General features: G+C 51.6%; 1 protein-coding gene across 1 annotated transcript; it reads right to left on the bottom strand.

The window, feature by feature from the left end:
• Positions 1-12209: 12209 nt before the first annotated feature.
• MASP1 (MBL associated serine protease 1) lies at positions 12210-35876 on the bottom strand. Its single transcript, XM_069024684.1, is given in 13 exon segments — positions 12210-14777; positions 17268-17342; positions 18332-18469; positions 22787-22865; positions 23717-23835; positions 24331-24478; positions 24785-24981; positions 25451-25582; positions 25843-26020; positions 32797-33022; positions 35617-35753; positions 35756-35854; positions 35856-35876. Coding segments are annotated over 13 exon segments (2445 nt in total). The 3' UTR covers positions 12210-13881.
• Positions 35877-54303: the final 18427 nt, after the last annotated feature.

The raw sequence follows: 54303 nt of genomic DNA, 5'->3' as shown, positions 1-54303 counted from the left end.
GTGCAAGCGCACACAAATGCTCATGAACACACAGAAGTGCAAGTAACTCACCATTCAAATTTGTGTGCACACCCCCAGATTTGCACAGCTACTGTACCAAATACCACCCCCTACTACAGGCACACATCCCCTCAGGCCCCCCATCTGTGTGCCACAGCTTCTTCTGTGCTGGGACCCAGGACCAGCCAAGGGGGAGGCTGTGGGTGCTGGAGCTGCGGTGTTTCCTGTACAGTCTGGTCTGGCAGTTAAAGCAATCTCTTCTGACTGCAGACACCCAGCCCTCCCCCGAGGTGTGGCTGCCACCATTGTCAGTGCCAAAATGTTTTGTCAGCCCCCTGAGACCACACACCAGCTGAGACCTCTGGAGAGCCTCACCCTGGTCCCATGCTGAGGTCTTGATGATGGGGAATAGCCAGAGCCCTCTGGGAGACCTCAGGGAGCTGGGACCGATCCCTGTCAGCATCTGCAGAAAGCTGGATGTGTGGCAACTTGACTGGGCTATACCTAAGCAAGCAAAAAACCCCTACATGGTGCTTGAGAGCCAGCCTGGCTCCTTACATACCCCAGCCTTGATTAAAGGTGGTTGGGAATAACATGTGAGCAAGCATCTCTTCAAGAAACCTGAATGCATAAACCATATCTTGGGAAAACTGGGCAGGCAGATGAAGATGGAAAGGAAATCCTCTCCTGTACTTTTCAGCAGTGTCTCTGAGGAGACCCATGCCATGGAGCAGCAAGGCACTGTTCCTGAAAACCAGGGCATTGCAGATGCTGGGGGGAGAGGGGATGGTCAGGCCATGGGAGAGTAGGGTCAGTTTCAAGTGAGCACTGTCCTGGTCACTGGGAGGTCTTGGAGGTTTCTGGTTGGGAGAGGTTGGGCTGGAGGTGATGCATCAGTTGTGTGGGTTATTTGTCCCCTGGGTTAATGGGGTGGCTTGTGGGTGGGACTGGTCTGCCAGGAACTGTGGTGTGGGAGCATTACCATGGCCTTGACTCTCTGGGAAAGCAACTGTTGATCCTGGAGGAGAAAGGCTGGAGGGAGCTTGTGGGTGCTGTGGTTGGTGATGGGAGGGGTGAGCTGCTGGGCAGGCTGCCTGGACCCCTAACCATGGCCAGGTGGCACAGCTCTGGTGTGTCCTGAGGGGTCTGAGTCCACAACATCTCCTCCATCCTGTCCCACCAAGAGTCTCAGCCTAGCTGTCACTGAGCTGCTGTAGCCCTGTAGAGTATCTGTTTCCTCCTACCACCCTCATTCTGCTTTCTCTAGTTTTGCTTTGAGTTGTCTCCAGAATTGCTTCTCCTCTCTCCTCCCTTTGGTGGGATGTGATGCTCAATGAGAGAGCTGGCAGTCCGGATCTGGGTGCATGAGGCTTGGAGGGCCAGGCAGGAGCCCTGTGCCTGCCAGCTCCTCTGTCCCCAGACCAAACCCACTGCCCATGGCACTGGAGCAGAGCCTTGTTGGAGGGGGTTAAGCTCTCTCCTTACACCTGAAGGGACCATCATGAGGCTCGCCAGGGGAACAGGGAGCCTAAACCCATGTCGGTGATACCTGCCCACATCTTCACACCCATTTGCTCTCTTATATCTATCTCCATTGCTCAGCATTCCTCTCCATCCCAGAAGTCATGGATGATGGGGCAGTGTGCCCTCTCTACAGCCCAGCTTGGGCATAGCTGGAGGAACTGATCCTCCTTTCCTCAAGTCCACCCTTGGGCAGGTGGATGCTTCTCCTCCAAGGGTTCAGCTGTGCAGACAGTCCAGCATGGAAGGGAACCTCCCAATGTAGCCATTGTTTGTCCCTAGAGCTGGTGGGTTTCACCACGACAGGGTGACAACCATGCACTGTCAACAGCATCAGGGTTGGGGGCGGGACTGAGGCACAGAGAGCTGTCGTGGAGCCATCTCCCAGGAGGATATGGCCCAATTCACCATCTGCTTCATGGAACTGGAAAAAAGAGGATCTGGGAAATTCTAGATGAGTCAGCCTGCCTCAGTACACAGAACACTGCTGGAGCAAATTCCACCCAGTGGTAAACACTGACAGGGCAGTGCTGGGGCTGAGAACACGGATTTAGCAGGAACTCATGTCAAACCATCCTCATTTTCTCTTCATTAGGGTGACAGGTACAGCAGGGAAAGTGGGAGTGATGCTATCTTTGTGCTGCCTTACATTACATTCTCATAAGCAAATGAGGAAATGGGAAATTCTGCCACTGTGGGTGGATGGATTCTCAAGAAGCTCTATCCCATGAGCAGTTATCAATAGCTTGTGCAGCAGACACATCCAACAGAGATTTTCTGGGGAAGCCTGGCTCACATGAAAGCAAGATGCTATTGAAGGAGGGTGTAGGGGCTGTTTGGGTGGAGGGTTAGAAACTGAATTCACCCTGATGACCTGAAGAAAACAAAAAAGAAAGAATGACTGATGGAAAAGAATTGGGTGTGTTCAGCACAGGAAAAAATGAGTGGGAAAAAGCCTCAATATGAAGCAAGCAGTGAGAAATGTTTAGGGTTCTGCCCTGTTGCTTAGATGTCAGTTCATCTGTCCTGCAAACCTTGATGTGCCCATGGACACAGCATCCCCACTGCTGAGGGGATGTTCCTCTCTGCAGTCCTGCCTAGGGACTGGGGTTGAATGTCCCTTTCTACCCCTGCCAGGGACTGCTGACCGGATGGAGCCACTAGGGTATGGGGTGACCCATCCCAAAGGAAGGGATGGATGTCCCAGCAGGAATGGGTGCATGTGGGCCAAAGACGGTCCTTACGGGCAATGTGGGCACTTTGTCCCTTGGCTGGAAGAGTGGGGAATGTGGAGGCTGACACATAGTGAGAGATGAAGAGGAGGAGAAAGAACTTCAGGAAACTTTCCTGCGCACACCGAGGTCGCTCACCCAGGGGTGGGAGCTCAAGTCAAAAATAATTTCATGCTGTGCAAAACCAGCAGGGAAATTACCGCCCAGGCTGCGCCTTGTGTGCTTCCTTCATGCATCCCATGGAGAAGCCATGACCAGCATGCCAGAATGAAGAGGGTTGGCAGGGTGTGACCCTGGCAAGGGCTGCCAGCTCAGCGAGGTCATGCTGTGTCCAGGATAGGGCTTGTCCCCACTCCCTGCTGAGGACAGGCTGTGGGAGATCCTGTAGGAACAGCTTTTATTTCTAGGCAGGTACTGATAAGCAGCAAGGTGCTTGGGCAGAGCCAGGAGGTGTGTGTGAAATGGAACAGGATGTCAAAGCAGCTTTGTCTCCGTGGGTTGTTCTAGGAAAGTCCCTTTAGTAAAAGCACGTCAGAAGCTTTAATAGAGGGACCAGCACATGGCTGTCTCAGAGATGACTGTGAGGGCTCAGCACATTGTGGGTCGCGATTTGAGTTGTGTTGCCATGACGTAACAGGGGGCTGGTTTCCATCACAGCCAGGTTTTGAAGGCAGGGACCTGTTCCCACGCCAGGTGTGCTGCTGGATCCCTGCTGAACAGAGGGGCAGCGTTTTGGCCCCTGGGGTGGGAAGTGTGGGGAGCAGTGCCTGTCCCATAAGGAGAATCCCTCTGCCCTGTGTCAGGAGCCTCAGGGAGGAAGAGGTAGGCTGGAACCACAGATCCCCCAGATGAAGTGATTGGTTTGTTTGGGTGAATATGGGAGTATCAGGAGACAGGGCTGTGTCCCCAAGGGCTCCTCCTCCTCAAAATAGCTGGAGATGTCTAACACAGGCATGCCCTAGATATAAAGGGAAGGTGTCAAAACCTTTAGGTCTCTGCATTCAACCTCCTGAGGGTAATTCTTGGATAATAACACAGAGGTGGCCAAGGGGACAGGCAGATGCTGCAGGGTGGGGGCCCCATCCTGGTCACCCTGCTGCTGGCTGGGTCCCCATGCCATGCTGGTGCCAGCTGTGAGGCCATCCCTTTCCCTACTAGCTCCCACCTTCTGCACCGTGAGATTTGCAGCCCTGGAGAACTCTCTGTGGCAGGGTCATGAAGGGGTTTTCTATAGTGAACCTATAGAAATGAGGGGTCCAGGGAAAGGAATGAGAGGAGGCCAGGAAGATCTGTTGCCTCTCTTCCTCATGCACCAGCCCTGAGACAGGGATGTCCCCAGCTGCATCTGTGAACACTGAAAACACTGGTGGTATGACCCCTCCTTCACTGTCCTGCTTGTAGTTCACTGGCCCAGCCCAAGCAGGACCCAATGTACCCATGACAGGGGTCTCAGCAAGGGGATGACTCAGGTTCTGTCCATAGGTTAGGGCTTTCTACCCCTTCATAAGCCTTCTGAAGACCTTGTCTTGGCTTCTCTGCTTCTGAGCACTCTGTTTCCTTCCAGTCCTGCTCCAGTTGATGGTATTAAGGTGTAATCGAGAGTGGAAGGAACCTCAAAGAAGGAAAGAACGTGGAAGCTGAAGGTTTGCTCTGCCCTGGGATCTCGTCACCTCCCTCTGCTCTCGCAGGAGGGGCAGTTGTGAAGGTGTTACAGGGCTCTTGGTACAAACGACTTGCTGGCTTTTCCCTTCCAGCAGCAAAGATCAGAGCCTCCCTGCCAGGCTGTGGTTCCTGGGATTTACCTACATGGACTGCCTAGAGCTGACCCTGCCTTACCAAGATCTTTCTCAAACTCAAGACCTGTTATCTTTTGGCATCTTATCTAACCTGCTCTCCGTGCTCTCCATGGGATTCCCTGGGGGACCTGTGCACCCTGAGAGGGGTGAGCTGGGAGGCAGAGGGTTGCATGCAGCTCCAGCTCTGCTGTTTAAACCTTGCCTGGGTGCTCTCAGCTCAGAGCACACCTCACCTCTTTTGGTTTTACATACCATGCTGTCCTCCCCAACTTTCCACCCTGCAGTTTCATGTTAGGCCTTTTTCTGCTCAAATTGACTGAAAGTTGGTAAAAATAGCCCATAGTTGGTGGCAGCTATTGAGACAGATAAGGTTATCTGGAGCTGTATCAGCTGCTGAGTCCTGTGTTTTTGATGGGTTTTGCTTTCATTATTCCTAAGCTGGGCAAATCTCTGTAAGTTCACCCCACTGCCATGAATGTGATGGGCATGGGCAGCCTAGCAGGGGGTTTTGTTTCCAGCCTTTCTCTCTATGGACAGAGCAGCATCGTGGCTATTCCAGGGTCACGAGTTCATGTACATATATTGAGGAAACACACCTTGTCCTTGCTTTGGGTGACATTTTACCTGGCCAAGACCTGGTGCAGTGTCAGCAGAGACTGTTGACCTAGAGATTGGGGTGGGGCGGTGCTGCCCATGCAGGAGCAAAGGTTCCCCTCTCCAAGAACAAAGACATTGTACGAAGAGGAAAAGCATAGGGACAAGGCAGTTGTACATGTGTATTAGCATTCAGAAGCTGCAAGCTTGACCTGCAGGCTTGGTTGCTACCTCTTCCCCAGTTCCAAGTGGAACTATGAGCACCTGGCAGCACATTTTTGCAGTGAAGATTGAAGAAAAGCACATAACAGATTCATGGAAACTTCTGGAGGATGATGACCTGCAGGTACAGGCGTGCAGGCCTGGCTGGAAGGAGTTTGTGCAGCGCCGTGCTCTTGGGAGGTAGGGGGCTGCTGGCACTCCCTGTTGGAGCAGGATCAGGGTTGATGGTTTGCCACGTGGACCTTTTCCTTTTTCAAAATTTGCTTTCAGGAAACAGGTTTTTTGAGCAAAAGGGGAAGTTTGGAGGTGGTTGGGGCTGTGAAGGGTTTCTCCATTTTTCTTTGAAGCTTAGTGGGTTATTGCCAAACTGGAAAACATGATAATTGGAGGGGAGAAGAGTTCAGCAGGTCCGCAGGGCCAAAGGGCAGCTGGTAATTGGCCAGAATTTTTCCATGTTGTCAAGATGAAAAGAGCTCCTTCAGCACGTAGGGGGAGTTATACCATAGTGGAGCCAAATCTTCTGGGTTTGCACCCAGAGGATGAGGAGAGGGAGAGCCACTGTGTGCTGGGACATGGGGTGGTGCCTCAGCAGCCCCTGCACCAGGCTGTAGGGTCTTGGACAGAGAGAGGCTGTGGCTCTGTGTTGCTGATGAGAAGCCTCATCCCAAACATTTCCACCCTGGGCATTGATCAGACACCCTGCCTGAGTGGCAGCAAATGGAGACCTTGGTTGCCAGCCCCCGTGCAGATTGTGCAAGATTAAGAGCTGCGGGTTGCACACCTTTTGGCTCCTCAAGATATCTCTTCACCTGCCCTGCACTCTCCACCCACACCTTCCTTCTATTTTACTTCTTTTTATTGTCTTATCCAGTCCTGGGCTTCATGCTGGCTTTCCACTGAGCTGCGGTGAGCCAGCATGGGTGAGGGGCTGGAGTCCCAAATAGGGACCTGATGCTTCCCACCCCAAGGGCCCCTGCTTTTGGCAGTGGGACCAGGATCCCAGTAGACAGCCTGGCTTCTGAAATCTCTAGTGCTGGGACCAGCCCTCAGCTCACATCTGTGGTGAACTTCCCAGACTGGCATCATGCTGTTAGGGGGAGGACAGCCTGGTGTAAAGCTTTCATGAGTCAAGTTAGTCCATAGTCTGTGTTAACCCTGGTCCATACTTACTGTGCCGAAAGCTTCTGGCTCAGCATGGGGAGCCTGGGATGAGCTGGTCTCCTCTTTGCCCTGACAGGTTTCAGTGCTCCCAGTGCTTTCATAAGTGGTCTTCTGCCAAAGTGCACATCCTGTTCCACATGTGCCAGTGCCAAGGCTGGGGCACGGTATGGATGCGGATCTTTCGCCAGAAATGCAGGCACTGCCCCAACCCCCGGCTGGAGGATCCTGACTTCAGCCTGGAGACTGTGGAGATGATTCTGCACAACCTGGTGATAAAGATCCTCCAGTATTTCTACAATAAGCCTGTCCAGCCCTCTGACCTCCTGGAAATCGTGGTGGATACACCGGTGACGGGCCCACATGACAGTGCCCACTGCGAGGCCTGCCAGCTGGGCATTTGCAACAGGTCACGGCGGGCCCTGGCACCGGATGCCTGGAAGCCCTTGATGGATGAGGACAAGGCCATGATGCACAGCACCGAGTCATGGCTGGGCTGGGCATCAGGTGTCTGGAAGTCCTTGGCAAACGTGAGGGAGGCCAGTACCCGTCGCACTGAGCCACAGTCATCCCCGGAATCATCCCTGGGATCAGATGACTGTGAGCCCTTGACTGGTGTGGGCAAGGCCAGGACCCATCGCACTGGGTTGCAGCCAGCCCCGGCACGGGTTGCCTGGAATGCAAATGTGTCCAGGACCTCTCAGACCCTGAAACACCAGGGCTTAAGGCCCCATGCAGCCTTGACCCACCGCCCCTCACCCTCCAATAGCAGCTTCCCCTGGAAACGCTGCTTCTGCATCGGCAGCTCTTTGCTCTGTGTTTTGGCACTGATCATCTTCGTTGTGCTTTATTTGACCATGATGTAGAGGGGCCTGGGGATCATGAAGAGGAACTGGGGCGATGGCTAGGGAAGCTGATGGAGTGCCTGGAAAATTGGCTACCCAAGGGCAGCCCTTGCTGTCGGCTTATTGAGGCTTCCCCAGCTCCTGGTGGCACAGGAACATATCAGGATGCCTCAGCCAGGCACCTTGTCCCACAGCCTCTGGAAAACTGATGAGTCTGATGGTTTCTTATGGGACATACTCTGTATGAAGATGAATCTCTCAGCTACCCCACGCACAGGAGGAGGTTTATTACTTGCAAGAATAAAACAGGCCCTTTTTCCTCAGCCCAAGGGTGCATTTGTGCTTTTTAATTTCTCAAAAGCCTTTTCTAGGTGTGTTTGGGCAGCTGGGGGCTGTTTTTATCCACCAGCTGAGCTCTGCTTCCAGGGAGGCACATCCCCAGTCTGCCCTGTCTTTGGCCAGCTGTCTGAGTTCCCTGCAGTGGGGGCAAAGGGTGCCCAAACTTGGCAAGTGCAAGAAGGCTGCAGCAGCAAGTCCGAAGTCTATACCCCAATTATGAGGAAATTGCAAATATTGGGCTGTAGGGTCTGGGCAGAAGGGAAGATGCAGACTCTTGCCTTCTGCTACTTCACCCTGCAGGGCTGTAGGGACCTGGTGGGTGTCATAAGGTTGGGAGGAAAACTGTTGTCCCCATGCAGTCTGACACCCTGACTCTTACCTTCCCTGCAGGGGAGCTGGGCTCCTGCAGAACCTACCTGTAGGGACATATCCTGTGGCCACGACTTTGGCCCAGAAAAACAAGGTGAAATTGGTTTGTAAGTGCTTGTGTCCTGGTTTCAGCTGGGATGAAGATAATTTTCTTCTTTTTAGCTGTTACAGCATTGTAATTTGGATTTAGTATGGGAATAATAACGTTGATAACACACTGATGTTTTAGTTGTTGCAAGTAGTGCTTGTTTTAAGTCAAGGATTTTTCTGCTTCCCGTGCTCTGCCAGTGGAGCAGGTGCACAAGGAGCTGGGAGGGAGAACGGCCAGGACAGCTGACCAGAACTGGCCCAAGGGACATTCCATACCATGGAACATCCTGCTCAGTGGATAAACGCAGGGAGTTGGCTGGGAGGGGCCGACTGCTCCTGGGGGATGGGCTGGACATCGGTAAGCGAGTGGTGAACAACTGTAGTGTGCATCTCTTGTCTTTATTGAGTTTTATGTCTCTCTCTCTTTATCTCTCTGTTTATGACTGTTATTAATATTTACTTTGTTTATTATTGAAATGTTCTTAACTCACAGACTTTACCCTTTTCCGATTCTCCTTCCTATCCCACTGGGGAAGGGTGGTTGGACTGAATGAGAGGCTGTGCTGTACTTAGCTCCTGGCTGGGCTTAAGCCACAACAACTTGAAAAAACTTGAAATAGCCTGTAGCCTGTACATCACAAGCCTTGAATACAACCATGGTTACAAAAGTCTGTCTTCTCTGGCATCTTGGGGTGAGCAAGTGGGGATGGGGGGGCATGGTGTGCCCTGTGAGAGAGAGCATTGTGAGGGCTGCCACCTGGGAGTGCACTGGGGGATGCACTGGGGACACCAGGGATGCCATGGGAAATCCACCTCCATGGGCCCACAGGAGAATCCAGGAGATGCAGCCATTCCCTGGCGAAACACGGTGCCAGTGACGAGCATGCAGTCACCAGCTCACTGCTGAGCCCTGGATGGGTTTAGGAACAATTTGGGAGACAGCACCCCTTGGTGCCCTTGTGCCATTCTCATCACAGTTTTTGTTTTCATTTGATACCTTTCACAGAGATGCTGGCCAGTGGTCCTGGCTGATAAGTGACTTCTATTAACTCCAACTTCCCAGCTTACTCTGCTTCAGTGGCCCCAGGCACCTGCTGTGCTAGGATGCTGGTTGCTGGGATAAAGTGGGGGTTTCCAGCACATTCATGGCTGTTTTCTCTGGGATTCACGCACTGCCTGTGTGGTGGAGGAGCTGAAACACAGACACCAGGGGACCTGCTGCTTGCCTGAGTAGCGAGAGCTGAATTTAACAACCCCCAAACTACTTCGGGTACTGAAATTGGTTTTAGGCCTGTCTGTAAAATTAGTCTGACAAGGAACAGACCTGCAGAACCACTGAGACATCTGTATCCATTCTCTCCTGGCTTTGCAAATGTTTTGATGCTGAAGATAGGTATGATAGCAAAGATTTCATGACCGAATTAGTGGAAGAATGATGGGCTGAAGGATAAACAATAACCAGACTCAGTGTGGCTCACACAGCATCATCAATCCCTGTCTGCGCAGCTTCCCAGCTGCTGTCCTTTCCTCCCTGCTGTATCCTGAAGGGGCCTTTATGCTACTTTTTCTGCTGCTGTAAGATTCTTCTGTATTTTCATATATGCAACCTGCAGGCTATTGTTTAAAAAAAATGAACATAACAAGAAAACTCTGTGTGGTCCAGACGCCGTGTGGATTTGGTTTTTTAAAGTGCTCTAACCCGCTTTTACCCCACCAACTCTTCCCTTCACCAGCATCTTCTCTTTGCAGCCTCAGCAGCCCTGGCCACGGAGCCACCAGATGGAGCTGCAGATCTCCGGCACTGCACTGGGAACCACTGGGACCAGTGACCCGCCAGCACTGGGTCGGGACAGCATTCCCCACATGGGGGATGCCCTCCCTCCTATTTCTGTGGCTAGCTGCTTCCCTGAAGCATGGTCCCCCCAAAGCCCATCTCACGTGGGTGCGGGATTTGTCTGTGGATGAGTGGCTCTGATAAGTGTCTCTGCTGGGGCTCTGCCGGGGCTGAGCTCTGATGAGGCTGATCCTGCAGCCTGGACCAGCTCCCTTCCCTCCTGTGCTGGGAGCAGCCCGCCCTCTCCCTGCCGGCGTTATGTCATGAAGCAGAGATACGGCCAAGTTTCTTGCTGCCATTGCCCATAGCCCTCTTCTTTCCATGCTGAGGTTTTCCCAGCCCCAGTCATCATGTCTGGGCTGTCTGCAGCATTCCCAACCACCCAGCTGCTGAGTGGGAACTCCCTCGTCTCTGCCTGAGATGCCAGCTCTGGTGGAGACTACATCCCTGCAGGGGTCCTTATTTCCTGCTTGAGTCTCTCTGCTCCTTTGCAAGGGCAGATCCACGTCTTGCTTCCCTGCAAGTCTTTTACATGCCCGCCGTGCTCCCCCATCCATGGCCTTGTGTGAATATGCTCCTTTTCCCCTGGTCCCCTCCTCACTGCTGCCTTCTTGCCTGCCTGTGTCCTCACCCTGTGCAAGCATGTCCCCTCTCTCATGCAGCCCCTTCATCCCCTCCCCAGTACTCAGAGCCACCTGTGCATACATGGGCTTCTCAGCCATGGCCTCATTTTTGAGGTCCTTTCCAGGATACCCCTGTCCAACATGCAGTTGTTCCCATTGCTACTTTCATAGCCAACTGCCCTCAAAATTCTGCTTTCTGTGGTTCTTGGCACTTTTGGGGTCCAGAGCAAGCACTCCTGGCCTGGTCAGGCCCCCAGCTGGCATGGGAACAGTGAGTCCATCCCAGGGAATGAGGGAAGAAGGATGCTCTCTCTGCGGGTTCTTTGCAGGTCCTGGTCGTCCCCCCGGTCTGTTTGAGATTGGACTCTGCAACAGCCAACTCTCAGCTCATGCCTGGCACTCGCAGCCAGGGACAGCAAAACTTCACCCAGGGATGTTTTGCCGGCTTTTCACCACAGCCAGCCTGATAAATAGCTGTCTCTGCGCCTGTCTCCCTGGAGAGAACCTCTCACCACTCTGGCAGGTTGCGAGGTGCCAGAAAATGCAAAGCCCATTGTTGCTGTCACTTTTCTCCTCGGCTGCCTGTTCCCAGCCCACCCTGCAGCCACCGCAGTGCCCGTGGGGCGCTCGGGGCTGGCACTCGGCAGCGGCAGCTTCGTGAGCAGGGGGCGAGGGCTGGGCTGGGTCGGGGATTTCCCGGCAGAGCTATCGACGGGAGGCGGGGAGAATCTGTATTTACCAGTGATCTATTAAAGGGCAGAAGTATTTTTTAATGTGCCCCAGGGCTGTCTAGGCTCACATCCTACAAATGATGGTTTAATGCTCAGGGGACCATGCCTTGGTTTCGCTTTTTCTCTCTCATCTCCTTTACTCCTGTGATGTCTCTGGAGGTGTTAGCAGACCTGTGAGCGAGCCAGATCCACTGCCCTCCTGCCTGCCATCAACGCAGAGAAGCCTGGTGCTGTTTTTCACTTCTGTGCCATAGGAAAATAGGGATCAATAACCCAGCTCAGCCCTGGATCCGGGCACATCGGAGGAAACATTCCCCATGATTTTAAGCTCTCTCCAGAGTCTAGATTCTCACTGTCTCTGATGCAAGATGCCCGGCGGAGTTTTGTCCCTGCCTCAGCTCGTATCTGAGCTCACTGCAGAGCCTCTGCTGTGAGAACGTGCTCTCTCAGTCCAACAGCTAGTGGGGATGGGCTGATTTTTCATCCCTTTTTAAGCAAAAGTCACATACCTCATTTTTTTTTCCTCGTGTCAATTGAACTCAGACTTAATTGCTATTCTCAGCAAACAGGTTGCTGCCCTCTCCTCCTGCCACTACCCCCATCTTCAGTGATGTGCTAAGGCTATAAATAATTGAAGGCAGGATCTCCTCTGTTGTGCCCTTTTTTTGTGATTTGTATTCAGGGCTGCTCAGGGTCTGTCTCAGCCCAAGAGGCTGCACAGGCCATGGCTGAGCAGCTGTCAGAGTGAGGGATGGTGTGAGGATTCTCCTGGGAGTGCAGGCGTGCATGGCAGACATCAGCAAGCAGTCTTGACCGTGTTCCTCTTGGAATAAAAGCCACAGGGCACAAGCTCTGTACATACAAAAGTTTTATTTTGTTCTCAGGAGGAAGACTGAGAGAACCATCCTTACATGACATCAGATATTTTACAGAATGTAATATAAAAAAAAGAAATACATATATATTAAAAAATACCTTGGAGTAACTACATGACACAGCCAAGAGTACAGTTCATAGTGTATCTGCAAATTCAACCTTCCTTAGGCCTTCTGCTCCTCTACAAGGTCTACAAATGGCTTTTTGGATGATAGCAAAATGTCAAAGTGGCTCATCCACTGTTGGCTTCTTCCTTTCATGGCAAAACCAAAGGAGGAGGAAGAGAAAGAGAGGCCTGAAGGAGGCTACAGGCATGCAGAGAGCACAGCAGGCAATTTTTGCGTGCTGCTTACAGCTATAGGAGGGCTTTGCTGGCAAGTGAAGGAGAAGGTGTCCCTGCTGAAGGAAGGTCAGCTCACCTGACCTAGTTCCTTGTTGGGACTTGTCTTCATGGGCCATGGAGGTACGCTGGGAAGACATGAATACTTCTGGTGTGTTAGGTGGGTTTGAGTCAGTCTAGAATGACTTGGACACATGCAATAGGCCACAAGAGCCATGAACAAACACTGAACACCATTGATAAACTGTAAATCAGCTAAATCAGTGGCCTCAAAAGCAGTTAAAAGGGACTAGGTTCTTGGAAGAATGAATAAACTCTCATGCAAGACTAACCAGGCCCCTGAGAAAGAAGTGAAAGCCAAGGAAGGCTGTTTTATATGAAATTATTCTGCTGAAAATAAGTATTGCTTAGATACAGCCACTGTGAAGCTGTCTCCTGTTGGAAAAGTTTCCTTGGGAGGTCTGCTGTGGCTGGAAACCACAGAGCTAATCTGGGTGTGGGACTGAAGAGGGTTTGAGATGATAGAAGATTGGAGAAATTTTTGTGGCTGGAGGTGAGGGTGATGCTGAGTCCAAACCCTGCTCCGTGTCCTTGTGTCCTCTGTGGGTCACTTATCCCACATGGTGGGATACAGGTATCCCGTCTGGGCTGGTGATGTCTTGGCAACCATGGCTGAAGTTTAGGGCTAAATGTGGATGCATTCTCACATCCTTGGGGCCAGGTGGGCATCATCTGAGATGCCACCAGGAAGGGATGTTTATTTGCTTATAAAAATAATGGCAAACCCCCAGGACTCTCTCACTACTTGCACAGAAAAGGAGTTCCTCAGTGTGGGAACCTGTGAGTCCCGGTCCTGCCCACATAAATTTCCTGCACTGTCCATCGGCTCTGAAGCTCTGTAGTTGCATCTTCTGATGGACAGATGTGGCTAGAGAGTCCTGGGGGTGGGGGCAATTCCCTGTGTGCGGCACAAAGCTTTGGTGTCAGGGAAACGCTGCCTCAACTGCTGTGCCTTTCTCCTGGCTTGGAGGGAGGCTCCCTGGAGTGTGGGTGAGGTTTGCAGATGGGCAGCACATGCAGAGGACACCAGCTGAAATCTTGTCCTTCGCCCCCTCCCTCCAGCTCCCTAGCAAGCATTTCCTAAGAACGCAAGCGAAGGGATGCGGGACCAAGCGAAACAAATGACCTGGCAAGGGCTTGGCGTGCGTGGAGTATCGTGGCTATTGCTTGCGAAAGACCCGAGTCTGGAGCACATTAGACAATAACAACAACAAGAAAGGGAGCCGCGGTGGCAGCAGGCTGCTTAGTCACTCATCTCTCCAGCTCTGGGTCCAGAAATGTCCACCTCTCTGAGGAGCCTGTTTTCTGCTCCACCCAGTCCACATAGTTAGAGACCTTGGTGTACACACCATACACCTGCTTGCTGCCGCACTCCTCTGGGCCACCCCACGAGACCAGCCCTTGGGCCACCCACCTCCGCGTTCCTGGGTCCTGGATGACGAAGGCTCCTCCGCTGTCTCCTAAACAAGTGTCCTTCCCCCCCTCATAATAGCCGGCACAGAACATGTTCTCGGTCACGCTGTAGTTGCCTGAGCGTGACTCATAGCTGGTCTTGCACTCGGCGTGCAGCACCACGGGCAGTTTAACATACTGCAGGATGTCAGACAGGGTCCTCATGCCCGAGCTGATGATCTCGTCCACCGTGATGTTGGGGTTGGAGATCCCCCAGCCAGCCACCAGCCCCAGTGTGTTGGGGTGAGGCCCCTCCAGCTCGTGCTCAAACTGGGGCAGGCAGACAGGCATGACATACTTCCCCATGGTCACCTTCTCCTTTAGCTTGACCAGGGCGATGTCATGGTTGTAGTTCTGGATGTCAAACTCCTCATGGAGGATGATCCTCTCCACCGTCCTGTTGACAGCGTCCATCTTGTTCCTCACATCATGAAGGGCCAGATAGACGGTGACGTGCTCCTTGGAGACGGGGATGACGGTCTTGTCCCGCCGCTGGGACCGGAGCACGTGGGCGGCCGTCAGCACCCAGGACTCTGAGAGCAGGGCCCCGCTGCCAAACCATTTGTCGTTGGGCACCCGGGACATGTCCTCCACCACAATCAGGGCCTGCCAGGGGAAGAAGCCGGGCTCCGCGTTCCGCCCGCCAATGATGCGCTTGATGATCCCAGGCAGAGGACGAGCTGGCCGGCCACACACTGGGGACAGAAGGGACAGGACAGTTACTTCCAGCTCATTCATCTAGGGAACAAATGAAAAGGGGTATCCCTGTAGATTATGACACATAGCTGGTTATCTTCCAACCAAATACTCTCGTTTGTCTTTTTTGGTTTTGTTTTTCTTTCCATTTTCAGTTTCTGGAGTGATTTGGCTAGATCTACACCACTTCAAAAGCAGAAAGGCCAAATGAGTAATCCTATAGCCTCACTGTGTGACCTGTGGGCTCACCCAGCCCTTCCCAGACCTTTTAGGCACTTGCCTGGCTCCTGCTCAGTGTGCCGAGAGACCCAGGGGAATGATGGTGGGAGGACTGGAGCTTGACATCACCCCAGTCTCACCCCACACTCTGAGACCTGTCACGAGGTCTGTGTTCTCACAGCCATGGCATTTGCCCTCCTGGAGCTGCTGTGGCTGGAGAAGGCTTGGCCATGGGATGTTGCCTAGCACCATGGGCTTTCCTCCTGCATCTCATCACCCACAATTCTGGCAGCCAAACCAGAACCTCTCTGCTCAGCTCTTCAACAGACCCAGAGTTAATGCCTGAAGAGCCCTAACATGGTGCCTGGTTTGCTTCCAGGAACTTTATCCAGGCACAGTGTTAGGAAAATGAGGGGCTCAGGGTGCTGAAGGTGGCTCTAAGAGGTTGGACAGGGTGGGGAGGGACAATCCTGTCCCTTGGGACATGACTGTTGGTGGTGGGACTGATTCCTGCCTGTGGCAGCACTGTGGAGGGGGACTCCCAGGTGGCTTGGGGATGCTGATGTCACTGGGAGATTGTGGGAGCCTGTTTGGGCTTGTCCGACATCTGGAAGAGTTCCAAATCACAGCAACTCAGGTGCTGGTCTCCTCCCTCTGAGTCTGCAAAACCCCCAGGTCCTCCATGGAAAGTGCTGGGACTCTGACTCAATGCCACCTGTGCTGTGAGGGGAGGATGCAAAGCCACACAAACAGAGGGTCTGACCCCTTAGGGTGATGGGATCAAGGTGAGAATTGGTCTTGGAACCAGTGCAGGAGCACAGGGAGCTACTGATGTGGATTTGTTGAGGCTGGGGTCTGTCTCTAGGAAAAATGTAACTCTAGTAGGGAGGGAGCATGGTGAATGTGTCTCTGCATGTGCTCTGCACCCCTGTCCTTCCCAGTGCTGAAAGGAATAGAAAACATGCTCAGGAAAAGAATTCCTGTGTCCCAGCCCAGCTGCTCTGCTGCACCGAAGCCGACAGCTGTCCCAGGGAGATGCTTTTAGAGGAAGTGCATCCAGCCAAATATTTATTCTATTAAATTACATATCAAAAATGCTGACCAGGCTGTAAATGCTCCCACTAATGGCAGAGGCAGGCATGGAGCAGCCTGGAAGAAAGGTTCCTATTGATGGGGAGGTGCGTGAGACACAGGGGAAGATCTGAAGAGCAGCTGGCCAGCTGCTGCCTGCAGATGCCGATCTCAGAAGAGCGTCACCCTCTCTCTGGGATTTTCCATTTTCCTGAAGTCTCTCTGACTCCTGTCACTAATCACAAGGCCTGGAAATGGCCCATGAAAGCAGCTCTGGCCCCAAAGCTGTCCCTGTATGCTCCCAGCTCAAATTAGTTCAGGCTGAAACATCAAGCAGAGATGCAGAGAGCAGCTGCCACAACAAGAGCAGCCACAGCCCTGGTCTTGGAGTTTTGTGGGATGTAGGGAATCTTAGGAGTCCTTCCTCTAGCCTTGCAGTGACTCAGCATGGCTGGAGTGCAGATACCCTCCATGGGACTGGGCCAGTGTCTGAACACCAGGGAGGTTGCAGCTGCAGCTGCTGCATGGCAGCTGGATCCCTGCACCTCTCTGGAGAGCCATCCCTGCACAGCCCATCGAAATCCACACCCAAACTGCCTCCAGGCCCGTGACGTGCCAGTCAGCCTGGCCCCATGCTTGGCTATGGCCAGAAATTGTCCCAGAGACTGTTGTTTAATCCCGAGCAGGCGCCTGGCCTGGAAACTTGCTGGCTGCAAACATTTCTGCCACTGCTCAAAGACTTGGGATGTTTCCTTCCTTGTAAAGCAGTTTGGTTTTTCTGCAAGGCTTGAAGAGGTGATAATTGCTACTGGATGTGTACACACTGCCAAGAGGAGCTGATAGCCAGGTAATGCTCTGCCCTTGGCTAAAGCCGTCTCCAGGGATGCTGGGGGCTGAACATGGCCAGTGGGCTGCTGGTTTGCTTGTGTGCTGGAGAGGGGAGCTTGGGGAGCCCTGACAGCTGGGATGGCTGTGACCCCCGTGCCACCACTGCACCCTGACCGTCTGGGCCAGCTGGGATAGCAGGAAGCCTCTGTCCCAACCACCCTCCTGGCCTTGCATTGTGGCACTTGGATATGTATAGCTGAGGCATGTGGCACTGTCACCAGGAGCACAGTTCCTGCACGGCAGCATCCCCTCCCTGCGTGTCCCTGCTCTGCACCCCTCCCTGTGGGAACCAGCCACCCCAGCAGCAGTACCTGGTCGGCAGGATGGCAGCTTTGTCCCCAGCTCCTCGCTCCTCCACTGCCCTGATGCATCACACGTGTAGGTGGCTGAAAGAGAGAAAAGTGTTAGCTGGGCTCTGGTCCTAGCATGAGGGATTGTCCTTTCCAGTGAGGAGACCTTGTCCAGCTGTCAGGGACCTTTGAACCTTTTAGAGCAGGAAGTGACCTCCCTTTTAATGCCCTCTATGCTCCATTGCCAGGGGGGCCATGATAGCCCTGCCCCCATGCAGGGACATGTCTCCATCCTCAGTTTCATTGCCTTGAGCTGTCTGCAGGGCTGTGCTATGGCCTCAGTTTCTGCTGGCAGCTGCCTCCACATAAAAATGCTGCCAATGCCCATTCTGCTAATTCATACGGGATGCTGGGACCATGTGCCGGGAGATATAAGCAAGGAGACAAGAATGCAAGGAATTCTTTTGGCTTTGCTTGCTGAGGGAGGAGAAGGAAGAAGGGCTGGGCTGTGTATGCACCCTTTCTACTGCCCAGAACTGGGTCTGAGTGGTACAGAGACCTGTGGTGCTTGATAAACCACCTTGTGGTTTTTCTGTGGTTGTGGACCAAGGGGGATGGCAGGAAAATCTCAGCGTGATATGGTCCCACTGCTATCTGCTCAGCTTTGTCTACACTGAACATTTGGTATGAGGAGCCTTGCAGAGCCCTTTCTGAGGCTGCTGGACCTGGTGCTCTCTCCAGCAGCAGCTCCTTTCACAGAGACACAGAAAATTTCATAGTCTGCAGGGAGCAGATGGCAGGGTAAGATGGCAGAATACAGAATACCCACATTGCTCTGCTGAGGCTGTGAAACACTCAGGCAAAGCAGCCAGCAGGGCAAACTCCATCCTACCTCGTTGTGGAGCAGGATTTGTCCAGTCTGACAGTCCAGGCAGGGCAGACACAGGGTTTGGTATGAGTAGGCTACATCCACAGCCTGCTGTTTGCAGAACACCCTGGAGTTGCCATCCCAAGCTCCCCCCACTTGCATCCCGTGTGCCCACCCTCCCTGTGCCGTGGGGATGTGGCCTGGCCCCACTGCTCACCGGTGCTGTTGGGGGCCATGTGGTAGTAGGGGTGCTGGCAGTGGTACTGGATGGCTGCTTGGTAGGTGGTCAGGTTGTTCCTGGTGGAGAAGGTGACAAAGCCGTGCTCCAGCTCCGGCGGCGCTTTGCAGTCAGCAACTGAAAGCCAACACAGAAGGGGGGTTGAACTCTGTGCTGTATCTTGGGGTGTTCAGCCAGCCAGCAGGCAGGCAGTGCTGGGCTTTGGCATGGGGCAGTGGTCTTGTGGGGCAGACCAAGGGCATGTATGTATGCTGTATCCCTTTTCTCTACGGCACTGCAGGAGGCACATCCTGACATGGCCTCAGGTGGCAGCAGAAGGCTCTGTCCTGGCAGGGCAGCCTGGCTCTGTGAAACCCTCCCACGGCCACCCTGCACAGACAGAGCATGTGAGTGGCACCATGGAACACCAGCAGGATGTCCTGTCCACAGGCTGTGTGACCAACACCCCTCTCACTGGAGGGAGACCCCAGTGCTGGGAGCCCCTCCATGTAGTGCAAGATCTCTGCTGTATCAGTGAGAGGGGAAGAAGCCTGCTCTGGCAGGTTAGGTCTGTTTTGAGATGGTCCCAGAGTGTGTCTCCGCATTGTAGAAGTGGGCAGGGAGAGGCAGGCAGTGATTCACCAGCTGTGCATCAGGGGTGCTCCTCTATGCACAAGGCTTTGCTGAGAGCACAGCCCCATCCTTCCTGCTCTGGTCTTGCTCAGCCAACAGTGCTGATGAGCATTTACAGATCAGGTGGAACAACCCTTGGCCCTGGCTGTCCTATGACTGCAGGAGATGAAGGACATTGAGTGTGGCTTGGCTGGTGTGCAGGCAGGGATGAGGCCAGTGCATGTGGCTGAGACCAAACCTGCTCCATCCCCCAAGACATCAGCAGGGTTGGATCTGCTTAACCCATCCCTGGTCTTGACTCAGGGTCTGATGGAGGGAGAAGAAGTTTGGGGTGCCATTGCCCTTCCCCATGGCCTGTCCATGGTCCCCTTTCTCCCCATGATCCCTCAGAGTGTTCTGCCCAGCCTCTCCCCCCAGCTTGTCTGTGGTATTGGGTTTGTACCAAACACACCAGGGAGGATCCCAGGCTGTGGGAGGGTTCATCTGCCAAATCCAGGAGTCACCTCCTTGGAGCTGAGCCTCCCTGCTAGGTGATGCTGTGCAGCCTCCCCCTACCCCATCCTGGGGGACCTGCTCCAGTGGAGGGAAGGAACCAGGATCTGCTCCTGCCAAGAAATGTAGTGCTGTGGAGCTGGGTTCTGCTATGTTTAGGATGAGGAGTTGAGTAGGGATATGGTGCCTTTGCAGAAAGCAGGTCCTGTGGATCAGGGATGATGTGAGGTCTGTTGGTTTCCATGTGCTCCAGGATGCAAAGGGGATGAGAACAGCAGTCCTAACTGATCCAGGCTAACAAAAAGAGAATTCACTAGATGTAGTAGCTGAAACCAGGGATATGTATCACTGCTCAGGATTGCCCAATTGCTTGGGTGAAAAAGCCTGGTTTATGGCAAAATACTGCAGCTCACCATTTACCAGGATCCCTTCAACTTTCTGTAGAGACAGCAAGTGATGGGATGAGTGTGTGGGTGCAGGAAGGCTTGGCGGAGACTCTGGGTACCTGTTTCCTTGCAGGAAAGAGGGAATGAATGTCGGGGGACCATCCTGGCTTGCACCTCTACTCTGGGGTTGTTTATGGCTGCAGGGTAGCATTCACTGTCCCTCACAGCCCATCTCCCCCCTCTTTGTCCCTCAGACCTGGGCAGGCCTGATTCCTGGAGAATGGGTTCTTGTAGAGAGGTGTTGCTGCACCAGTGTCGCAAGTCCTGCTGAAAGGGTGAGGGGAGGACCTTTGTTCAGTGAGCCTTTCTAGAGTTTTCCCTCAGGAAAGGGGCCATTTAGCATCTCTGTCTTTGTAGGACCAGAAGTGGACCGACCTCCCCAAAACACACCTCCTCCTCCTCTACTCCCAGCCTTTGGTCCACATCCCAGTATCCTCCTAGTGAAGCCTCCAATGCCCTAGGGAGTACAGGGTGCATGGCCATGATTCCTGGGGATGTGAACAGGGCCAGATACCAGGCTCTGACCTCCTTCAGCTGCAGTCATCCTGAGGCCAGTCCATCCTCACCTCTGCCAGGCCAGCCGAGGGGAGCAAAGGGGAAGTGGAGGAAAATCCATCCCCCTGTGTTGGTACCAGGGCTTGGTGCCTGCAGGAAAGGGCTGGCCAACCTGTCCTCCAGGCCTCCCTATCAGGAGGGTCTGAAAGGCACCAAGACTCTTGGAGAGAGGAGAGGAAGGAGTGTTTCTTATTTGTGATGCTGGGCCAGTGAGGAAGGACAGTGGGAGACTGAATCCAACCCACCAACCAACCAACCAACCGGGCAGCTGTGCTGCAATCCTTGCAGGGCCACCTTGGAGGGGGGCCGAGGCGGCCCAGGAGTCTGAGTGGAGCGGGAGGGATGCAGAACCCGGGAGCCAGCAGCAGCACTTGGTCCCCAGGCAGCAGTGCTGGGGCCAGGTGGGCCCCCTTCCCATGGGGCAGCGTGTCAGTGGGAAAGGGGGGCTCGACGCCAGTCTCCTTCACCCTTTTAGAGACGGAGTTAAGAAAGCACCAGGCGTAGGGGTTAAGAGTGCCATGCCGGTTAGACAAGCCACAGAGATGGATTTGGCAGCCAGGCCAGTGGAAAGGGAACCGGCCCTGGGTACTGGACAGAGCAGAGGGGCATCGAGACAGGCTGCCCGTCGGGGCGGCATGGCCAGCGCCAGCCTCACGCGGCCACTTGCTCCGAGCCGGCTCTTCCCTCTGTCTGGTTGTCGGCTCTATCTGCAGCTGCACCGAAAGCAGAGGGGAAGGAGGAGAGCAGAGAGAGAGAAAGCCCAATTAGTAGATGAGCAGAGAGAGACATGCAGGAAACCCAGCCCCCAAAACACCAGAAATCGTTAATGAGCTCCCAGTGAGCCATGCCAGGGTGCCGTGGATGCCAGCAGAGCCATGGCCCTGCTGGGGACCCCCTCGCTCTGCTCAGCCAGGGCAACCTGGGGGCAGCGGCTGGGAGAAGCTGTCACAGGTTTCTGTTTAGCCTCTCCAGGCTATGGAATTGGATTTTATCCACTTTGCTGAGAAGTTTTCTATTTTCTGCATTGTTTGTGCCCTGCCTCGCACAGACATCCCGGGGAGGTGGGAGTCTTTGCAGTCTGGAGGCCTAAATTGTCCATTTAGGGGCTTCTTGGCTTTCAAAAAGGCCTTAGAAATTTAGTGTGGTGAGTCATATAACACAAGAAGGGATCAGTTCCAGCCCAGCTGGAACAATGCAGGTAATAATTTCAATTTTCTCAAAAAAATAATTCTTTTTGGTGTTAAAAGTATTTACCTAGATTTTGTTCTAATTTTTAGACGATGCAAATATTTATCTGATCACTGTTCAAGCTGGATAAAATCAACGGGAAACTGTGGTAATGAGAGTGTAGGAGCAGGGAGATCCTTAGTAGGGCAGAGGCATCACTGACTCCACAGTTTTAAAGGAGCCCTTTCAGATATTAATCTATTTAGCAAGTCTGAGAGCCTCCCAATTTCCATTTGGCTTGAGAAAACATGAACTAGAACTCCAGAAATACTTTTTCTTCTAAGGTAAGATGCACAATATTTTTAAAAGAGTCTGCCCAGATGAGGAGAGCCTGGATCCCAACACCCCTGGAAAGCATTCCCTCCTGCCTCTCCTGGAAGGACCTGGGACAATCTCTGACCACGTTTGCTGCTTTTCTCCTCTCCGTGCCAGCCTTACAGCACTGAGCAGCAGTGAGAGCCTCCTTGAGTGCTGAGAGGTTTGGGAGAAAGGGAAAAGGTGTGATCAGGTACATCTCCCAAGCCTGAGCTTGGGAGAGAAGAGCTGGGTTAGATGAAAGAGAGATGATTCAGATTATCACCTGTCCTTTCAAACGGCATTTATTTTCTTCTCTCCTTTTCTCCCATTTTATGGGTTGTAAATATTTGGACAGTTTTCTCTCCCCTCTCACTTATCTGAGCAGTTCCCAGTTTAGGCTAGTACCTGGAACCTCTCTAATGCCCTGCATCTTAATAGCCTCCATTGGGAAGGAAATTTGGACCAGGAACTAGATTATCCCACATTGTCCCAGGTCTATCTGACAGATGCAGTTCTCAAGAGCCAGGCTTGCTCTTTCTTTGACAGGGAGACAGCAAAGTGGCTCACAAATCAAGTTATATGAGTAATCTAAATAAAAGCACCGATCTCCTGCTTGTGGCATTTGGCCTGAGCCCCGTTATGTTATCCAAGAACAAGCCAAAAGAGCTTTGCAGGGTTACGTAGCCTCTCTGGCTGGGTTCATGTCTCTGAGTAAGGAACTCCACTCTGGCAGGGCAGCTCCCGCTAGCATGAAATGATTTTAGCAGGAAAAGGACATTGGCAGGGTAGGGAAGGGCGTCCTTACTTTTGCAGATAGGGATCTTGTTACTCCATGTGCCGTCCTTCAGACACTCGATCTGGAAGGAGTCGCTTTCCACGTTATCCTGTGCAGAAGGTACCAAAGGAAAAAAAACCCTATCAATGTTCAAGGCAAAGAAATAAATCTCTCAATAAAAAAGGAATTTCTTGGTGATTTAGTCAAGTCATATCCAACATCCCCTGGAAGAGGACTTTTTAAGCTAAAAATTGCAATAAAATCATAATGAAAAACTTGAGGAGTTTTCTTGTTGCCAGCAACTCAGTGGCATGCTGAAAGCCAAAGAACTGGAGTAATTTATTCCTGTTGTAAGTGATGGGATGGGTAAGGAGGCAGCTCTGCGTGAAGAATGGAACTGGGAGGAGATCAGAGAAATACATAAGTCCGTGCTGGAAGTCAAAATGGGCTACTGGCTTGGAGGGAAGACAGCCACCCTGTGAGTCAGCCACACTCCCTGTGGTTCTCAGCTGTTTCCCAGAGAGAGCCTGCCAAAATCTTGCCCCTCTTGACTTGCTGAAGCTGTCCCCAAGTCCCTGAGGACCTCCCAGTCAGTGGAGGCTGGCCTCTGCAGGGCTGCTGAGACAGTGCCCACTGAGATGGGGGGGCAGGCAGAGCCCTGGCAGCTCCCTCAGGGCTTTTGCTGATTTTTTCTCTGGCAGAGGTGCTGGGCCTGACATTCTATGACCTTGCTGGCTCCGGAGGGATGCTGAGAGGGTGGCTCAGGAAAGTGCCATCTCCTCTTTTCCTCTGTGTCTTTGGAAAGGAAAGGTGTTGGCTCTCAGAGGAGGTGTTTTCCTTGCCCCAGGGAAGGGGGTGAGGATGGTGTGTGTGTTCACTCTCCCAGACATGCGATGGCTTTCAGAGGAACTATCCTCTTCTTCCTACCCATATTCCCATCTCCGTGTCATCAATCCATACCTTCAGCACTTTGTATCCAGTGTTGCAGCTGATGACAACCTGGTCTTTGAAGGTGTACTTGGCTTGGGAAGGCTCAATTTTCCCATTGATCGGAGGTTGCACCAGTGGGCATGGGTTTCCTTTGAATAAAAAGCAAATGAAGATAAACAGAGGAATAAATGGAGCACATGCAAAGTCCCAGCTCTTCCACCCAGCCCACGTAGCAGAACCTGAGCATCTGTGCCTTGCTTTTACTCTTAGTCTACACTGGCATGGCTCAGCCAGGCTCTTCTAGAAGGCATGGAGGCTCCAGGTCTTTCCTTCAGTCTGTAATTCTCTGGCTTTGAGCATTACAAATCTGGGAGTTAATAACAGTAGCTTGTGCAATTATCCTGCCCAAAATTGCTCTGCTTTGCAATGTGGTCTTGTTTCAGAGCCCAGTTGTTGTAGGGAAAAAAGAACCCTTTGGAAGGAGGGCTTTGTGTTGTTTTATGTCTCTCCTCTTGTGATTTCTGAAACAGATCCTTTCTGGAGACAGGGTCATGGACCACCAAACTCATGGTATCCACCTGCAGGCTTTATAAAGCCCTTCCCATTCCCAAGCCCAGCAAACAGAGGAAAGCAGCAGTAATTACCAATTGCTGTGTATGACAATTTCCAGCCCCTGTTCTCTCCAGAGTTGTCACTGTGGAAGCGGATCTGCACGCTGTTGGTTTGGGTTTCAATGCGTCCTGGGGACTTTTCTCCACAGAAAGGTCCAAACTCCTTTTGGCCTGCTTTGATCTGCCGAGACAAAGATGAGTGGGTGGTTTGAAAGGGCTCTTTGATCCCTGAGGCCAAAGGATGAAGCTGCAGTGGGGTCAGTGGGGTTCTAGCACCATGTGTTGGGGGGGATGTAAACAGAAAGAGGGTCACTGTTGGCTAAAAGGGTCCCAAGCAGATGTGATAAGACATGGGGTTCAACAGAGCACAGAGCTCCTGCTGATTCCATCACCCCTGTTTAGACTGGGGCGATTTTGATCCCATCACCAGGGCACTGGGGATGCAGAAGGCGAGTGAGAGAGGAGGAGTGTGCAGAACCCAGCTCACCTTGATGTGGTCATATGGACAGGTCACTTCAGGGTGGTCTTCCACATCAAAACTGTCCTCAAAGTTCAGGGTGATGAAGAAACCCTCCTCCAGCTCGATCCGGTACAGGCAGTCCGAGCTCTTGGGGTAGGGGCTGGGGAAGTCGGCGCTGGTGATCACCCCATTCCTCTGGGTGTAGAGGTTGTCACTGCACTCCACTGAAACACAGCCATGGCTCTGTCAGGGCCCTGGCAGTCATGTTCCAGCCCTGACCATACTCAGGAATCTTCCCAGTGGAGTGGGGTCTGTTAGGTGATCCATGGATTCCACATATGGGTACCTGGATCCCAAATATGTGTCCATGCAAGGAGAATCTCACACAGCCAACTTCCAAATACGCCCATGGCACAGAAGCCCTGGGCTGAGGGCTAGTCCCAGCTAATCTATGATACAGATTCAGAGCAGGGACTAAACCTTTTAATTTCTCTGACTTGAGGAGGTCTCTAGAGCTTAACTGAGGAGCACAGCCCCTGGGAGAAGGAGTCCCAGACTACTGATTTCTAGGGCACCTCATCCCTCCTGGGAGCTAAAAAAGGCTGTTTTGCTTGTGTTTGGTAGGCCCTTTTCAGAGACTACTCAGGGACCCTCTGGGGGCCCATCCCTGTGTCTGGTCTGTGCCTGTGGTACCTTTGCAAGTCCTGTTGTCGGAGTGGAGGATGTAGCCGAACCTGCAGGAGCAGTAGTACCCGCCAATGTAGTTGTGGCAGTAGTGGTCACAAGCCAGCTCCTCATCACTCTTCTCCAGGCACTCATCCACATCTAGAACGGAGTTAACAAGGAAGACAGGTCACCCTGCAGCTCTCCACACGTCACTTCCCGTGGGGACATTTGCCACTACACTGAGAAATCTGTTATCCTATGTGGTGGGTCACATGAGCACCCAGTGAGTCCCACATGGCCCAAGGGCTGCACACGAGCTCTTCTTTTGCCAGGGAACCCAAGGCTGACCTGGACTGTGATCATTACAAGTTTGCTACCCTGTCCTACAGGCTGGCCCTGCAGGGTCAGATGCTGCTCACCCACGGCGGTGTAATGGGCATCGAAGCCGGTGAAGCGTTCCTCATTGGAGAAGTCAGACCTGAAGGTGAGCCCCATGTAGGGCCCTGGGGACAGGATCACTTGCTGTCCTGGAGCCTGCTCTGTGTCCGTTGTCTCCCTGCCACAGAAGGTTGCCAGCTCCTGGTCCTCAGTTTCAATCTGTTAGCAGAAAGAAGGGGTGAGCCCAGAGAGCCTGCTGTGTGCTCCCTGGTGGTCAGGCTGGGACTGGAATCATCCTCTGTATCCAGGAGCTCACACCTCTGCCTGTGCTTGCCCAGCCTGTCCCCTGCCAGGACTCACCAGTGTCTCCTTGGGGCACAGGGACTCAGGTCTGCCTGCTATGCCTGGAGGCACCTCTGAAGCAGATGCTGAGAGCAGGTAGCATCCAGGATGTGGGGAAGAGCTGGGGGGTGTAAGGGGAGGATGCAGGGGAGGAGCCCGTTTGGGAGGTGGGTAGGGACATGGGGAGGTGGTGCAGAAGAAGGGGTGTGAAAATCGGTCCTGAGCTGTGTCATTCCCAGTCAGAGCTGTTGGTACCTGAGATGCTTCCCCTCACCTCTTCCCATGGCTCAAACACTGATCCACATAGCAGCATCGGTGTGAGGAGCCTAGAGGAGTCCCAGCCTACTGGTTTTGCATCAGCTCAAAGCAGCAGCTGTAATTTGTTTCTGTCCCCTGGGCTGCCTTTGGACAAGCTTGGTCCTGTCCCTGCCACCCAGGCTCTCTGTCTGGCTCCAGATCTGTGGTTCCAGGCACTGCTGGGACTCCGACCACGCACCCAGAGGGCTGAGGAAGGGGAGTGATGTTCCAGGGTGCCCCGTTTTTGTATCAGCATACTCAGTATTCTCTATGTACATCCCTTTAAAACACAGCCTTATCTGTGCCTTAAAATACTGTAATCCCTGCAGGAAAACCTCCAATTTTCCCTGGAAACCTCCTCCTTTCCTTTTTCCTCACCGTTTTCTCCTGCATTGATCCATCTCCTTCTCCTACACATCCCATCCCAACCCCTGTCCCAACCACGACCTCTCCCAGGCAGGTCCCAGCACCCTGCCTGCTTTGCCCCAGGGGATTTGAATATGAATAAGCCTCGGCAGAGGAATGTGATGAACACCACCAGCCAGCCTGCCTCCGCTCATGCCAAGCCACCTCTATAGAGGCTGTGATGAAGTCTGCAGCCCCCCAGCACCCCCCCAGCACATGCCTGGGGAAAACAGTCCTCTGCTCGGGGCCCATGGGGTCCTGGAGGTGTTGGAATGCTGTCCCCAGCTTGCTTGGCCTCAGCAAGGTGAGACCCTTCTCCGACTCCATCCCTGTCACCTAGAGACCCTCAGGATGTGCCTGCTGGGGAGGGTCTGGGGCTGAAAGGGAAATTTCCCAGAGCTGAACAAACAGGCGGAAACTCGTTCACACCAGGGAAAGCCAACATGGAAATGGCAACTCAGCATGCCTTGACATTGCCTCCAGATATTTTCCATCCTCTCATACAAGCTGGAGCTGGCCAGAAAAGAGAGACACTTTCCGATGATAAATTTTGGGAATTTCAAGAAAAAACACGCACCCTGCTTTGGGGACAAAAACCCAATTGAATTTTTTTATTTTTTGTAACAGCATTCTGGGGCAAAAAAAGAAAACAAGTAATTTGTGCTCCATCTGGTTTCAATCCCTTTGAAATATACTGTGGTGCTTTAGAATTGCTTTTAAATCTGAAAGATTGTTTTGAAATGAAATACTGTTTCAGACTGAAAAACAGGAGTGCCATCACCAAAAGTGAAGGAAAAAGGCATTTCAGCCCTGTCGTTCAGACTTGGCCGTGCCAGCACACAGGACACAGCCTCTTCCACAGAAAATGCTTTTTCTTAAGGAAATCTGTGGGAAGGAGGAATTTCCAGCCAGCTGCTCTGTGTGGGGCTCGTGGCTGCACCTCTGCCAGGACTCAACAGCCACCGTGTGAGCTCCCATTGCTCTTCCTCAGCCCCAGAGAGCGCAGGACCTGGAACACAGCATTCCTGAAGGGCGGGAAAATCTTCCCGGTGCCCTGTGTCTCGTCTCGAGGATGCTCCAGGCATGGGGCCAGCCCCAACGCTGCCCCCAGCATCCCTGGATACAGCCCGGGAGCGGCAGGATGGGGCCCGGGAGAGCTGTGCTCTCCTCACTGGAGGTATCACAGCCCCTTATCTGAGATGGGTCCCATGCCCTGAGCCACAGGGAGCAGAGGCAGCCCTTCAGCAGTAAACTAAACAGAGAGGTCATCATCCCTGGTTAATATTTGCTACTTCTGCTGGGGACTGTATACTTTTTTGTAGATCATTTACATCCAGCGAGCAGGCTGGTAATTAAATCCTGGTTGTTTGTTTGGAGTTTCTCCCTCTCGGGTCACGATGTCGACGTTTTCACTAGAGAAGATGTGTCCCTGAGGGAAATATCAATTGCCACAGAGAAATTCCCTATAAAAATACGCTGAAAGAATCCTCCTTTGAAAAATAAAATATAGTGACACCCTTGTGCCTTAAATTTACCCTTGCCAGTGTCTCCTGCTGTCTTCTCTGTTTCTTCTTGTATCCTCAGTCCCTCATTATGACTTCTGCCCTTCTGGATGGAGGCAGATTGGAGTTCCTCCCTGGCTGTTGCCCTATCCCTCTGCATTTTGGCTGGTGCTGTGGCGAAGGGGTGTCCCAGGCTGTGGGGCCCCTCTCTGCCCCACCCTGATTTCCGCCCTTGGGGGCAGGAGCTGGGATGCCCTGGCTGGCAGGAAAAAAGGGCTGCCCCAGGGCATGGGCTGCTGGGGATGCACTGATGTTCCGGAGGTGCCTCCTGCAGCCATAGGGTTAACGAAATGCCAGAAACACCGAGAGGGATTTGGCCCGGCAGCTTGGTGTCTGCTGCCGGAGAGGAGCAGGCAGTCGGCAATACGGAAACACAGCCGCCACCCGCCCCCCCTCTCCAGCCCTCCAGGAATGCACTAATTGGACTCATGAAGGCCAAACATACCACTTGTAATATATATAAATGGCTCATTAGGCAGAGAAATCGCAGTGCTGGGCTGAAGACACTGGGAACATGACATGGGCAGGAGATGCTCAGAGCCAGGGCAGGGCATGAAGTGGCCCCCGCCGAGCGGCCCCGCAGAGCGTGGCAAAAGGCAACACCCAGAGCAACGGGGCTTTTTTCCCCGCAATGCTGCTGCTACTCACTGTTGGGAATGAAGCAGCGACAGCCCCTGCAAAAGCCTCCATCTAAGTGTCCTGGAGATCCTCTCCCTAAGATACATCACGGGTCCTTTCATATGCAAACATGAAATTGCCCTGAATTTCCACGGGAACACACGTGGCAGCCCTGCCATGGGGGACAAAGGAGGATGGCTGGTTTCCTGTCCTGTGGATTTAGCTTGGTGTCCAGAGACTGTGCCCTCCCGCATGGCAGCTGCACCCACATGCCCTATTTCTGGGCAAAGACTGTTTCCTGGAGGGGCTGGGGGTGAAAAGAGACCCAGGCAGGATGCTGGGGTCCTGCAAGAGCTGCTGACTTGCCCCCATCCTATGACTGGTCCTACTCCTTCCCCTGCACTGAGGGTAGCTGGTCCCCAGTGGCACAGGGGAATGGCCAGTGCCACCAGACACCTCTGCACAGAGCTACCAGGATGGGAGAGACAAGCAGCAAAGTCCTGGGCTCTCCCTTCCTCCCAGCTGCCTCCTGGGGTTCACTGCTCCTTTTGGGACCCCACACTCCCAGGGAATGAATGACCCCCTGGCTGGGGCTGGCTGGCAGGACCAAAAGAGGATGCTCTCCTCCTGAACCCCCAGCTCTTGCCAGACCTTGATTTGTGCTTTTTCTCCCTCGTTTAAGCACAGGAAGGTGTACATGGGTCCTGTGCACCCTTCCTGCAGCCTCAGACTGGGCATGCACTGCCCTGAATGAAAAACCAAGCTTGTTCCCTGGTCCTGCATGTCCCCCTCCAGTGCCTCATCAATCACTGATGGGGTGTCCCCCCATCTTCATTCCAGTCAAGGAGCTGGCTGTAGATGGCTGCCAAGCTCTTGGGGGCTGATTTCATTCCAGAGCTTGACTGAGCGATGTGCAAAACCTCATTAACAGGTCCCCAGGCTCAGATCCCTCTAATAAACTTGGGGATTTACTCATGAAGGCCCCTCAGAAGCCAGGATTTCATTGCCCATCTCCCTGCCTCTGCTACAGTGCTCCTCAGTGATACTATTTGAGTCACTTAACGTGATTTCCTGGTCAGGGCTGTGGCTTTTGGGATGTCCTGCGCCAGTGTTGGAGACTTGTGTGCCAAAGTGTTCATAGCTGGGTCACCCCAGAAAGGGGGTCAGACCATGGTGAGACCCTCTGCAAATGAGGAACCCCCAAATCAGTTCCCTGTGGACAGTGATGAGCTGGGCAGAGCCTGCTGAGCAGCATGACAGAGGGCAGGAGCTGTAAGCCCAGGGTGGATGGCTGCTCCATCCCTGTTCCCACGTACCTGGCAGGTGGCTGAGAGCAGCCATGCAAAACCTGAGGAGAGGCTGTATCCAACGTGCTGAGGGCCAGAGTTTGGCTTCCCAGCATGTGACTGGTGTTTTCTACCTGCATGGGAGGCTTCTCCAGGTGGGTATTTTGGGGATGGCTGTTCCTCCCATTCCTCCTGGCTCTCTTAATTACTGAAGTGCCACTCCCTCTCTCTGCCATCTCCATTTGCACAAACAAGCCTCCCATCCTGTGAGCATTTCTTTAGGAGCCACGTTCTTTTTATATATATACACACGCGCACGCGTGTGTGTGCACATATATAAATAAACAGCTATTGTTTTAATTAGCCATTGTTTCAGAGCTCTGGAAACTGTTCCCTTCTGCAGACCACCCCGAAGGCAGAGGTCTATGCCAGTTTACAGCTTGGATCACCCTGAGCTTGCCACTTAGGATGAGCTTCTACACCGCTTAGGATCTCCAGTGTGTGGGCAGCCAAGGAGAGAGGGAAGCAAAGACCAGGGCACAGGGGCTTTTTGCCTGTCCTGAGCTGAGTCCCCACCTGCTCAGCCCCTTTTTAACCTTCTCATGGCAGTCAAGATGATGAAGACCTGAACAAACAAGAAGGTGTTTCTTCTCACACACAGAGGCATATAATCATATATTTAACCTGTGCAACTCTCTGGCATGTGGTGCTGCAGGGTTTAAAGTTACCCATGAGCTCAGAAAGCAATGGTACAAGTTCAGAGATGGGGAATCCATTGAGCACTGTGGAACACAGAGATCTGCCTGTGTTTCTGAGCTTCCTCACTGGGACCAGCAGAATATTACAGAGAATCACCTGTATGTACCAGGTCTGTAGTCACATTCTATAGCCATGCACTGTGGCCTCTGTCAAAGAGCGGGCTGATGCTGTTTTTACACCTTGTACTGGTGCAGACAGAGCTGGACACACAAACCCAAGGAGGAAAACAGCCACAGAGTCATTCACTGCTGTCCTTAATGTTTTCTAAGCCAGTGGTTTAGTAGCATCAAGATTGCACCCTTACCCAGCAGAGTAACCTCTGGATCTCCCGTAATCCATCCATTTTCATCACTTTTCAAATGTAATTCTGTGGCGGAGGCTCCGCAAGCTGAGTTACAGCCCCGAGCAAATTTATACAGCTGAGATCTAAATCCCTGTGAAAAATACCGCCTTCTTATGGAAATCCAGCGGCAGGGAGAACTGTGGTGCCAAGTTGGCACCGTGGCCAAATAACAGGGAGCCTTATGAAAAAGGAAAAAAGAGCAGGGGATGAAGGGCGGGAGGAGGGGTAAAGCTTGGAATGGGGAAAGTTTCCAAGAAATCTGTTCCTTGAGCTTATTGGGGTTTTAAAGCAATATATCTCTATATATGTCCCTGGCCCTTGTGCTTGGAGAAGATCCAGAAGCAGAAAGAACTAATCAAACCTCAGTGAGAGCTGTTAGTAGCAGAGTAAGTGCCAGCACAAAGGGGAAATTAAAGCAGGGAGCAACAGATCCTGGAGGAAAAAACACACAAATGTTTGCTTTGTTTTCTTAGGTCAAGAATAAAACAATGATTTCAATTATCTGGCAACTAGCACCAGGGCCAAGTTCTGTGGTTCCAGACCTGGGAGCAAGCTCCACCTGCCTCTGTGAGGAGGGGGAGGGTGGAGCTTCTGCTGGGTGATGGTGTAGGGTATGTTCAGCCAGGCAACCCTAAAATGCATCTGCTTGCTGCTGCTGGTCTGCCAGAAGCACCACTCTTAACCATTTTCAAAGATGTGGAGAGCCCCCCTTGTCCTGGATGTGAAGGAGAGCCCTGCTTGGAGAAATCTGTGGTGCAAAGGCAAGGTTGGTTTGTGGCACTGCAGTGTGTGGGCACCACAGTTTTGGGTGGGTTACTGCCCAGGAGTGAAGCAGACTGAAATATTTGGAGGTTTTGGCCATGACAGCTCCCTAGAAACCTCCACAGCAGCCTCAAGCTCAGGTCTAACCTTTCCTTTTTGCTTCCTGTGGGGCTGGACAGGGTGTCCTAAGAGCCTGCAAGGCATGGCCAGGAATGCAGGCTGGCTGCAAGAGGCACCCACAGCCATGGCCTGACAAAGTGTGCCCAGCTCAGGGGCCCTCCTTGCTGGCATCAGAGGGGCACAGGCTGGTGTTTAGCCACAGGTGTTTTATCAGCCCATAGGTGTGAAAATCCCATTGGATGCAGTAAGAATTAGGTGCCAAAATACTTTCAGAAATCTGTTCCTCTGTGGGTAAGCTATGATTCTGGTGTCCCACTCACTATAATTCCAATGGATGCTGCCAGCTTTGTTCTCCCTGTGGTCCACTGGACTTACAACTCCTGAGCCCAATAAAATGGGGAAAACTGTCTTGTTTCCAGCTTTTCCAGCACTACCCTTTCTCAGCTGGCCAAGCAGCTCTGCTGTCTACCCCACCATCTGCCCTGAGATCTCACAGCTCACCTTCACATAGTCGTATTCACAGAGGTAGGATGACTCCAAGTCAAAATGCATGAAGTACAGCTTGATTTTAAATCCGTCAGGCACAGAGATGTTCCATGTCATTTCCGAGTCACTGGGATAGGAGTCAGGGAAGTTGGGAGACTGGATCTCCCCAAACATGTCTGTCAGCTCCACGGCATCTGCCACGCAGAGCAGCAAGGCACAGAAGGGCCAGGCCAGGGGGTACCTGGAACACACATGTGAGGAGACGAAATGAAATTCTGGCAGTGACAACACCTGTTGAAGGCTCATCTCTTCTCCCAAGTGGATCCTGCGAGAGGAGGTGCAGCACCATGGCACCATGAGCAACCCCTGGGAGGTAGAGGTGGGAGCTGCATGTGGCTCCCATGAGGGGAAAGCCCCTTTGAGAGGTGGGTGCCACAGGTGCCACATGTGATGCAAAGGCACCTCCACAGCTCCCAGCCAGCTTGAAGTGCCATCAGGAGCTCGGTGTTTCCCATGCTTCTGGGAGCAGCAGCCATTGGCAGCGCATCCGTTAACTAATGGACCTCTGGTGGGCAAATCTTCATTTAATGGAAAAATAAACATAAGGATGCTTAATAAAATAATGATGCTTTCTAAATTGGTTTAATGAAAACATCATGGCAGTAGCTGCTAAGTATCATTATTATTATTATTACTGCTTAGCCTCGTCCTGCCAAATCGGGATTATTAGCTCTCAATAAACAGCACACATCTTTGCAGCTGGGCAAGGATGGAACCAGGCCCCAGCAGTGCAACCCAGCATGTTACACTCTACTTTCCTTCCTTCTTTTCTTTTCTTTTCTTTTCTTTTCTTTTCTTTTCTTTTCTTTTCTTTTCTTTTCTTTTCTTTTCTTTTCTTTTCTTTTCTTTTCTTTTCTTTTCTTTTCTTTTCTTTTCTTTTCTTTTCTTTTCTTTTCTTTTCTTTTCTTTTCTTTTCTTTTCTTTTCTTTTCTTTTCTTTTCTTTTCTTTTCTTTTCTTTTCTTTTCTTTTCTTTTCTTTTCTTTTCTTTTCTTTTCTTTTCTTTTCTTTTCTTTTCTTTTCTTTTCTTTTCTTTTCTTTTCTTTTCTTTTCTTTTCTTTTCTTTTCTTTTCTTTTCTTCTCTTCTCTTTTCTTCTCTTTTCTTTTCTTTTCTTTTCTTCTCTTCTCTTCTCTTCTCTTCTCTTCTCTTCTCTTCTCTTCTCTTCTCTTCTCTTCTCTTCTCTTCTCTTCTCTTCTCTCTTCTCTCTTCTCTCTTCTCTCTTCTCTCTTCTCTCTTCTCTCTTCTCTCTTCTCTCTTCTCTCTTCTCTTCTCTTCTCTTCTCTTCTCTTCTCTTCTCTTCTCTTCTCTTCTCTTCTCTTCTCTTCTCTTCTCTTCTCTTCTCTTCTCTTCTCTTCTCTTCTCTTCTCTTCTCTTCTCTTCTCTTTTTCTTTTGTCTTGTCTTCCATTTTTATTTCTTTCCTCTTCCTCTTCCTCTTCCTCTTCCTCTTCCTCTTCCTCTTCCTCTTCCTCTTCCTCTTCCTCTTCCTCTTCCTCTTCCTCTTCCTCTTCCTCTTCCTCTTCCTCTTCCTCTTCTCTTTTTTTTTCACCCCAAATGGAGAAGCACACAGGGGCTGAGAGCCATAGAGGTGTTTTGTCATCAAACCCATCTTTTAAAAAATCTCGGCCTGAAGAGTTTGTCCCAGCTTGTTACCAACTTGTTTATCCCAGAGGAGGGCAGAGAGAACAGGTAAATCTGTGGTGGTCCAGCTGACTTCCCACCAGCCTCGAGCTTCTTTTGACATGAAAGGGAGCATAGACTCTGTGCAAGGAGAGAACACCACCCGTGCTGGAGGTGTGAACACAAAAGCTATTGCACAGGACCCAGAAAGAGGAGCACACCTCAGGCTCTTTACACATAGCAGAGCATACAAAGGAAAAGAAACGTGCAGGAAATAAGAGCCATTAGAGATGAAAATTTCTAAAATAGGCACTAAGGCCTGGCAAAGGCTTGTAGGTGTGTACAATAGACATTGGAACTACTCACACACACACGTACACCTGATATCAAAATCAGGGCTTGATTTAGATATTCTGGTGAGGAAACTGAAGCTGCATTAGTGAATTATTTTTAACCTGTCTGTGTTCCTTCAAAACCAGGACAGAAAATTTCTGGGGTTCATTTGTGTAGTGCCATCACTTTTCTCAGCTCTTTATTACAAAGAAAAGTAAACGGGAGCTGAGAAATTTGGATTGATTTTTCTTTCAAGCAGTGAGGTTGAACATGCCCTTTTCTGACAGCTTTTCTGAAACCACAAAAATGTGTGAAGGGAAAAACTGTTACTCCTCTGGTCACAGTACATACACAGGGCTGGATGCTGAGCTGGTGTAAATGGGCATCACCTCCTCCATTTCAACAGGCTGTTTTCTTGTGTGGCTCTGCTTTCCCCTAAGCGGGGGAGGCAAAACAGCGTCAAACTTCTTCCCCACGACAGGAAAGTCTTAACCTCATGTGAAAGTGATAAATGACCGCGGTGTGCACAGAAACCTGAAGCCCGTGCAGCAGGTCCGTCCTCGCTCGCACCTTTTGCCCTCGGCCGTGGGAGAGCGGTGCCCGCGCCAGGATGTCCCTTTGCCTTTGCCGGGATGCCGGCGTGCAAGCTGGGCTGCGGCACGAAGCCGGGGCATGAGCAACGCCTTATTCGCTCACGGATACGGGAACTGGAGCCGCGGTCATCATCGAGAAACCTTCCTCAGCAGGACGGCCCCCCTTGCTCGGCCGTGCCCTGAGACCACGGGGTGCAGGAGCCCGGGGTCAGCCCGTCGCGGAGGTACTCACCTCATTTTGCTGCTGGGAGAGTTTCCCGGCGGGTTTGGTGCGGAGGATTGATGGCTCGCTCGCGGGGGACGGCTTTGCTTCTTCCCCAGCGCTCCGCTGTCCGCCTTATCTCTGTCCGGAGATTTGCGAGCGTGTGTGCGCCTATGTGTGTGTGCGTCTGGAGCTGTCTGGCATTTTCCATGCAGGTCACGCCTTCCCGTGCCTGCAGCCGTTCCCCACATCCAGGCAGGCAGCAGGCAGGCAGGCAGACCTGCCCGCATCCGAGCCCTCCTCCCCGCCCGCCTCTCCCTCCTCTCCGCCGCGGGGCTGCCCTGCGCTCCAGCATTCAGTGGAGTTTTTGTCTTCCCTAATCTCCAGAGTTTTGTGTGTGTGTGTATGCCCATGCACATTGTGTTTTCTCTCTCTCTTTTTCCCCCTCACAGCCTGCTTTGCCAGATGGCAAAAATTTGCCTCTCAATAGGGTCTGAGGCTCCAGCAAAAACAGAAGGCAAGAATGTGTGAAAAAAAACCTGTGCGGGGATAAATAGCTTTAGTGGCGGTGCTGCCGCTGGGATCGGCGCTCGGGAATTGCTTTCAGCATCTCTGCTTAGTGCTGAGCAGCGTTTGGGATGTGGATCTGGCTTCCAAGAAACTTTGGAGTTGTGACAGTCCAAATAAAGTCAAGCCCTAATTTGCATCCTCCTCTAGAACTGAGGAACTGCCGGATTCAGTATTTTGTCCCAGGGCGAAAGAGCAGCTTTAGATGTGGACTCTGCTCAGGACTGAGAACTTTAAACACTTAAGTTCCAGGTTTTGAGCCCGACTCCCTCCTGCTCAGGAAACAGGTAAAAACATGAACACTCCCCGCCAAGCCACGGGAGATTTATCTCCCCTCCCTGTGCCAGGCACAAACCAACCCAAACTCCCCTGTCTGCATAGCTAAGTGGGAAGAAGATCTATCTGGGCTGCAAATAAAGGAATAATAGCATGTAGGACGTCAAAGGATGCAAGCGACTCCCTCATTCAGAAATCGCCTTGGACACACGAGGAGCAAAACTTTAATAGCTGTTTACCAACTTCAGCTTGAGCTGGTTAATGTAAACCCCGCAGACATCCACTGGCAGGCACGGATACACAAGCGGCATGTTAAAAGGCACACAAAAACAAGAGCCGGGAAGAGGCAGGGAAACAGGGATGTGCTGGCACCACTCCTGGAGCAGCAGCTCCCAGCCCTCCCGGACTCCACAGCTCGCTGATGTCAGGCTGTGGCGCTGCTGTTAAAGGGGCGATGGTACCTCCAGCCTCTGCACGGGCTTTGCCCCTCCAGCAGTCCTGGAGAAGCTGGGAGGGAAGGGGACAGAGTGAAAAAAAGGTAGAATTTTCTTTTTCCATTTCTTGTCTTTGTGTTTTGGGGGGTTATGGTTCCTTGGCTTCCCGTGCAGGAGCTGCTTCTCTCGTTCCCATGAGTCTCTCATTTTGCACTGAGAAAGAAATGATACCTAAGAGACACAGTGAAATAAAATAGAAAAATATGGGTGGAAAAGCACCAGAAAAACAGGAGAAAGGCCCTGAGTACAGGGAAGATCTCAGTCTGCCATAATTTGTAGCTCTATTTGGGAAGTTTTAACAGCTTATCACTAAGCAGACATGAGCTCTCACTCATGCTAACACACCCAGGCAAGCTGATCAAACTAATTAATATGTAAGCAATGTGTCAAATGCAAGGATTTATTTTTGAAGGCAAGTGTGGTCTTGTCTGAGCCCTGAATACACTGTGATCTATTTTTTCCCTGCCTGTTCTGCAGGGTGGATCCTTCATGCATTCATTTTTCCATCAAGGCAGCCTTCTATAGCTTTTTGGAATGGCTTCTCTAATTCAGGGGCAATGTTAATTCTGAAGTGAGATTTTCTTTGCCTGCTGGTGCTTCTTTCAAGACAGATCACCTCAGGTCAAAGTCAGTGGTTACGCTTCAAGGCTGGGAAATGGAAAGTGGTAACAGAAGCTCTGCATGTTTTTGGACCATGTTGGTGGATGCAGCATGGTCTTAGAGCATCCATGCTGACTGTGTAGGTTCTGGAAGGCAGGAGAGGATGCCCAAGAGGCAGGACTCTGCAGATTCCACCAGCAGCCCTCTGAGCTGATTTCCCTGCCAGGTTGCTGAATCCTGGGGGTTTTCCTTGACCCCGTGCTTGTCCCCATCCCACAACCCCCTTGGTGTGCAGAATCATATCTCCCTGAAAGCTCATGCTGACCAGCTCAGGACTCAGTTTTTTTCCTGGCCAAATCTTACCTGAGACACTGTGGCCCCCTAAAGAAACTTGAGAGGCAGTGGCTGCATGGCCACAACTTCAATTCTGCTGTACCCAAGTGCCTAAAATTACCTGCAGCCTCCTGCATCTCCATTGCCTCATGTTCCAAACTCCAGCCCTGACATCTGCATTGCTGAATCCTCTGGTAAGGGACTCGGGTCTCCAAATGAGTCCTGTTGGAGCCCTAATGGTCTGGCCTGGCTAATTGCACTGCCTCCCTGGGTTACAGCAGATCAGCTCTGATTGCTCTCTGTAGCAATATAGACCCTGTGCTGCAGAGTCTGCTGGCGAGGAGGCAGATGAGGATCTGCTCTGGCTGCAATGCCTTCTCCAGTGTTACTCCCATCTGTTAGAGAGGAGGGTTCACCATAGCCAGGCCTGGCCACTCACACGGCTTTGTGAAGTGTCAGTGAAGAGTAAAGGCAAAAAAGGTCACAAGAGGAGGATCTGGTGCTGTCCAGGGAGGGTGCCAGGTGAGGGGCACCTTGTCTCATGTGTGCTGTTACCTGCTCTTTACCTGAAACATCCAGCTGCCTCTCAGCTACCAGTGATGCCAGGGGTGTGGAGCCTTGTCCCACCTTACTGGGGCACTTGAAAAATATTATCTGAGCTCTCACCATGCAGTGACCAGAGTGGGCATGCTGAGTTTTTAGGAAGGAGTGTTTCCTTCTACAGGTGCTGGTGGAACAGCGGAGTTAGACTGTGACAGATCAGCAAACAGGCTTGGATCTGCTTTCTCACTGATATCTCCCATGCTTAGAGAGGCCATTCCTGGAGTTACTTCTACCTGTCCATGATGCTCATCAAGGACTGAGATCAGCAGTGTTGTCTGAAGCATTTCTTTAATGCTGGGGCAAATTCACCTCCTTGAAATAATTCCCCAACACTGAATGGAGTTAGGGATAAAACAGATGTGAGGGATAAGTGTGGACCCACAGGAATAAGACTGTGGGGTGAATCTATGACTGGTGTAAATGGTCATACACTGAAAGCCCGTAGCCTGCAAATGTTTGTGACCCTGCTGCCCTCTGGGTCAGGCCAGCACAGCTCACACCACAGCCTCTCTCAGGCTCTGTGTTAGGCACACTGCAAAGTGTGCACAACTCCTTGTCATGATGCTGTATGTGTCAGGGACAAAAGTGATGGCAGATCCTGCTCCTGGTCTGAGCTGTGACATCTCCTCTTCTCTCCTCCACCCGGGGTGCTAGAGAAGACTTCATTCTCCAGGAGATCTGAGCTCAGCTCTTAGCATCTCTCTTCCATCCTGCAGGAGATGCAGGTTCCGCTCCTGGCATTTCTCCTCCACCTCTGACGGGTTCCTGGAGCCCCCTCGTGGTTCCTACCACGGACAAGGTCCCACCGAAGTCACCCTCGGGGAGCTGCTGGGAGGCCCACAGCATCCTTGCTGCGGGTTCTGTGCAGCTCCAGTGCTCAGGAGGCAGCAAAAGTCACCTTGGGGATGTTACTGGGGGGACAGGGCGTGGAGGTGACAACAGAGACACTCAGGAGTCTGAACAGACACAGACTGTCCCATTGCAAAGCCACCTCCCTGCTTTGTGAGGGAGAAGAGTCCTTCAGTGGCTTTGCAGTCCCTGCCCTTGGAGCCTGCTGCACCGTGTGACAGTCCCAGGGGGAGGTGGCCACAGCCCAGATCCGGCGTGGAGGAAGGGGAGGATGTAGGGGCATGGGAAAGGGGGCAAGGGTAAAACAGTGGGGAAAAGAAGGAAAGTGGAGGTCGGGGGAGGAGGCTACACAAAGGTGGGAAAAAGGGGCTGTGTGGTGATGGCAAAGGGTGTCTCTGTGGAGAAGAGGGGAGAGTGGCTGTGAGGCGGCGTGCGGAGGCGGTGGGCAGGGCAAGGCTCGCTGCCCGTCTGTCCCCCGGGGCCCCGAGTGCCACTAGATGGCACTTGAACCTCTGCGTGGGGCGGTCCGGGGCAGCGGCGCGCAGCGACACGGGGGTCCCGGGGATGCGCTGCGCTCCGGGGGCTCTCAAAATGCTCCTGGCAGCAGTTCCCACGGGTGATTCTGCCCTGGGGGCTGGATGGGGAGAAAACGTAGGGGTGAGATGGCTTTTGGGACAGGTACTTCCCTCCTGTCCCTGGGCTGTGCTGGCCCTCCTCCGGCACTTGCCCTGCAGAGAGGCTCATGCCACAGCCCTTTACAGAGATGACCTGCTGAGGTACCACACAGCATCCACTGGAAGGTACCTCAAAAAAATCTAGTGCGCTCTCAGCACAGCCCAGTGGTTATTCAATAAATGGATGCTTTGTTCAGCTGTGACAGAAAATCAGATCCATAGTGGTGTGGATGGAAATATTGAGCCCTTTTTCCTGTTTTCAGCCCTGTCCTCTGCCTCTACATGCACACCGTGAGGTCACAGGAGGCACCCTGACTGTCACAGTGTGTTCACGACTGGCATGAGAAGATTAGGATTGTTTCAGCCACCAGCCATTCCCCTCTCTGCTGAAACTGAGGGATGCTTGGGTGACCCCAAAAGGGTGCAAGAGGAAAAAAATGCATGCAACACTGAAATAGAACCAAAGAAATCAGGATGTTTTGTCATATATTGGCCAAGTCAAACATATCTCTTCTCCTCTGATCCCAGCTGCTGCATCCCTGGCTCCTGACAGGTGCCAGAGCTGTGACTTTGTGCTGCTGTGTAACCGTGTGTGCTGGACCTGGCTTTGATGGATGTTTTGTCATTGCTCCCCTTTGTATTCCACTGGAAGGGAAGCCCATGAGTGCTTTTGAGAGTGTGAGAGCTGAGGTGCTGAGGCACCATCCACCTGACGGGGTACAGGCTTGGCTGAGCCTACACCACAGTTAAAGGACAGGCACAGGACTTGTGAAGGGTTGAGGCACTTAGTACCCACAGAAGCAAGCAGCAGAGCATCTCTTGCACACCTTTGAGAGAAAAAGACCTCTGAAATTTATTTTGAGCAATTCAAAGAAAATGTGGGGTAAGGACAGGCTTTGAAACCTGGTCCTGCCTCATAGCCTGATGCCCCACACCCTCCCCAGTCCAGGGGATCACTTGGCATGAGAAGGGCTCTGTTTTCCATCCCCAGGTTCCCAGACTCAGCATCCCTTGTCTCTCCAAGCACTTTTCTTAGTGACAAGTGACTCACTGGTGAGCTCTGGACCCTATAAGTGTCACACCACAACCAATCCCTCTCTGTGCTAACCAGTGTCCTCTTAAGAGGCAGCACACAGTTGTAGCACTTTCAGACAAGCCCAAATCACTGTGATTTTGCCCTGACAGAGCAGCTGTGAAATTGCATCGGGACAGAGCGTGGTGTGACTGAAGTGATTATGTGGGTGGCAGGGGATGATAGCAAATCCATGGTGCTGGAGGGGGCTGAGCTGTGCTCCCGAGCACAGATAACATGAGCTGACTGAGTTCAGTCAACAGTTTGACTGCAGGACCTTGCTTCACCAGGAAAAAAAAAGGCACAGAAAAATCTCAGAGCATTGTTTCCCTCTCTTTTTTTCACTTCCAAAAGCTTGACCTCGCTGAGGCTGGTGGGTATTGGACCATGATGTGAGTCATTGCTGGTCCTGATAGCACCAGCCCCTGCTCACATACCCAGGGCTCACTACAATTCCCTGTAGCTCGTAGCTCCCAGCATTCAGGTCTGCAGCCCCTGCTGCAGGTGTGTAACTCTCTACCCTAAATGCAGCCTGTTTCTCCTCTTGGGAAGCCTGAAAATCAATGTCCTGGGGAACCCAAAGCTTCCTGCCACAGTGTCTGTTTTTTCTCTGGACCAAAGCTCCCCCAAGGGGAAGCCCTCTCTCCTGGATGGCTGTAGTTACTTCTGGACATGGTGGTGGTGAGGATGTGATGGATGTGGAAGCCTGCAGGTCTTTGTTAGCTGCAGCAATGAACAATCCCATCCCTGAGAGTGTTGTGTTGGGTCCACCTGCTCCATGGGGTCTAGGTTGTGGTGCCATCAGGTAGGATGGTGATCGGGGAGCAATCTGTCATGAATGGTGACTCCTGGTGGTGCCATTTGGTCCTTGGTGGAGCTGAGGTAGGCTGGCAATTTGCTGTGTGTCACTGGTGCTGGGAACACTGCCCATGTGTGCCATGACCAATGCAAATTTATGCTTCAGGCCCTGTCTGTGCCTCTGGTTGGAAGCATTTTTAAGGCTGGTGATGTTGTCCTCACAGTGTTTGCTCTCTCAAGCAACACAGCCTGCAAAGAAAATGACCCAAAGAAGGTCTGGTGTATGGAGAAGTGTCACGGTGCCATCCAGTGCTTCTGGACTTGGTGAGGCCAAAACCGATGGGAAAGCCCTGGTGCTGGGGCTGGTTCAGTGGTGAGGCAGCTCGTACAGACATCTGTGCTAAGTGACTCATTTCCTCCTGGCCACAAGGGGAAACTGCTGCTGCCAGCATGGAAACCCACATCTTTGCAGGGCCTGTCAGTCACTCCAGGAATCATCCCTCTTGCTTCCCATTTCCCATGGGGTGGGACATGGCAGCTGGGTTGCTGACCAGCTGCTAAGGCTGGAAGGCAAGGCAGGAGCATGGGGATGTTGCAAAAAGAAGAAGGTGTCTCAGACAAGTCCTTTGACACTGGTGCACACCATGTTACTGCTGAGGAGACCCCCAGCCCCCCACTGCCACAGCTGGGTGTGTGCCTTGCACCTCTCACGCAGTGTGACATCCATGGCAGAGGCCTGATGTCACCTACCTCAATTTCTCTTGGTGAGGACGACTGTCCAGGGCTGAGCCTTTGGACACAATGACAATACAAATGTCGAGGTCATTGTGCCACTTACTGGTAAATGTGCTTTTCAAACTGCTGCCTTCCATGTGGCCAACTGAAGGGCCAGCTGTCCCAGCCCTCCGGGTACCCCCACTCAAGGAAGTTTCGGATATTTAACCTTTCCACTGGCCATCCCTTGGAGCAGCGATACAAAGACTGGAAACGCGTGGCTATGTGCAGACAGGGGAGTAGAGGAGGACTCAGGGATTGAGGGATGCAGGAGAGGGCTGTGAGTTGTTTGCCTGCCTCTGTGCACTGCTCTGAACCAGCTCGGGAGCAGTCATTCTTCGTGAGGGCTTTGTGAGTCTTGCTGTGGAGGATTATCGACAAGCAGCAGCTCTGCCCCCATTACAACCCGTTAATCACCCGCCGCGGGTCGTTGGGAGGTGTGCGGAGTGGCAGGCAATGCATAACGTGTTCCTTGGCTGGAGGTGAACAGAGCTTATGGATCACACAGCTGGAGACAGGGGTGCCGGGGGAGGAGGGTGTTTCAACAACTCACCTGGAGATATGAGACCCAGCAATAAGCCGTTAGTTATCTTTAGAATCTGCTGTGGCTTGTGCTTTTATGGACAACCACATTTACAATGCCATTCAAATCACATCTTGGTTCTTACTCATGCCCCGGCCGACCCCTCCAAGACATACAAATTGAGTTGGCGATGAGCCATGGGTTTGGGAAAAGCAGAAGGTTGTTAGTCCTGGGGGCAGCAGTGGGCAGAGAGGGATGGTATCCTGGGCTGAATTTGTGGAGAGCAATTTCTGCATTATTCATTCACGAGTGAGCTCTTTGGGGATTATTTAAGCACAAAAATTGATATTGAACATTTTTAGTGTCACAAATAGATTGCACACAGGTGATTTCAGTTGCTGTCATGACGTGGCCACTTCTGGGGCAGAGGACAGGTACCCAGAGCAGGGTACCAGGGCAGGGGAGAGGCAGGGGTAGACTGAGGCAGGAAGAAGCCTGAAGCCACTGTCTGTCTGAGACACCATCAGGCAGTGGCCCAGACACACTGTGCCCTTCCTCACAGGCAGAAGAAATGTAAACACCAGTTTTGCACCTCACGGGAAGCTCTGCAGCCTCAGGGCATGGCTCGGGACTGTTCTCCCATCTCAGAGCAGGGTGCTGAGCATGGCTGGAAGCGGGGGGTTAATGGTGCTCGCTGGTCTGAGACAGGTGCACTGGTTTTGCCTTCAGACCAGTTAGAAACCGCATAAATCGCTACAGAGCAGCTGGGCATCGTGTTGGTGTCCTGAACCTCGGAAAGACTTTCTTTCCCCATGATTCCTTTGCTCTGTCTCCCTCCTCTGCTGTTTCCATCAGTCTTGGGGCACACAGGAGTGTAGGAAGCTGCTCAGGAGGCGGAGGGAAGCAGTTTGGGTGAGGTGTGGTGTGCCTGGTCCTTAGGAAACCTGGTGATGAGGGTGGGGGCACCTGTGACCTTGTACAGGAGAAGGATGTAGGCTTGGCTTGCCAAGGAGGACTTCCCTGCAAGCCAGCTATGTCCGATTTTTCCTCAATGGTATCTTTTAGTACTTGTGGGGGCTGAGCTGGGACTCACAAACATTTGTTCAGCTCGCAGTCTGGGCTCCCTGGGGAAAGCCAGTCTGTGATGGCTGGAGGCCAGAGGGTACAATGTGCAGGGGATTAGCTGTGTCTACAGCTGGCGTAGGTGGGTGAAGATTCTGTGTGCTAGCATGCTATAAACAGTAGTAAAGATACCAAACCCACACAGACAGGCCACTGATGAGACTCCAGCAGCCTTAACAAGAGACTGAGAAACCATCCAGCTGCCTGTAGCAGGTGCTGGTGGTGAGATGTGCTTCATGTCTCATCAGTCCTGGGGAAGTGCTGAAAAGAGAAGCAAAATGTGTGAGCAGGGATGGAGAAGAAGAAGCTGGATGGAAAATGTGACTTTAGATCCATTTCCAAGTGAGAAAAATCTTGAACACATTAGAGGACAGCAAGCGGGTGAGTTTTTGCCCCGGAAGGGTTTGGATCACCCCATAGCAGCACTGGAGCTGCTGGTATAGACAATAAGAGCATCCAGTTTGGCATCTGTGGAGTGACTGCAGCAAACACTTGTGCACCAGCACTGTGAGCAAAGCTGAGCTGAATCCCAGCTCCTGGACCACTTAGTGCTGGAACTGTCAGCCTGGGAATGTCCTGTACCTTCCTCTGAAGCAACTAACTCTGGGGACAGGGTAATGAAGGAGGGTACAGTATAGGGTGGCTGTCACTTCCAGCCTGTCCCATCTGCTTTATGCCAAGGTCATAAATGTTTTGTGGTTTTTCTGTTTGGTTGGTTTTTGGAGTCTTTTTTTTCACCCCCTGGTTGTATAATTTCATCTATAAAATGCTGAAGTGTCAGCTGGGTTCGAGTCCTGCCTTTCATTTTCTGTTTCTTTTAAAATGATTATTGATGTAGTGTTTATCTTTATTTAATATTCATGGTAATAAAAGACTTGGAGCCATTCACTTTTAATTACATCCTTCTCATAGAAACAGTCTAGCTCAATTAGAGGGTTTCCAGTGCATGAAATAAAAACAAAGTTTTTGCCTCCACTTCCAGAAGTGCCAAGTGGGGTTCCCAGGGGCATCCCCTTTCCCTCTGCTATGGTGGCCTGTGAGCAGAAGCTTCTGTCTAGGACTCCTCTGGGCTGTGCTGTTAGGGAGTCCATAACTCTTGGTGACCATTTGCAGCCCTCTAACATGGGACAGTGTGGGAAGAGATGGGAAGAGATGGGAAGGAAGCAAATGTGCAGCTCCATTGGATGGGAGTAGGTGGCTTTGAATGGAAGCAAAAGCAGCCGGGCTTTCCCAGGTGGGGGGTTGTGATGTGGGAGTTCCACTTCTATCCTTGCAGCAGCCCCGCTGTGTGTGTGGGAATTGGAACCCTTGTGCTCTCTCCCCTCCCTTCTGGCTGGACACGTGTCCTTGTGCAGCTCAGAGAGTCTGCCTCTTCTCCTCCAGCAGTAACAGCCACTTAAATCAAATCTGGGAAAATGACCGTGGAGTGATGACTTGATGGCAAGGCAATGGCCATCTCTCCTCTGCAGCACTCAGACGGCATTGCTTCTCTCTCCCGTTACATTATCCATGAGCAAATTGTTGTATTGAGCTGTGAAAATTGCCCAGGAGCTTCTGCTGGGAGCCTGAACCTTTTCTGACACATAAAGCCAGAATCTGTCTGAGCGTGCCTAATGATCAGACATGGTCTGGCTACAAGCATCTCTCTTGGCAGCTGGGGCAGTGGTGGCTTCTGCTCTTGGTGTGGCTGGTGACAGGAGACAGCAAGCCCGAGGACTTCCTGTGGACTGCAACAACTCTCCTGCTGTCTCAGAGCTGGGTTTTCATAAGTCTGAAAATCTGAGCCCTTAAGAGTCAGATGTCAGCACCCTACGTGGGAACATCCCATGTTATAGCTCTGTTTGGAGACTGCTGTGCCAAACAACTTTCTGCGCCTGGGCTGCCTTTGGGTGAGGAATCAGACGTTGTTGGTCACATCCTGCTCTCAACCAGCTGAGTGCTCCCCGGGGCTTTCTCACGTTCAGTGGCTGTTTCCAGCAGCGATGTCCTTTGGCTGAGACAACACCTTAGTGAGGAGCTCCTTTAAAGTCTCTGCTCTGCTGCGTTCAGGCTGGGCTGAGTGCAACAGGCTGATCATTTTCAGCCTGTAAAATATACATCATTCCATTTTACTTAGGGGATAATCATTGCAAAACTGACTCTTATTTTCATCATTTTCCTGCTGTAATTACTAACCCCCTGCTGATGCCTGCGCCGATGTCTGTGCATGATGAGTGAAAATTTAAACTGCCCTGGGTGATGGGACATAGACCTTGCTGAAAAATTTAAGTGTCTTGTATCCAGAGAAGGCTGGCCCATAAATAAAGGATGAAGTCTCCACTGCAGGAGGGGGAGAGCTAGTGCAGCTCCCGATTTAACACCTTCGTGCCCACCTCCATTTGTGCTTGGAGCTGTGGTTGTTCTCCTTGCAGAAGTCTGGGAACTTGTAGGAGCCCCAGGGTGTCAGGAGCTGGAGACCCAAAGCTAGGAGGCCTGGCTGAGTCACTGTGTGTCACAAGGAAGCCTTGGAGTTAGGAATAAATTGAAAGCAACCATCCTGAGCTGAAGTGGGAATGTTGATCCATTTAGCCTAAGAACTAAAGCTGCTAGTACCTGTGGAGCAGAGAGGCTTAGTTAGAGCAGAAGTAATAGGCCAATTTTCTTCATAGAAAAATGAGGAATACAAGTAACTAATCTCCTTGTGACATGGAAGGGATGCTGGGGGAGAGTGATTATAATATGCTATGAGCACTAGCATGAATAACCCACTATCCTCTAAAAGGTCAGTGAGTTTTAGTTTTAGAGTGGAGAACTGTTTCTATTCCCACATCTCTTCAGAGGTATTTTACACTCATAATTTGCAGATCAGCCCAGACAGTCACAGATGAAATGACAGTTTGGTGAAAAATCTCTCCCAGTAGTAAGTTGCTATTTCTGTGCGTTACTGACTGTGCTGCTGAGTTCACTGTAAAGAACAGGAGTTGGAGACCTGTGGCATCATCAGGTCTGACTCCCTTCTGTCACATGCACAACATCACAAAGACTTCAGGGGTCCCTCCCCCATCTTCTGCTGCTGGCAAAGGCTCATCCAGCACACAAACATAAGGGTCAGTCTCCCCCGGGACATCAGTCCTCAGTCCACACTGATTTAAGCAGTTGTGTGGAGGAGGAAATTGTGTGGGATGGAGCAATGTTTCAGGAGGAAGCAGTGAGTCTTTTTACCTCCCAGGTGGTAATTTGCTCTGAGTGTGAAATCTCTCATTTCCAGCTTCATGTCCCAGGAATGAGATAAGGGGCTTGGCCTCCTGTCTCTCACCCCAGCACCAGGCACCTTTAGCCAATTGATAGTCTCAAAGATGTTAAATTCCTCTTCAGTTCAATGAAAGGCGGAAGAGAAAGACCTAAACTGTGTCTCCAAGGGGTGAACTCAACAGCATCAGACATGTGAGAATCCACTTGGGAAAGTCCCTGAAAAGCCACCCTCATGTCTCTGCTGTCTGTAGAAGACTGGGTGTGAGCGAGTGGGATGCAGATGCAGACAAGTTAAAAGCTGTGCTTAGATGGCTTTGTGGCACCTTCTGCCATTGGCCCTCGGGGGTGGGGAGAGAGAGTAAGACAGGCAGGATGGAATATTTGCTTCCATTAACATGGGTAATTACTTTGTCATTCCCTTTCCAGAGCTGGGTGCAGTGAGCTGTGCAGAGCAGATGGAAATTGCACTGGCACAATTTGGGGGCGATGCTGAACTTAGTTAAACTGCCAGGATATCCTTCACTGGGTTCCCGTGGAGGTGGGTGCCTCCCCTCTGGTGGGTGTGCTAAAAAACTGTCTTATGGGATGGTGTGGGATCACAGGGATAGGGGGAAGCTCATTCCTGGGGCTTGCTTCTTAGGGAGGTCTGTGTGGGTTCTTCCAATTAACCCACTAAATTAGTAAGAGCTCCCTGTGGAGGTCGACAGGTAACAAACTTGAGGGTTGGTCCTTATTAACTCTGGGTTAGGATATTGGATGGGGAAGTGCAGGTTGCTCTGGAATTTGCTGTCTGAATCCTGGAGAAACTCTGCTCCCACCTCCTGAGTGTCCCTGTTCCCAAGGCAGGCAGTGTCACACAGTCCCTGTCAGCACTGTAGTCTCTGCAAGATGTTTCCATGAGGTGTCCCATGCACTTACCAGGACTGAAGAGGCTCTGGATTTTGCAGGATCACCTCATGGGCCACAGTTTTTTTATTTGCAGGCCTTCTTTAGAGGGAAACTCCCAGAAATGGAGTTTGCTGCAACCAGCAAAGCTCATGTTGGTGGCTTGGGGGCTCTGTAACAGTCTGGTGGAGGTGACCAGAGATGCCTGTCTGTTCCATCTTCCTGCATTCCTGCTCTTTTTTGTGCTGGAGACTTTGGACGAAGGTTTTCTAAAGGCCAGAGCAGTCTATCCAGCTCTATTCCAGCTGTATTCTGCCTGCAGCAAGTAGTTTGTGATAGCTGTTTTATCTTGCTTTCTACTGCCTGTTCCCACCTCCCTGGTGTGGCCCATCCTCCCCCAAAGCACAGGGAGGAAGCCCTTTCCTTTTGCAGCTGCACCGCAGAGAAAAAAGGAACTCTGGGTTTGTATTAATTTTGAAGAAATAGATATTTTGATTGTCAAGTCAATCCCAGATTATTTTGGGCGAATGCAGTTTGACAGACCATTATTTTGAAGGGACATGGATCATTTAACCAAGCCTAATTGCCTCTGTGTCACAATTAGTCACTCAGGCTGAGGAGGAATTGGTGTCACCATCATTTTGTATTTGGGAGCCAGTGACTAAATCTAATGAAAGTGTTTGAATCAGAACTTTTATGTACGTACATTCATTATAATGCAAAATTGGCCACATCTCCTTGTGGGACCAGGCAAGACTTTGTGTGAGAGTGTGGTTGCTGCTGCAAAGGTGAAAAGAAGTGCTGAGGATTTGGGAGAGGAGAATGAGGTTTTCAAGTGCCTCCTTGGCTGGAGATATGGAGGGCTGCTCCTGCAGGTGTGGAAAGTGGTGCTCAGTGCCAGATTTGGCTCTGAGATATGATTATGCTCCTGGCAAGGGCGATAGGCTCCTGTTTGCAGCACAAACCTAGTGGAGGGAGGAAAATAGCCAAAGGTCTGGAGAAGGGAGAGGTTCCACAGTCCTTGGACTGCTCCATCACCTGGTGCAGTCACCTTGAAAAGCAAGTCAAGAAGCTTGAGACCAAGGGTGCAAGGCTGTTCCTCAGCATGAGGTGAAAGACTCTGTCCTCTTTAATTTCCAGTGGGTAAATGAGGCTCTGTGGCTGTGTCCTGGCAGTGGTCAGGGTTACACAGCAGGAGTAAGGGCTTGCAAGCCTCCACTGCCACCCCATAGCACACTGTGTGATGCTGAGGCGGTTTATTTGCTATTTACATTTTAAATGTGTCAGGTAAATCTTGCTAGACTTTGAGGCTGTCAGTGTTGAGTTCAGTGGTGGGAAGGTTTTGGGAAGGAAAGGTGGAAGGGCAGTGCTCCTGTTCTTCAGGTACCACAGGCACGGGAATGCCATACAGAATGGGAAGGTAGCAAGTTGTTTCTGGGAACTCACCCTCCTGTCCCACAAGAGCCCGAAGTTTCAAAAGTCTTTCAATTTTTCAGAGAACTGCAGACCGTCAGCTGAACGTTGCAAGTGAGCAAAGGAGCCAGGAAATGAACTTCTCCATGAAACAAAAATCAAACTGACTCATTTGTTTTCAAGGTTCTTTACCCCAGCAAAATGAAAGCCATAATCACACAGGGGAAATAGGAAGATAAATTGGGTGTTATTTCAAGTATTGCTTGCTCACATAATTTTATTGTGATGTTTGCAAGAATGGGCATTTGTTCCAAAGCTTTGGAATCTGGATTCAGACAGATTCTTCTTACTCTAGGCTTTTAGTAGAAAAAAAGGATGTTTTATGCCTCATAATCATAGAACACAGCTTGAAAATTGTGGCCTGAGATTGACTTCAGAAGCTCGGCAACCAGAAAGTGAGTAAGGAGAACTCAGAGGACACTTTGTCAGATTCAGGCCAGGAGGCCTTGCCTTTGAACACCTCTGCCACAGTGCAGTACAGATAATGAATGTGTCTCAATGTCTGGGGACATGGAGGTGTGAGCTGGTTGTGACCGAACCAGCCTCCTGGGGAGCTCATTTGTCTGCAGCATCTCTGCAGCTTGAACTTACTGGGAGCAGGGGAACGGGGTGTGTGGGTTATTTGTCTCACTGAATGGGGGAAGGACTCGGCACTGACGTCAGGGGACGATGTTGTGGGAGCTGCCAGACCCTCTGACCACCAAATTTCTGATTTTATTATGCCCCAATGCTGTTGTCAAATGAACAGGGTGAGTTGGATTCAAATCGTGCTCCTCCTCTGAACAGCTTTGACAGCTCCTCTGATGGAAACAAAACTGCATTGGCCCCTCTCCTGTTTTGATCAAGACAAATGTTTCTGTACTTTCAAACAGCCAAACATAGTCATGGAAGGACAGTAAATTTTAGGGGTAGATAGGTAATCTCTGCGTGAGTTGGAAAGCAGTGCAACATCAGGGGAGATGTGGGTCAAGCACAATCCTTCCATGCTCTTGAGAAACCAAATACCTCAACCCACTATGGCTTTAGGGGAAGGGAGTGAAGGGGAGACAGGATCAGTGTGGTACAGTTAAGGTAAGATTATGCCAGGCTCTCTCACAGCTCCATCCCGCTCCCAATAGATGGATGCCCATCACAAGAGGACCCTGGTGTTATACACATCATTTCATAACCGTCTGAGCCAAGTGAAGAGCCCTGAATGGCTGCTAATGTGCCTTGCAGAGCTGTGTCCCCTCTTCATTATAATGTTTAAATCCCTTTCAGAAGCACAGACATTAATTTTGCCATTGCCTTGATGTTGAGGAGCCAGGACAGGACACATTGAGGGTCCAGCACAGGACACGTTGAGTGTTCCTGGAGGCAAAAGTCTGGCTGAAAATATCTCCCACTCCACTCAGCTGCTGTCCTCATCCACACTATCCAGGAGGAGCTGGACTCAGTCCTTTGGTGTGGGTGCTGCTGGTCAGAGAAAGTCTGCTTCAATGAAGAAGGGACAAATGTCTCGGTGAATGCAGGAGATGAAAGGTTCTATCTTGTCCCTGTCCTGCTTTTATCTCCTCCCTTCTGACTTGTTCACTGCTCTTTTGGGTGCTGTCCTGCCTTAACTTGCCTGTGATGCATTTTCTGAGGTGGGTGGCTGTCACCTGTCACTCCAAAGTGTCACACCTTTGAAAGCAGAGATTATTTCACAACAGAATAGTTATAAAGTAGCAACAAGAAGGATCTGGGGTTTTAAGAAATAGTCCCAGCAGTAATTGGGGGAAATTCTAGCTATTCTTTTGCCCAAACAAAATGGAGAAACCGTCAAAACCAAGGTGATATTCAGCAGGAAGAAGCAAAAATTTGTCTAATATGTCGATGCTCCCTGACTGGCTCTGGCCAAGTAATTCATTAATGAATTTGGATGGATTCTCTGTCACAGCCAGCTCCAGCACTTGGACAGCTGCAGATTCAATAGCTACATGGCAAAATCTGTGTTGGGGATGGAGCTGTTTCCAGGCATGCTACAAGTGCTGTGGACATGGGTGGCACATCCCTGAGGTCTGGGACGTGTGTCTTGGTACCTCTGGCTGCCTAGGCAGAGCAGGAACCCATGGGGTCAGAGGTGTTTGGAGGATCAGGAAGCAGCGTCTGAGATGTGGCTGTGGCAGCAGGGAGGCAGGGATGTAAAAGAGGGAGGGGGAGCCCAAGGACCCGTATTTCTTGGTTATGGGGCAGTCCAGCAGCACAGGCTGTGGCTTATTCAGGTGGGTGCTGTGGGGAGCACACATCCCTCCGCACGGATTTGGGGACCACATTTCCTGGCTGGCAGCCACTAGAGGCTGCCCTGCTCCAGCTCCTGAGCTTCCCCTGCTTGGGATAACGGCAGCTTTGCTGCCTGTGCTGGAGGCACCAGGAGAAGACCTGAAGGTCTGCTTTTTTTTCTCCTTTCTTCTGGTGGCAGGTGTCGCAGCAAACCTGGGACCTCAGGGAGGTACCTTTCGTCCCTGCTCACAGGCAGAGGACCTGAGGTACGAGAAGCTGCATGGGGGATGTTATCACAGACAGAGAGCCCAGTGCCTGTCTCTGGCTGCTGCCTCGAAAGAGGGCAGGAGCACACCCTGTGTGTGTGTGTGTGTGTGTGTGTGTGTGTAATAACAGCAAAATCCGTACGCCTGCTGGGAGAGCTTGGGGGACGCAATTCTGGGAACAGCTGGGCAGACCTGATGGCTGGGAACTGACCTGAAGCACCAGAGCTTCTCCAGGAGAACTGTAGTGTCTCCAGCTGCACATGCACCCTCAATCCTGCACTCATACACCTCTGCAAGCCCAGCACCCTTTGCTAAGTTCCCTGTTGTGGGGCCAGCTGACTTCTTTGTAACTTCATTGTCGACACCCCCCCTGCAATGTCCTATTCAACAAAAATCCTGCCTGTATGGTCCAGGCGTTTCTGCCCTGCATAGTAGCAGATGCAGAGATGTAGCTGCAGAAGGGTAAAACCTGAGCTGTGCTGAGCAAGTTGAATACATCCCTGAGACAGTCCTGGTGCCCTGAGAGAAAGCCGTGGTGATGGAGATGTGAATTCCAGGCAGGATGCATGCGCTGATCCCATGGGGATGCTGGATGCCAGACCAGATTGTCCTGATGGTCCCTCACAGCCTTCAGATGGCTCAAGAGCTTCGGGGCTGATATCACCAAATGCTCAGCACCAAACCTTCCTGTCTGCTCCCTGTCATTAGAGGGGGGCATGCGTGGGTCCCAGCCCTGCTTTGCAGGGTGACACTGGGCTGGCTCGTGGGCCAGGTTTAGTTCAATGGATCTGGCACAATTCCTCGATGTCCCAGCCATCCCAGAAGCAGCTGTGTGCTCCACCGTGTGGCAGCGGGCAGGGCAGTGCTGGGGAGGGGTGGTTCCCGGGGAGTCAGGCAGGTTTGGGTCATGGGTCAGAGCCGCCACTCCTCTGTTTCTCCTTTGATCTCATTCATTGCTGCTCTTGTCTTTTCTCCTGTGCCCTACAGAGGTTGTCATAAATCTCTGCCTCTGCCCTGCTGCTGATGGGCTGCTTTGTCCGGAGGCAGCAGGATCCTCAGATGATGTAAATTGGTGTGGCTGCCCTATGATCAGGGTTCTGGCCCTGAATTGGCCCAGGTGAGGATCTGCTCCATAGTCTCTATTTCATTGTTATCAAAGCCCCAGCATGGATTCTAGTGCCTGAAAGTCGCTGCCTTCTATCACATTTGGTCTTTGGCAGACCAATGTGTTGACAAAGACATCTTCGTTTATCTTCTCAGTACATCTGTTCCGGCCGGATGCTTCTCTGACCCCCACGTTTTCAATAATCTTTTTCCTCCTTCCCTCCAGCATTACAGAGCCTCTTATTCGTTTGAGAGATAAGTATTTATGTATGTGTTGGTGAGGAAAACTTAATCAATAATGCCTGTGAATAACATTTCTTTGTGTGTTAGACCCACCAGCTCTCCCCCCCTTCCTTTGTTTTGTTGAGGGTTGTTTGGAGTAGTTTTTTGTTTATTTTTATCCTTTCCCTGCACGATTCACATTCTGCTCTGGCCCTTTTTTTTTGTTCTCCCCAAAGTTCAATTGTCAGAGGGAGAAAGTGAACTCCAAGTAAAAGCTATCATTTTGGAGAGACACCAATCTCATCAGGCCCTCCATCCACACCATGCCTGTCCAGAGGGCTGCTTGCCCTGCTTCCCCCAGCCTCTCCATGAGGGACAGGGAAGTCTCTCCCTGAAAATTCAGACTCATCTTCTGGCACAGACTTCACTGTTGGCAAGTGGTTCCCCAAATCTGCACATTTCAGAACTGAGCAGTAAAATGCAGCTGCAAAATCCTCATGCACAGGTTTGGGAGTTTTTTCTTTTCTCCAGGTGATTTGAAAATAATAGACACAAAATTGTGTCTTCTAGTACAGGGGTCTTAGTAAGGCTTCAGCTGCTCTCCTTGCAA

The sequence above is a fragment of the Aphelocoma coerulescens genome, chromosome 9 (genome assembly GCF_041296385.1).
Source record: "Aphelocoma coerulescens isolate FSJ_1873_10779 chromosome 9, UR_Acoe_1.0, whole genome shotgun sequence".
Lineage (NCBI taxonomy): Eukaryota > Metazoa > Chordata > Aves > Passeriformes > Corvidae > Aphelocoma > Aphelocoma coerulescens.
The sequence above is the reverse complement of the archived record's forward strand: the minus strand, read 5'-3'. Positions and strand labels throughout refer to the sequence as shown.